Source organism: Panicum virgatum, chromosome 8N (genome assembly GCF_016808335.1).
Source record: "Panicum virgatum strain AP13 chromosome 8N, P.virgatum_v5, whole genome shotgun sequence".
Lineage (NCBI taxonomy): Eukaryota > Viridiplantae > Streptophyta > Magnoliopsida > Poales > Poaceae > Panicum > Panicum virgatum.
The window spans coordinates 42,476,371-42,539,901 of NC_053152.1; the positions used below are offsets into that span (position 1 = coordinate 42,476,371).

The following is a 63,531-nucleotide window of genomic DNA, read 5'->3' on the forward strand; positions in this document are numbered from 1 at the left end:
TTGTTAGGATTCATCTTTAATCCATGTCTTCTGGTACATTCCAAAGCTTTATGTAGGTCGGCTAAATGATCTTGATACCCTTTGGACTTTACCACAACATCATCAATATAAATTTCAACAATCTAGCCGATGATTTCGTGGAAGATATAATTCATGGCTCTTTGGTATATTGCTCCAGCGTTCTTCAAATCAAAAGTCATGACAATCCATTCAAACAAACCAACATGTCCTGGACATCTGAATACAGTTTTATGAATATCTTCCTTAGCCATGAATATCTGATTGTATCCAGCATTCCCATCCATGAAGCTGATCACCTTATGCCCTGCAGCAGCATCCACCAACATATCGGCAACTGGCATTGGATAACCATACATCGTCGTAGCTTTCTTGAGATATCTGAAGTCAATGCATACACGTAGCTTCCCATTCTTCTTATACACAGGAACCACATTGGATATCCATTCAGCATATCTACATTGCCTGATAAACTTTGCTTCTATCAATTTTGTGATCTCGGCCTTTATATCTGGTAAAATCTTAGGATTGCACCGTCTTGACCCTTGCTGATGTGGCCGATATCCAAGCTTGATAGGCAAACAGTGTTCAACAATAGACCGATCCAAACCTGTCATTTCATAATACTCCCAAACAAAACAATCTTTGTATTCTTTTAACAGCTTTACCAACTCTTGTTTATACTCAGGATCTAACTTAGCACTAATAAACGTCGGCCTTGGCCTATCTCCATCTCCAATGTCTACTTCCTCCAATGCATCGGCCGACGTGAACCCATGCCCCAACTTCCCTTCATCTTCTAGGAACTCTTCCATTAGAAATAGTTGGGAGAACCGACTGCTTGGATCGGTAGAAGCATGGAGGTTACATTAACAAATGTGGCCGATGATTCTGATTGCTGTCCTCCATCGGCCTTTGGCTTGACACGCCAAACTTCAGATCTGACTCCCCTCCTAGGAGCCTCTCTTCTTTCCCCTTCTTCCTGGGCCTCTGTCTGACGCAGTCTCTGAACCCGTCTCTTCTGTGACCTGGTCAATCCTCCTGGACACCATCGAGGCCGATCAATGTTTTCATGAATAGGCACTCTTTTTGGATCTCTGCGGTGTGGGTACTCATCAGGAATATGAGCAGCAACAGCTTGTTCAACTCGCTCATCGGCAGAAATCCTTCCTCCTGCAGGATCACGCAGCATGGTCCTGCCCCCAGTCGATCATGCACTGAAACCCTGCCCTCCAGCCGATCATGTACAGAGATGCGTATATCATTGCTCCTCTCTCTAATGATCGGCCCTCGAGGCCTCTGGTGGAAACGTGGCTTCTTGAATGACCAATCTTCACGATAGAAGCCATTGCACTCTGGACAATCATCTACTGTCGGCAGAGTCAACCCTTCTTCCCAACAGTACACAAAGAAAGGACACTTCCAATGTCCCTCACGTCGTCTGGTAGATTCTTCCTGGTACTGTCTTCTCTCTTGATCACGCTGGAATTTGTTCAACAGCATTTGAGACGTGACCTTCTTCTTAGGCACCAACGATTCTTCTTTATGTTGCGGCCCTTTGCCTTTAGCATCATTGGCCATAATCTGTGCTTTGGGATCAACAGCACCAGACTCCTTGGCCGATTGTGATGTGAGCATCTTGGTTTGTAAAGCATTACCCTTCTTTCCAACATCTACCATGTTTGCTGGAAACAGATGTTCATCAATCTTCATCGGCTTTTTGGGTGTCTCAAACTTGAGCCTGCCCTGCTCTATAGCCGATTGTACCTGCTGACGGAATACCATGCACTCATTAGTATCATGAGATGTCGTATTGTGCCACTTGCAGTACTTGATATTTTTCAATTCCTGATCTGTCGGGATCTTATGATATGGCTTCAACTTAATTTGTCCCTCTGATAGTAACAGGTCGAAGATTTTGTCAGCTTTGGTAATATCGAACCCATACTTCTCGAGTTCTTTGTTACCAAAAGGACATGAGATTGGTTTCTTACTGTTCTGAACCCATTCAGCCGATCCCACCATCTGATCATCATCTGAATCAGAAGAATCTGAGCAGTCAACAAAGTTAACCTTTTTTTTGGAAGTTGCTCCTCTTCTGTTCATATGGTCTTGCCTACCCTGTCATCCAGTTAGCCATCTGACTGATGTTGTAGAACTCCTGAGAAGCATACTTCTCCTTAATGTGTGGCAGGAGTCCTTGGAAAGCAACCTCTGCTAGCTGTTGATCAGATAGAACCAGACTAAAGCACCGGTTCTTAACATCTCTGAACCTCTAGATGAAGGTAGCGACCGATTCATCATTTCTTTGCCGCCGGTTAGTCAAATCGATCAACTTTATCTCCTCTACACCAGAGTAGAAGAACTGGTGGAACTGTTTCTCTAGATCGGCCCAGTATATGATGGAATTGGCTGGCAATGTAGTGAACCATGTGAAGGCCGATCCAGACAAGGACATGGAAAACAAACACACTTTTAATGTGTCGTGTTGAGCTGCTTCTCCACACTGCACAATGAATCTGTTGATATGTTCCATAGTAGAGACCTCCCCCTGTCCAGAAAACTTGGTGAAATCTGGAAGCTTGTACTTGTGGGGCAATGACAGTTGATCATAAGCAGCTGGATATGGAGTTTTGAACATCAGATTTTGCTGCTTCGGCTTCAAGCCAAACTGATCTCTCATCACCTCAGAAATCTTAGATGTCCAGTAGACCAGTTGGCCACCAGCTGATGCTGCTTGTGGTGCTGGTGGAATCAACGGCAAGGTTGCCGATGCAGGCTGGACGTTTGACGAGGTCATCGGCTGAACAGCCGATGCAGCTCGTGTAGCTTGTTGAGGAGGTTGATTAGATGGTGATTGGTACAGCACCATCTCATTGCTTGGACTGCTCTGTGTTGCCCCTTGACCAGACTGACAGTGTGCAAAGCTAGGTACATTAGGCACATCCACATGGCGCAACATACCAGTCGCAAGATCTTGGAAAACCCATGTGACTCCGTTGGCATGTGGAAGTCTGTTTGCCAGAACTTCTGTTGGAGACTTGGGTTGCAACATCATCGCCACATACTGTTGTTGAGGTGTCGGCCATGGGGCCGACACATGGCTTGGACTTGTTGGCGAAGGCACTGATGCAGGTGTAACCGCTGGTTGTGACGCTGGTGCGGTGTCTTGAGGCTGAATCGGCTGTGGAGTCGACGCATTTTCTTGCTGGTTCATCGGCTGAGAAGCCGATGTACTTGGCTGCTTTGATGGAGATGGAATCATGAATTCCGGAGGCATACCAAGTCCGGTAGTTGGATTCCAACCAGCTGGGTATCCTGACATGAAATTTCCCTGTGCATACGTAGCCATCGGTGTAGAATTGGTGTACACTAGAGGAATCTGAGTTATTGCTATAGTGCCAATCGGCTGTACATCTAAGACTTTCCCTTCTGCCTGAGCTTGGGGGTCAATCTGTGGTGTTCCAGTAGCCGATCCAATAGGAGAGAAGACCATCTGACTACCTTGATAATAAGCTGGTCCCATAAAGCCAGGTGTCCCTCTATCTTATAGCGTCTTGAGCACAGCATTGTGGACGTGGTTGGCCATGATTGGAGCATGATTCGCGAAAGCATGTCTAATCGCCTGATTCATCTGATGAATCATCATGTCCTCCTTTTGTGACTCTTCATGTGATACAAAAGTGGGAAAATTGAATTTCTTGATTACCTCTCCACTTTTGTTGATGCTGAAGGATAAAAGGCACCGTTGCTCAAAAGCATCTGTCAGTGCTTTATGTTCTGCCTTGTGTTCTTCCTTCAACTTCTCTTTATCGATCGGGATCTGATTATTTCCAGATACCTCTGCCTTCTCTGACATCTTGATGTTCCGAGTCCCACTGGGCGTGCCAAAAGATGTATTGATGCAAAATCAACACACTGGAATCTGAGGGCACCGTTCGCCAAGCCTCAGAATGTGGACCAAGCGTGCCAGTCAATTTGACCTGTAAATTGACAAAGAAATAATAAACCGTCAAATTCAAGAGTGTATCGGCTGGATTTCCGAATCACTCTTACGCGGGGTATTGGCAAGGCTCTGCCGATACAGAAGGCGACAAAAGATCGTGTAAGATGAGCGTATGATAAAAGCGATCTACTACGGATCGGCAATGAGCTGCCGATGCCGATGAGCAACCAGACGGCTAGATCTAAAAGCTGACATGTGCCAGGTAACAATGTACAAACAGACAAATGTATGGATCTGGACAAAGATAAGCTTATGATTCAATCTAATCGGCTTTACAAGGTTTAACGTGATAAACAAGGAGTTTACAGCTAATTAAACAGATCACTAAGCCGGGTAGTTTGTGAATTAATCTAAACGAGAAAACAGCGATGCGCCCAAAGAGCAAAGTTTAGATAAATCCGATAAATTTTGAATAGATCTGAACGAAGCGACAGCGATGCACCCGGAAGCTAAAACTCAAATTTACTCGGTAAACGAAATCTTACCAGCAAACCAAGTCGCTCGAATGTGAGACGTCCTTGATCAGCTTGAAAGAACTTGCAGAAAGAAAAAAGGTGGCGAAGCCGCCGACGAGAAAGTAAATTGCAAGTAGTAAAGTTTTGTTTGTTGGATGTGTATCAATATGTTACAATGGCGGGGGGTTCATATTTATACCCCACGCTAACACAATTCTGGCCGATCACGGCAAAACATGATCTATTCTAGAGAATAAAAACTACTTCTAAAAATAAAATAATTCTTGCCAAACCGAAGCCAAAATATCTGGTCAACTTCTTCTTCTTCGGTCAGCAAGATTTTTGACCGTGGCACACGATCGCCCCTCCAAATCTACCGATCGTACGGTGCAGAATCATTTCTCCTTTGCAACACTCTTCTTTGACACGTGCCAAAATTTGGTGTCAATAGGTACGAAGCCAGCGAACGCCAAGGACCATATCATAGCAATCTAGCGGGATGCTGTAGCAGTCGATGGTGAAGTGCTCGTCGATGGTCCAGATGTCGACGTTGCGAGCCAGGCCGGCGCATGGAACCCGGTCTCCATTGGCCACAATCAGGTTCATGCCTGCACTGTCTCCAAAACGGAGGCCAGCCTGGGTGGCCGCTACGGAGCTAATGAAATTGTGTGTCGAGCCAGAGTCCAGGAGCGCAATGAGCACGTAGTTGCCCACTGAGACGTGCACGCGCATCTTGTCTGCAGTGCGGATCCTGGCGATTCCGTGTAGCGAGATCAGGGGCTCATCCGGCGCGGGTTGGCTATCGGCCTATGGTGGCAAGTCGTCATCGTCGAAGTCTGAGACTTCTAGGTAGAAGAGGCGCTGGCACTTGTGACCACGCATGTACTGCTCATCGCAGTTATAGCACAGGCCCTGGCGCCGGCGTTCCGCCATCTCTGTCGGCGTGAGTCGACGGAACGGGCGGGGTGGAGGCGCCGGCAAGGCCGCCTGCGCCATGGCGGGCGCGGGGAGAGCAGCCTAGGAAGCGGCCGGAGTCTGTTGCTGATGACGGCCCAGAATGCGCTGGGGTCGAGCCGCCGAGGCAATGGCCGTGGCCGCGGCCTGCCGCTCAAAGGCGCGCGCAAGGCACATGGCGTGTTGAAGATCTTGTGGCATCTGCATCTCGACATTGACCCTGATGTGGTCTGGGAGGCCCCCCGAGAAGAGCTGCACTTGCTGTTCCTGGGTGAGGAACCCGGCGTGAGCCAGGCGCTGCTGGAATGCGTCGATGAAGCTATCAACGGTGCTTGGGAACAGAAGCCGCGCCAGATCTGAGAGGTGGTTCGTGCCAAGGGCCGCCCCAAAGTGTTGCTGGCAGAGAGCGCGAAAGGTCAGCAATGGAATGTTGTGGACACCGCCAGTGTTGCGTTCGAGCATGTCATACCACTGCTGGGCGGCATCTGTCAGGTGGAACGAGGCGAGCCAGACCATGGTGTTCTCACGGGTGTGCTGCCCGTGAAAAAACTGCCCGCATTTGTTCAGCCATCCAAGGGGATCGGTCTTGCCATCGAATGTCGGGAACGTGAGCTTGTGGAAGCGAGGAACTTCCAATTCATCGGTGGCGTCCAGGGCGTCGAACGGTAGCGTTGAGTGGGGAAGCGAGGGCGATAGCCCATTCAGGTTGGGAATTGGCGATGGCGAGTGGGGAAAGTTGATCTGGTGGATGGGTAGTGGATGAGTTGAGGCGGAGGTGTGCACGATGGTAGACGCCCTGGAGGACAGCGGTGGCGGCGGCGCTCCGTAGCCGGGCATCCCGAAGGGCATGGACGGCGGTGCGAACGAGGAGCCCGTCGCGGAGGGGGAGTTGCGGCCCTCCATACTCGACAGACGAGTAGCGAAGGATCCCATATGTCGCTGGAGTCCGTAGATGGCCGACGTCAAGGTGTCGAGGGAGCTCGCATCGACGGTTGTGGTTGGAGGCGTGGTGGTGGTGGTGGTGGTAATGGAGGTGGACGGCGCGGCGGTCGTGGTGGGAGCGGCGGAAGCACCAGGAATTAGGTCTGACATTCCTGATACCTGAGTGTTGTGGGCGCTACGCAGGAAGTATGAGTGGCTGGTGGGAGGACGTGGCGTGGGCTCTCGCTAGGAACGATTTCTCGACGCCGGCCGGCAGCGAGGTGTTTGGGCGTAGGGCGCCAGGGAGCGAGGGAGATAACTCAATCTCTGGCTGACCTTCTCATTACTTGCAAGATGGTTCTTATACAAAATATCCTAACAAACTCTTAAGCCTAACAAACCAAGACTCTTCCTAGAATCTAGGAACCGAAAACAAAGAATCTAGGAACCGAAAACAAACGCAGGATGGTGCGCACCCAGACTTCAGCCACGAGCGCTGCGCCTCCTTCTCTGGTAGACCTGACCGACCATAACATAGCCCCCCTCCAAATATCTAAATAGCTCAGGTGCCAAACATGAGTGCTATTTCTAGGCTATTTGCAAATAGCCTATTCAAAAAAACTATCCACCTAAAAAATACTATTTGGGGCTATTTCGGGTGGGTCTCACTGTTTTTTTTTTCTTTTTCTCTGTTGAAAAAATAACAGTCAAATAATTGGAAAAATACTTTATGAGCCAAATAGCCTTTGGATCCAAACATCTCAAGTGTTATTCATTGAAGGGTTATTTTCTTGAGCTAAACTTTAGCCCTCAAAATAACTCTTGATTATTTCTCCAAACAGAATCTTGCTGTTACCAGCTTTAATTCAAGTTCAAGCTGGTACGTAACGGATCTGCCGTAATCTATACTATAAAAAACCTAAACAATTGAAATACTTTTTACCAAGCAAAGCATATCCACCCACCTCACAAACCACCAGTTTTAGGTCCACATATAAGCATAAAGTGATTGACAAAAGGCCTGCGAAAATCACACTCCCACCAGTTCAATTGGGAAGGCGCGCTAATTTTTTTCACACCACGCCAGACTCTACCCCCTCATTCGTACCCGCCATAGGATTGGTTGGTTTCAATTCTTGCCATAACTAGGCCTACCGTCCAATACGCCTCGTCCTCCCTCTACGTCGCCGCTGAACCCGCGCCTTTCATCCCTTTGCGCTGCGGATCGGCCAGCCTTTCTATTGATTATATGCTTATAAATGGAAAGTTAATATCAAATCTGAAAGAAACGAGCCTAATTTGTCTCCATATATGCTATGAGATCACCTGCGTCAGTATTTCGTGGTCAAGTGCGATTCAATTTCCACAATTCCTCTCCCTGCTCTGGACGACGGGAGCAACAGGGCGGCGGTTGGGGCGTGGGTGCGCGGCGGTCCGGGCGTGGCGTGCGGGAGCTGCGGTGGCCGGCATGGAGGATCCGCAGCTGCCGGCGCTGTGGAGCCGGTGCAGGGCAGCGGCGCCCACCGCGAAGGAGCAGACACGGGCAGCGGCGACGTTCGGCGCGGGGAGCAGGACATGCGGGTGCAGCGGGCGCTCGTCCCCGTCTTCCCCCAACCCCAAGTCGGCGAAGAGGACCCACGAAGCTGATGCGCAGGATGAGGAAGACTCGGAGCTGTACAAGCAGCTCCGCCTGGAGGCCTTCAACCAAAGCTGTCGTCTCGATTTTCATCCCTTTGCGCTGCTCTGGCACGCGGAATGTATGCTCCTCTGGCATCTTTTTAATTCCATTCTGCGTCTCGATTTTTGCGAGCTCTTATGGGTACGGTACGGTTTCTCATCCTGGAATTGCTTTGTTTGGGTCATTGTCCATTGCCACTGGCAGGTCCTCATGGCACTACTACAGAAATGCTAATTTATCCTAGTTAGGAAATTCTTGTTGTCTCGATTTCCCAACCTAGAACGCCAGTCCGGGACAAAAGCAAGGTCTGGCAACCAGGACAAAAGGTGCTGCCAGCGCCACGTGGCTGGCGCACCCTCTTGTCCCGGTTGGTACACTAACCGGGACAAAAGGACCCTTTTTTCCTGTTTTTTTTCTCAATTCTTTTTCTATTTCAATTATACTTTTGCATTTCAATTAAACTTATGTATTGAAATTCAGTGTGTATGATCTTCGCTAATATATATGAAAATGTCTAGGACCAATATTATATAAATATATATATACACACACACATATTATTGGAGTCCTTATATATATAATACATACATACTCATAAATAGAAATTTAATACATACACACATATATATTTACATAGGTATATTTGTTCTTAATTACATATATACGCGTATATTATTATATTTGCTGCGATTGTCAATATTAGATAGTCCATCATAGTAAAATTCATCTTTTGGATCGAGGACTTGCTCAACAATAAATCCGGACAATTGTTCTTGAATCGCCATAATCTTTTCCTCCAGTATGAGTTTATCGCGCATCTCCTCGACCTATGGAAAAAGGAGATAATTAATTTCGACTAATTAAAATACGAGTTCAAATATTAACAAGTTTTTTACTTACTTCCTCCTCCCAATCTGTCCAGGCCCTTGGAGGACCTACCAGACCATGGATGTTCTAGCATACTATGCGCATAAATTAGTTCTTTGTTTCTGTCTCATACACTTTAAGAGAGAAGAAATTATCAGGTATTTACATGAATATATAATAAAACTAATGAATCATGCAACGAATTATCCAAGTGCGTACCGCAAAATCTGTCTTGATCTTCAATTCCTTATCAAATTTGCCTGAATGATTTTTAGCGAATTGTTTCCAAATCCTGTGCATGATTAGAACAATTATAGTCAAGTAACAAAGTGATTCAAATTATCGGTCATCGACGGAGTAGTGGTAGAATTACTTTTTCATCATGTTAAGAAGATTTTCGTATTGTTCTGGATTTCTCCTCAATGAGTCCATAACCACGAGTAGGCTCTTCTCGGGAATTATGACAATTAGGACCCAGTGTTCACTGCAAGATTATACGGAGGCAATTCTTGGTAGTTAAGGTTCAACAATTCGATTACAGAATAGAAAGAGTTAGACAGAAGGAATCACTCACGTAAAGTTGTAAGGAAACAATATCATTTGCTTGTTGTGATGAACGCTTATGTACTTGAACAAGTTTTGGAATAGCTCATCGGAAGTGTCGCGTAGAATCCTCCAATTACAAGTAATTGGGTCGATGAAGCCGAGGTGAGAGTATCCCTTTCTCCTGCAAGTTTATATCTCCATTCTACATGATACCGAATAAATCAAGGGATCAGTATATTGAGATCATGCAAAACAATACGTAAGGAGAGTAAAATACTTACAGAACCCACAAGCCGACCATAGAGATGTCGAGGTCCTCCTGATGGAATAGTTGGTAAATTTCTTCCTAGTTTATCCATATAATGGCCTCCCCCCGTAAGAAATCGTCATCTTTAATCTTTGCGCCCTGCATGAAGATGCAATCGGCCATCGCACGCATGTAGTGCTGGTGCAACTTATACATTTGCATTGGAAGCACGAACACTACTTCGGGGGGTACAAGAGATTTGCCCAGCTCATACGTCTATTTGACGACCACATCGGCCTTTAGAATATCTTCTCTCCCTGCAATCTGAGCCACCGTCAGGTTTGATTCTTTCAAAAATGTAACAAAGTCTTGTTGTTGCGTCGTCTGTCCCACTACGAGAGGCTCTATTGATTGTTTCTTTTGGGCTCCGATTTGTGAAACGTCGGACAACGACAACTTTGATTGTCTCTATTTTTTCTCAGTAGTTTTGATAATTGTGCATTCGTAGTCTGAAGGGGGATCTCTCGGAATGAATTTTCTCTTATTTGCTTCGCACATTCCCTTAAAAAATTTCAAATCTATCGGATTTATCACTTTCTCGGGATCCGGCTTCGGCTTCGGCTTGAAGTGCTCTTTTACTCTTTCTTGAGTTATCCGATCACATTCTTCAAGGCTCATGTCCCAGGGTTTAATAGGAGTATCCTTGGTTTTCTTCTCCTTTTCCTTCTTCTTTGGAGGCTCCTTAGCCTGTGCAGCTACCTTCTTTGCCGCCGGCTGTTTCTGCTTCTTTGCCGGCGACGGAGGGGGTGACCATGGAGGCGACGGTGACGCTTGAGTGTTCATCGGCGCATGAGATGATGGTGATGTAGAATGTGCCGGTGAACCTTGCCGAGACAGTGCTGCCCATGGGGAGTTTTGCGGAGATGCCGGCCTTGGAGAGGCATGCTGAGATGCCGGTCTTGGTGTTTGATCATCCGACTTTAGGACAATGTAGCGCTTATCCCATAGGATGTAGCCATGAATGGCTTCTGCTAGTGTCCTCTCCCCATCGCCTCCAGAAATATCAAGCTCGAGCGTCTCCCAACCCTGGCACACCTGCTCCACGCCAACTCTTGTGTATCCTGGTGGAATTTGCTGCCCGTGGTACACATCGCCTGGTTGGATTGGCATGACGGTACCGTACGCAACAGTGAACATTAAGTTCTTAATGGTAGTCTGCAGGTCACAAGGTGTCCGCTGGGTGATCTCATCCACTGGAAATCGCTGCGGGGCCGTCGTTTCAATTGCGGCCTGGATCCCCGTTGGCTCGATGACGGCGACGTCTGGGGAAGCGCAGCTGCTTTTCTGCTGAGACAGATGATCGGCTGCGACATTATGCTCTGGAGGCACCGTTTGCGCTTGCTGTTGCTGGCTCATTGCTATGGCCACTTGGCGTTGAACCTCTTCCTCCAGTCTTTGATCGTGTGACATGAGCCGTTCTTCTAGCCTTCGCAAGTGCCCCCGCTCATCATTCTTTCTTCTTTGCCGGCTTCTATATGATTCAATGTAATCCCTGAACCCATACTTCCATGGAACCACGCCTTTGCCTCTTGTGCGGCCCGGATGCTCTGGATTCCCAAGGGCATAAGTCAGCTCGTCCCTCTCTCTATCCGGCTAGAATGTTCCCTCGGCCGCTGCTTGTATGGCCTCCTGTAGTCTCTGGGCTGCTCGCTAGATGTTTGGCCCATAGATGTAGTCACCAGTCAATGGGTCCAAGCTTCCCCCGTGACCATAAAACCAGGTCCTTGACCTTTCAAGCCAGTTCATGGTCGCAGGTTGGATGCCTCTGTCAAGCAGATCCTGCTCCATCTTCTCCCATTTGGGTATTGTAAGCTTGTAGCCTCATTGGCCTAGAGTGTGATGGTACACTTTCTTCGAGGCGTTGTCTTTGGCCTTCTGCACCTTCTGAAGCCCAAGATCTGAAGACTTGTATTCCACAAATGCATCCCAGTGACCCCTGAGCTTTTCGAGCTCGTCGGTAAATACGGGTGTCGTCCCGGTCTTGATATATTTCTTCGTCAAAATTTTCTTGAATGATTGCAGCTGTTCGGCCATCTTACTCAGGGTCCAGCGCTTGAATATCTCTTCGGATTCAGTTGGAACCGTGAAGTTTTTCTTAAGCTCCCGCCAGCACCATTCTTTTTCTCTTTCGGGTACCGCATCCCGTTCCTCGCTTGGATTGGAAGCTTTCCAGAGCCTGAAGCTGATCGGGATGTGGTCCCTAACAATACATCCGGATTGTCTTATGAATTTTTTGGCAGCAGCTTCTGGAGCGATCGGTTCGCCATCTGGACCAACTTCCGTTATAATGAACCGCCCTTCCAGTTTTTTTGTTGGGCCTCGCTTCATCTTTTTCTGCTGCGACGATGATCCAGACGGCTATAAAAAAACATTCATAGTATTCATATAGATTCAGATGAAAATATGATTGTCACTACAAATAAGTATAGTTGTGATATGTACATTAGCACTTTGTTCAGCAGTAGCGTCATCCTGAATAGATGGTGGCTCAATTCCATCACCGGACATATTCAAATATATATCGGTATTGCTGCCATCGTCAGCTTGTTCAGGGACATCACCTTGACCTTCGCCAATCATATTCAACACGAACTGTTCGTCTTCCGCGTCTGTGTGTCGCAGGTCCATCGTAACTAAAATATGAATACAAATAAAACCCTTAAAAAAATTCTCTAAATAATCCACATATTTAGATCGGTAACGATTCGGTCGGTATCGGTAACGATCGGAAACTATCGAAAATGATTCGGTCGGTATCGGTAACGATCGGAAACTATCGGAAACGATTCAGTCGGGATCGGTAATGATCGGAAACTATCAGAAACGATTGTGTGTTAGCGCGAGTTTGCGAGCTCGAGAAGTAATATAAATGACATAATTAAATAATAAATACATGATAAATTAAAGGCTTCGAATGATATAATTAAATAATAAATACATGATAAATTAAAGGCTTCGAATGACATAATTAAATAATAAATACATGATAAATTAAAGTCTTTGAATGACATAATTAAATAATGAATATATGATAATTAAAGTCTTTGAATGACATAATTAAATAATAAATACATCATAAAAGAAATTCTCTCTAATTCTCTATTTCCTTCTCTATTTCTCTACAAATTCTCTCTAATTCTCACTATATCTCTATAAATAAAGAAAACACTATATCCATAATTGCATTCTAATAATGTCTCTATAAACCAATTCTACTTAATATATAATAAATAAAACACTATATCCATAATATAATTCTAAAAATATCTATATGCATAATTGAATTCTAGTTAATATAAAATAGAATTACATAAACATAAAATTTGAAAAGAAAAAAGAAAATGCTGGCGGCCACACTCACACAATGCGGGGAAACCTAGGGCGGCGGCCCTGGACGACGAGGCATGGAGCTGGCGGCGCGGTGGCGCGCAGCGGAGAGAGTGGCGGCGCGGCGGCATGCAGTGGAAGCCGCCGGGGGTGGCGAAGACGAGGGCGCGCGCGAAGTGGAGGCCGGGGCGGCGAAGACGAGGTGGAACGGGGCTGGGGACGGCGGCGCACCGGTGAGCGGCCTGGTGGGGTCGTCGTCCAAGGCGGCCGGGGCGTGGAGGCGGCGGAGCTCGGGCGGCGCCCGGGGACGGCGGCGGAGCAGGAGGCGCGATGGGAGACGATGGTGGCGTGGCACAGATCAGGAATGCCCAAGTGTTGGAGCAAGGCGGAAGTTAAGGGACATATATAGGGGGCCCCCCTTTTGTCCCGAGTGAAGCCACGACCCGGGACAAAAGGCCCTTTTGTCCCGAGTTGTGGCTTCAGCCGGGACAAAAGGGGGGGCCTTTTGTCCCGGGTGAATCCACCACCCGGGACAAAAGGGTCTTTTGTCCCTGGTCGTGGCTCCACCCGGGACAAAATGTGTTTTTGGGCGGGCCGGGAAAATTCCCAGCCCGCGGCCGACCTTTAGTCCCGGGTGGATCTACCACACGGGACATCCCGCGCCCGTTTTCCCTCATTCCCGCCAAATCTTATGTTTGTTTTTGTTTCTTTTTTACTTCTCTTTTAAAATAGCCTTTCATTTGTTAATTCAGTTAATAAAATTATGATTCCAAAAATTATGGAACAAAATTTCTTATCTCTATATAAACTTGATACACGCAACAAAAATAATTAATTTTCATTCAAGTGATTGGGTCAACGAAATATCTAACTTTTTTGAAATTATATTTGTTATTTTGACCATGCAAAAATATATTAGGTGAACAAATTTTTTCAAACTGTTGCTTTTCGACAGAAAGTGGATTCTATCACGATATTAACGTTTAAAAAGTGAATTTTACATAAAATTAATCAATTTCATGATATTAATGAGTAGTGTGTGAGTTTGAGAGATAGTGTGTGTGTTAGTGAGATTGTGTGTGTTAGTGAGAGAGTACAGTGTGTTAATGTGAATGTAATTTCATGAAATAAATAAAATTAGTTGAGTAATCCATTATTGAATGAAAATTATAATTGAGTCTGGTAATTAAGTGAAAAATATAAAAAATGATATATATATAACACATAAAGTATAATTGTACAGTACATATATAATAAAAGTATTCGAATTGCGATTACGTTTTTATACAATAATATAAAATGATTCAAGTACATGAAGGATTAGCGGTAACAGACTTTCTCTTCACAAATGTCCCTTGATTATGATCACGGCGCAAGTATGGAGCATCATCATTGCTAGCAGGATGCATGGATCAGCATTTACTTCGAAAGGTGAAATGACAACAAAATTATTATATTCTTCTGACAATTCTGTCTTGTCCTCCACTCCAACGATGTTTTTCTTTCCTGATAGAACTATGTGTCAATTAGGCTCATCCTTTTGCTGGTTTATCCCCTTCTTTGACTTGCTGGACATGTCCTTAATGTAGAAAACCTGAGCGACATCCTGGGCTAGGACAAATGGCTTGTCTCTATATCCAAGATTGTTGAGATCAACTATTATCATCCCATACTCATCTTTTGTTACCCCTCCTCCAGATAGCTTAACCCATTGGCAATGAAACAGAGGCTCCTTGAAATTGGGACCGTAATCCAGCTCACATATATCTTCAATGTAGCCGTAATATGTGTCATTTTTTCCATTATTGTCCGTGGCATCCATACAAACACCGATGTTTTGGTTGGTACTCTTTTTATCTTGGGCTATCGTATAAAATGTGTTTTCATTTATCTCGTACCCTTAGTATGTTAAGATATTCCAAGATGGTCCCCTAGCCAATAAGAACAGTTGTTCACTTATATCCATGTTATGCATTAGATGATTCCGCAACCAGCTGCAGAAAGTGTTCATGTGCTCATGTGTAATCCATGCCTCAGACTTTTCCGGGAAATTGGAGAGCAGAATTTTCTTGTGTTCCTCGATATATGGGCCAACCAAGGATGATTGTTGAAGAACCGTATAATGTGCTTTCTTGAATGAGAAATCATCTGTGCAGACATAAGATTTCTTTCCTAATGTACCCTTTCCAGTTAGTCTCCCCTCATATTGCGATTCAGGGACTCCAATCGGTTTAAGGTCATCAATAAAGTCAACACAAAAGTCAATGACCTCCTCAGTTCCGTAGGCACTAGCGATGCTTCCTTCTGGACGAGCTCGATTACGAACACATTTCTTGAGTACCCCCATGAACCTTTCGAATGGGAACATGTTGTGTAGAAATATTGGTCCGAGGATATCAATCTCTTTCACAAGGTGCACTAGAAGATGTGTCATGATGTTGAAGAAATATGGTGGAAATATCAGCTCAAAGCCAACAAGACATTGCACCACATCATTTTGCAGCTTTATCAAATTCTCCGGGTCAATTATCTTCTGAGAAACTGTGTTAAGGAAGGCACATAGCTTCACGATGGTTAACCGGATGTTATCAGGCAGAATCCCCCGCAGCACAACCGGAAGAATTTCGGTCATAAGCACATGGCAGTTTTGGGACTTGAGATTTGTAAATTTCTTCTCTGCCAAATTTAAGATTTCTTTTATATTGGATGAGTATCCAGATGGAACCTTTATACTGCTCAAGCAGTCAAACATGGTTTCTTTCTCTTCCTTCCTAAGAGTATAGCTGGCAGGACTTAGGTATTGTCGTCCATTATCTCGCTATTGTGGATGTAAGGCATCTCATTCTTCCATACGTTGCAATTCTTGACGTGCTTCTAATGTATCTTTTGTCTTTCCATACACTCCCAAGAATGCTATCAGGTTGACGCAAAAATTCTTTGTGAGGTGCATTGTGGCAGTCCCGCCTAAATTAATCCGGTTTAAGTGCGCTAACCATCATCAAAACGACAATCAGGGTTAACACACACTTAAAATGGAGTAATCCGGCAGTGCTGTCGGGTAAAATCCCGATTAAACCACTTAAACAGGATCAACAAAGCAGTCCAGAGAATGCAACATTCCACAAATTTTACAGTACAGAGTATGAAATTGAATTATTATTACAAACCAAGTTTGAATTCATAAAAAGACAATAGAGTTCAAGTGCAGCAGAAAAATACACGATAGTCTAGCGACGATAGAAGACGTTGTAGCCCTTTATCTAGACATGCATGGCCTTTGGCTTGAGGAGTTCGTTTGCCGAAAAGCAGTAAAGAGTAGATCCTTAATTTCATATTTTAGCTTTCAGGTTCTAGTTCAATTAACCGTTCTAGGTGAGCATCTATCCAATAGCATACATGGTGGAAACAATTATCTTTCATCATCCAACCAACCATATTCATCATCATCATCTTTCACTTCTTACTCTATGTGGCAAAAGGGTTAAGCAGTCCCAAACCGTGAGAAGCGGACGATTCAAATCGAATTTGTTAACCTGGCCAGGTAGACCTAACACACACGTATGGGAACCACGTCACCCACACGACTTTTCCCCTTTCTTTCCGGGTTGTGGATCAGGGTCACCGTCCTCGACTATAGAGTACGACGACTCTGCACCCACATGTGCGCGCATGAGAAACGACGTTCAAAGAAGGTGAGGGAGAAGTCCACTCGCCGGGCCAATCAGGTACTTAAGCTTACTGATTACCATATTTCTCGGCATGTGGTTAGTACGTTCAAACGCTTAACCACCACTACCACACACTGCGGCCTTAACATCTTTTACTAAACAGACGGGGTATCACAAGTACCACAACCCCGCCCGTGAGCCTTATAGTTGCAGTATGTAGTAAACATTCAACTCCTATAATTCTCGCGAGTGACAGAAAATCACTCGACTTCTACCGAACCATTAGCATAGCCAACTAGCGACCTACACATACTAGTGTTCAAACATCGGTACCTAGGATTATGCAACTAAGGTTCCAGTGAACTCCTGTAAACTTAAATGCACAAATAGATAGGAACAATAATAAGTTGCATAGATTTAAAATAGTAGGACATGCTCCGGGGCTTGCCTTCCTGGGCGCAACTGGATCTGGGCTCTTCCGAAATCGGGTTCGGATCTTGCGCAGCTTCAGTTAGATTAACTTGAGCTTCACGCTGCTCACTCTCGGACTCGGGCACCAGCTCGTATGTTCCGTCAGCGAGAGTAGTAGTATCTATATGAGATGCAATGCACATGGGTAAGTCGTTGTGATGGTAAGAATTTATGAATTATTTCACAATAAAGGTGTAATGCAAACAAAACCCGAAGTTAAAGAGTGAAACACTTTCATTCATATTTTACTGGGCAATCATTTATAGAGTAGTAACTCAACATATCTAACTACACAAGACATCATGATCAACAGCACAAGAAAGCTATACTAACTTCCTAAACAAATGGGATTAGTTTCATATAGCAATTAAATCATGGTTAGTTAATAAATCAGTAACTCAGCACACATACTGTAGTAAATTCAACAAAAATTACATCAAACAGAAGGTAAACAGAACTAGCTATCCTGCAAAATTCATCCTAAATCTTGTAGCCAATTATCCAGAACAATTCATGTAATCAGACAACTCGTAGAAAAAGATTGAATTATACAGGTTAGACCAGAGTATAAAACAATCTCAAACTTTAACAGTAGGTCTAAAAAGGGACTAAGTAGCTACTGTGAATTTTTCAGGATTTATTATGCAAAGAATTAAATAAGAGAAAATAAACAAAACATACAGCAGCTTAACAAGATTAATTTTTAGATCCTTCTCTATTCATGAACTGGGGCTCAAACTCCATGGACAAGCTAAACTATGCAAAAAGAACACTCAGAAATATTTTCATGATTTATTATCAACAAAAACTATTTATCATAATTAAAGTCTACTAAACAAGAATTAAAATAAAGAAATAGCTACACAAATCTATAATTAATGAAATTTGGACAGTAGTGTTCATCCAGTATTGTAAGTACACAGAAAAAGTTTCATATATATATATCTAAGTCAGAACATCCAGAAATAAAAAGCAAAATATTTTACTAGACCTAGCCAATACTAGGGTTTAATCTAGTTATAGAGGTCAACTGGTGCTCAAATTTTTACACAACACTAAGCATGGCATGGATTAGCTATCAGCCAAAAATCACACACAGATGCTAAGTAGAACTCCTAGAATAATTATAGTCTATGAAATGTAATATTTTTCCTAGATTAAAATGCAGACAGAAAATAAATATGCACATGTAAAGAAAGTTGTAGATCTTGTTGCAAGGAATTCAGATCAACTGAGTTTGCATTTTTTTGATTTTTCTACGAATTTATATTGATTTTGCAAGTTTGCTGGTTTGGAAAAGAAAAAGGAAAAAGGATTTCTATTAGCGCAAAGACCCCTGGAAGAAGTTTTCTTCTCGCGGAGAGGCCCCTGGCCGGCGTCAGAACAGGGGAGGCGGCGGGCGGCCAGATTCCGGCGCCTATGGTCGACGGCGGCGAGGGCTAGGGGGTGGAGGAGCTAGAGGGGCTCGAGATCGACCTCGGGGTGGCTTCGGCGCGGCTCGGGGTGGCCTAAGGCGGCGGTACCGCGTGCTCCGGCGGCCGGCGGCGGCGGTACGCGGCGGGGGCGGCGCTCCGGTGATCGTGGGTGGCCGGCGTCGGGTCGAGGAGCTTCCTAGGCTCGACGGGGAGCTTGGGGGTGGGTCGGTTCGGGCCGAGAGAGGGCGGAGCAGGGGGCTCCACGGAAGCAGGGGCGGCGGCGGCTCGCCGGTGAGGCAGGGAGGGGATGGCCGGGCTCGGGAGCGTCTCTGGGGCGAGAGGGTTCCGTTCCCGGGGTCAATCGGAGCCGGGAGAGGGCGGAGGAGGGGGCTCCGCGGTGAGCAGACCACGGCGACGGTAATGGCGGCGGCGGACGGCTCTGGACGCCGCGGAGAGCTCGGCTCGGCGCGTGGAGCAGGGAGGGGAGTAGAGGGGGAGGTAGAGAGCTCGCTTGGGAAGCAAAAGGAAGGGAGAAGAGAGGGCAGAGGGTGACGCACGGTCGGCCGATTCGGCACAGCTTCGTCGTGGCGGCTCGGCGTCGAACCTCGGCGTGCGCGCAAATGGATGGCGACGCGTGGCGATGTCGAGAAGCTTCAGGGAGGCACCAGGGGCGCGGAGAGGGCTGGGGCGCGGCGTGTGGCCAGCGGCCTCGACGTCCAGCGGCGAACGGCGATGAACGGCGTGAGCAGAGAAGGGAGAACGAGTGAGGGTAATTTAGTAAATAAAACAAAGTTTAAAACTCCAGTTTGAAAACTCAAATTTTCTCCTTCTACATGGCCTCAAATGAAAAACCTTTGAATACCAAATTTGCTTAAAATTTTGAGATCTACAACTTTCGTTTTAGGCAAAAATTCATTTGAAGCTTCGTTTGAAAAATAAAATTTGAAACTTGAGTACATTTGAAAATTAACTTTTTCTTCCATTTTTGTGTAGCAACTCAAAAATCTTTGAACACGAAAGTTGTTCGTCCTTCGAAAACCTATGACTTTGGTTTTGGTAAAAAGTTCGTTTGAGCAATGTTTTAGAAATTATTTTTCTTAGAATATTTGTTTAAAATTTGAAAAGAATATAGTTTAAACCTTTAAAAACCTTGATTCAAAGGACTCATCATTTCATGTGAAAAAATTTCATTTAATGCTGCATGATTTGATGTTAATAACCCTGGATTAGCTAATTAAACACCTGGGGTGTTACATGCATCACATCAATTGCATGACGAACATCTAAGACTTCCCAATATGGTAGCTCCCAAAATATAGATTTCATCTTCCACATGGGCGCCATTCCGTTTTCGTTCGGAACAGGTTGGCTACCAGATCCCTTTCAAAAAATAACTTCTAGATCTTTTACCATGTTGAAGACGTCTTTACCACTACGGTGCATCGGTTTTGTTCGGTGGTCCGCTTGGCCTTGGAAATGCTTGCCCTTCTTTCGTACCGCATGCCTGATGTGAAGAAACCGACGATGACCCATGTACATAACCTTCTTACAGTGAATCAATCATATATTTTCGGTATCATCTAAACAGTGTGTGCATGCTTTGTATCCCTTGTTCGAATGTCCTGACAAGTTACTAAGAGCAGGCCAGTCATTGATCTTTACGAACAGCAATGCTCATAGGTTGAAGTTTACCTGTTTATATTCATCCCACATCCGTACACCTTCATCGCCCCAGAGCAGTAAGAGTTCTTCGACCAATGGTCTTAGGTACACATCAGTGTCATTTCTGGGCTATTTTGGACCCGGGATAAGCACTGGCATCATGATGAATTTTTGTTTCATGCAGAGCCATGGTGGAAAATTGTACATACAAAGAGTCACAGTCCAAGTGCTATGGCCACTGCTCATCTCACCAAAAGGATTCATGCCATCCATACTCAAACCGAACATTATGTTTCTCACATTCAAATCAAATTCCGGGTATGTTCTATCTATTTTTCTCCACTGCGACCCATCAGCAGGGTGTCTCAACATCGAGTCTTTCTTGCGTTCCTCTTTGTGCCATCGCATCAACTTAGCATTATCTTTATTTCTCAACAGACGCTTCAACGTGGTATTATAGGCGAATACCACATGACCTTCGCAGGAACTCTCTTCCGGGGAGTCTCCCCCTCGACATCTCCAGGATCATCTTTTCTAATCTTGTAACGCAATGCACTGCATACGGGACATGCATCCAAATTCTCGTACTCGCCTCGGTAGAGGATGCAGTCGTTGGGGCATGCATGTATCTTTTGCACTTCCAATCCTAAAGGGAAAACAAGTTGTTTGGCTTCATACGTTGTGGTAGGCAATTCGTTATCCTTAGGAAGCATTTTTTAACAAGTTTGAGTAATTCACAAAATCCCTTGTCGGATACACCATTTGTGGCCTTCCATTGCAGCAACTCCAAGGTGGTGCCAAGTTTCTTCAATCCATTTTGACAATCTGGGTACAACAACTTACGGTGGTCCTCTAACAACTTCTGGAACTTCAACCTCTCTGTTTCACTCTCAAAGTCTGCCTGCACATTGTGCAATGCCTGCCCCAGATCGTCGCTGGGATCATTTTCTGCTACATCTACTTCAGGCTCTTCCATGAGAATAAAGTCATCGAATGCACCGATTCCAGCATTCCCGGGAAAGTGATCGTCAAAATCTTCTTCTTCATTGTCTTCCATGGTAACCCCCCCTGTTCTCCGTGCTTCGTCCAACAAACATACTTCTTTATGAAACCATTTGCGAGAATGTGGCTGTGTAGGATTCTTGAAGATGAGTAATCCTTGTTATTGCTGCAATGAACACACGGGCAGCACATAAAACCATTCTGCTTGTTTGCCTCAGCCACAGACAAAAAATAATGCAGGCCATCAATGAATTCTTTCGAACGTCGGTCAGCATTGTACATCCATTGCCAGTCCATCTGCATTTTAAATAAATTGATTTGAATTCTTTACACGTATCGAATAAATAAAATATATCAAATCTAAATTAAACTAAATGTAACATAACATGAATAATTAAAAGATCTGCAATATCCATCATACATCTTGATTAATTAAAAAGAGTACTTAATCCATTACAGAACTTAACAAAGGAGTATTATACATGAAACTTACAAATTCGGACAACAACACATAGGTTTTCAACCGTCCTTGCGTTGGAACGCAGAATGCTCTAACGGATTTCTTGCTGGCGCAGAAGAAGATGGCGGAGCTGAAACCTCCGAGTTTGGTGGTGATGAACCATAATGCCGCAATAAATCCTCAAGATCAAACGGAGGTTCCTCGCCCTTGCCATGCATTCTCTATATTATTTTTCCAAATAACAGAGCGCTGCCCTATGAAAAGCACTAGGTTTTTTGGACCGACGACCTACTCGAGTTGTGCTTTTCGGGGGGACACGGTGCGGTACAAGGATGTCACCAATCGGCCAGTCGCAGCACCAACATTTACGATTAATAGGCACAACACTTGGCACAAGCACCGTGCTCGTTGATATGCTCTCAGTACAACAACGGCCATGCTGACTGCGTCAAATGCTGTCTTCTTATCAATCGGAAGTGCTGGTGATGCGACCAACCGATTCGCGACGTCCTTATAGCGCATCGTGTATTGCCGAAAGGTAGTGCCATCACCGTTGGATGGAGATTAACGACGTATACTTGTTTCGAAATAAAGATTTTTTTAGCTTTTAGATGGTTTCAATGTGAGCCTGAATAAATACATCACTAGAGTGTCAAAATAATCCATTCATAATACAAAAAATTCTAATATACTCATTTCATTAATTCATTCTTGAATACAAAAATCAACTATCCACAATATGGTCATATATACAAGTACATCACATGAAGTGTCTAAACTCATTCTAAAAATTTCTACTATCCACATACTCATCTAAATCTAAAAGAAAATCACACTTACATATGCTATCTAAATGTCCAAAAAATGAGCTAGCTACATATTTTCTCTATTTCTAAAGCATGAAATGAGCTATACAAGCCAAGGAAGAAGAGAAAAACAAGCCTCAAACCTTAAGCGCCGATGGATGGACAGGGAATCAAAGATCTTCACAAATGTGGTGAAGAAATGAGCAAGAACTCCTCTCTCCCGAGCCAAAAACAGCAAGAACAAGTGAGCTGAATGGCTCGGGCGGGGGGAGAGGGAAGGGGATAAGGGGGCCAAGGAGTTTTGTTCCGGTTTGAGACACCAACCGGGACAAAAGGGTGGGCATTTTATCCCCGTTGGTGGCTCCAACCGGGACAAAAGGCCAGCCTTTTGTCCCGGTTGGAGGCACCAACCGGGATAAAAGACCATCCAAAAGGCCCATGTCCCCCCTCTGGCCCGGCTAGCCGTTCGACCCGAGACAAAAACAACCTATTGTCCCGTACCCAAAGGCTGTCGGGACAAATGGCCTGAAACAAAGACATATTCTGTAGTAGTGGGGGCATCAACCTCAAGCTGTTCGACCAGGTGCTGCAGTGGCGCAGCGATCCGCGCCGTTGCAAAACCTTGCCATGATGAAGTCCGGCAGCTGTACCCTCTCCTAACCGATTTGATCTGCAGAAGGATCCCGACTGCATTTGTTCTCACCAGTGAGTGCTCCCCCACTTCACCACTAGGTATGGATAATTTAAATTTTAGTAATGTGCAAAAGTGATATTTAAAGTAGGGAAATAGAAAAATTGTTATAGTTGTATTCACACATTATTTTGGTATAGAAGCAAAAAAGAGGAAGTATTGAAATTGAGCTACTTTGCTCGGCTAATGTAAACATGCTAATTGTTATTAGCTGAATGCTTGAAACATGGTCTTTTATTTTTGAAGCAATAGGTTTAGATTTGCATATGTGATATTCGTTTACCAATGATAAGGTCATGTTTTCTGTGCCATCGATGGTTTAAAAAATATACTTTCATTCAGATATGAAATGCTTTCTGAATCAGATCCAAACTTTGAGTTATCAAATCAAGCATAAAAATGATGATCGGTCATGGAACAACGTTCCTCTGCTACATCACTTAAATATTTGTTGATTGATTTGTGCTCTAATTTGGTTTGTCGTATATGGACATAACACACAAGCTTATTGAAGATGCATAACAGTTCCGTTTTGAAAATTTCTTATTTTCTGAGTTTTTTTAACACGTACGGGCACGTACGTGGGCCTCTGCTAGTTCCTGTAAAAAAAATCGCTAGAAACAAATGGTGGGAACTTCCATTTCGTTTGTGGACCCGGCTCCACTCTGCACTGGCCGCAGTGCAGCAAGTCCGGCGCTACAGTCCCGTGCAGCGATGAATCACCGGCCGGAAGTTTTTTTGATACTGTAGCAGACGGCTTGGAGCGGTAGCTGTTTTGGATTAGGCAGCAGGCGCGACGTCGCTGGCTGGTGGCGCGAGGGGATCCTCGCCGCCGGCCGGCGCGATCCGCACGCGCGCGCGTGCGTGGTCGTCGTCAACGGCTGCCGGGCCGCTGGGGCACGGGGGGCAAGGGCAACCGCCCAACCGACGCGCACTGGCTTGGCTGCCTGGGTGGCTTGTCCAGGGCCGGTGGCCAGCTGCGCCTGAGCAAATGGAGGACAAACCCGCCGGGCGGTGGCGGCGGCGGCATCGGCCGGCACGCCAGCTTTGGCTGCCGCCGGCCGGTCCGGATGCAGCTAGCTAGCTAGCCAGACCGGCCGGCCAGTCGTTCACTTGGATAGGTAGCTGCGAACCATCATGTCGTCGGACACTGCGACTGCGACACAGCTACCACGTATTTTCTAGGAAACAGCATGACAACATGAGATCGTCCCGATCATACCGATCCGCTACCTTCCGTTGCCGTCAACGCATCCTAACCTCCCGATCCCGATGCAAGTAAAGAGAAAGCGTGCATGTCAACCGTTTGAAGGTGAGATTTATGTATATATCTCCTAATTGTGCAATCCAAAAAAAAAATCTTCTTTCCTCCTAATGAAAAACGTGTCTGGTCGCGAAAAAATTTGTGCAATCCAAAAAAATTGCCACAAACAGAGGGTGACTGCCTGACTGGAGTTTCAGAGAATTTAATTTCTAACTGAAAAGCCTGGACGATCGACAATATATATGGCGTTGTGGAGATGTTAATTAGCGAATGGAGATTAACTAATAATCAGGTCAAGGAATGGTAGTTTGTTGGGGTTAACAGGAACGAATTAGGAGAAGTTTGAGGATATGTATGATCGAGTCCATGTATGCAATGATTCCTTCTGGCATTCATCGTCCAAGCTTCAATTCGTGCGCCGTAGGATGGTGACAGCTCCTTCGATCCTAAATTATTAGTCGTTTTGGTTTTACTAGGAAAGTTAAATTAAAACGGCTAATAATTTGGGACAAAGAGAGTACCTACTACATGCCCGTCACAGTTCTAAAGTTTATAAGGCAAAAATTGAAGGCATGCCTTGCCACATGTGCGAGAGCACTTCACACTTCACACGATTGGCACCAATGAGCCTGCACCGGCACACGAAGACGGTTGCTTGCGTTGCGTGCGCCGATTATTATGTATTATTATGAGAAAAAGCCGGTATCTTATTCCTTTTGACACCCCCCAAACTCATGTTTTCCGGGATCGAGCTCTAATTCTATATACCCAATTGCATCACTTTCGAACTTCGTTTTCATCATCATCAGCAGAACTTCTCAAGGAAAAGAAAAGGGTACCGTGTCTACTTATGCAGTTGACTGTTCACTCATGAGAGGGAGGTATAGGGAGAGAGGGAGATTGAGAGAGATGCATCCCAAGGCATCTTTCAGAGACACCGACTGGACTGTTGATCCGATCGGCTGAAACAAAAAAGACTGGGATTTTCAGTGTACCCAAAAAAGTATTAGCTCATGAACTAGGTCATCAGTTGTGCGAATTATGATTGTTGTAGGTGATGCGTGTATATACAGGGTTGGTAGCAAGTCATGGTGTGCAGTGGTTCGGACCTTGCACAATCATATACATCCACTGTGCGCAGGGAGACATGATTTTTTTTGTTCATTAATTCATCAGTGGGTGATGATTGACCGTGATGAAGATGAGATCGACAGGACGCACAGATAGTTTTTGCGCTGAATCAGTTGATTTGTGACGCAATGTTGTTCCTTCTCCAGTCTTTTCCTTTTTCTCCCCTGGATTCCATCCTTCTGATTTTTGTTTGGAGGGTAAAAGGCTTTGTTTAAACAGACGAGCATGGCGATAGCAATCACACGTGTGCAGTTGGATAACGTTTAACTTGTGTCTGCCTAGGAAGGATTAGTCTGATCAATTTGTATGATTGAGATCTTATGATTCTCTGTCGGTTTGTACTAATGGACTACTCATGCACTCTAGCTAAGTACACCTTAAATTGTTGTTATTAGGAGTTAGGACGCATGCGTTTGCATTGGCACTACTCTTAATCTTTTTTACATCACCACTCTTTTTCTCTCTTAATACAAAGATACACAGCTCTCCTGCGTGTTCGAGAAAAAAAATTTCAGTATCATTTTTTTCAAGTACCTGATGCATGCATCTCTGAGGGGATAGATATCACAAGCTGGCTTGGTGTCGTTTGGATCAAAAGTTAAATAACTTCTCACAAATTACTCTTCCTCTTGGCAAAATGGATAGTAAATTTGCTCAATACTGATGGAATGTGGCAAAGTTTACTATCTAATAAGTACCTAAGATCCAAATCCCTCTCTCAAGTCAAGGCCAAACCAACTGACTCTCATTTCTAGAGAGGTCTTATGAAAATCAAAGATGAGGTTTTGACTTATGGTTCTTTCCATGTCAAAGATGGAATCAAAACACGTTTCTGGGAAGATACCTGGGCAGGTATTACGCCATTCACGTTTTGCTAGCCATCTATTTATAATATTGCACGTAACCCACACGCATCAGTTGCGGATGTGATGTCTACACAAAACCGCTGAATATCTCTTTCAGACGGGCTTTGGTGGATAATAAACTCAGTGAATGGCTTACTCTAGTAGCACAGATTTCACATTTTAATCTGGTGGCAGGATCAGATACTTTTAATTGGAACCTAACCAAATCTGGTTGTTCACAGTCCGTTCCATGTATTTGCATCTCATAAATAATCAGCCACCTATCCGAAATAAGTTAATCTGGAAAATTAAGATTCCTCTAAAAATTAAAATTTTCCTTTGGCTTTTACAAAGGAGAATTGTGTTAACCAAAGACAATCTTGCTAGGAAAAACTGGAAAGGTAGCCAAAAATGTTGTGGCTGTAACAACAATGAGATTGTTAGACACCTTTTCCTGGATTGCCATTATGCGAGAATGGTTTGGAGGATTGTGTGTCTAGCTACTGGTTTAACTCAACCTACTTCAATAAACCATATGTTCGGTTCATGGCTTTCTAATCAAAATAAAAAGATTAGATCTTTGATTTGGGTTGGTGTTGCTGCTTTTTGCTGGGCCATTTGGCGTTGTCGAAATGATATTGTTTTTAACAAAATCAGAATTATTTAGATTATGCAGGTGATCTTCAGAGGAACGTACTGGATGTGTTTCTGGGCGCAGCTGCAGCGTGATGAGCAAGCCAAGAACATACTTTCCTCGCTGAGCAAACTTCTTGAAGTGGTGGCTTTGGAACAAGCGAAAGGAGGGTGGAAGCATCCTTATCGTCTGCTTTAGTTCGTTTTGTCATTTGGACATGCTGTGCTCTTTCTGTTTTCTATAGAACTTTGTAATAATTGGCTGTGTACGTCTCGTGACGTAGAGGCCGGATGTTTATCCTTTATCTAAAAAACTAACATCCAATTTATTGTATTGTTCTTTTTTTAAAAAAATCACATTACACAACGTGTACATATTTGTTTAGCAAATCGCCTATCCTATAAACATTTCGTTTGTAAGAAGTGATAACTCATCGTTGACATAAGAGTTCAGGTGCCAAAATGCGATAACATAAATAGCTAGGAGTTAGGCCATCAGTACATTTCATCTAAATAATTTCTATAAATATATACAAAAAAATTGTGAGGTCCCCCCCAAGCTCTAGAATTCTAAGCCCCCGAAGTTGCACCGTGGCTGCTTGAACAACTATTTGGTTTGAGACCACTTATGATAACTTAGGATGGAAGAGAAGTAGACAAATCCACTCCCACCTAAACTATAGCATATAAATAAAGTTCAAAGAAACTCTTGTACTAGATAGCTTCAAAAACCAAAGAGGACCACTACCTTCCGCAATGACCCAATGGTTTTGATTGCATCATGATAGAATATGTGAGAACTTCACTACCCCACGCCAATTTAATTTTAGGTGTAGTCAAGGCTTCACTAGAGTCATCAATCAAACTAACCTATAGGCTTGTACCTTCAACCAACTAATCAACTTCCAACAATATTTTTGAGGAGAATAGGCCAACTAATTAGTAGGTTCCCTATTACCATGGACATATATATAGGCGCTCAAATCCTACCATCATGTGCCTTTGCAACGATGTTAAACTGTTTAACAAAGTTAGTGGAATTTTTTTTTGGATATGAAAAAGTTTACATTAGTGTAAAACTATTTAACAAAGTTACTGGGAATCTTGAAACACCTCCATGACATACTTCTGCTGCTAAGTAAGGCTAAACCTGCTCCTTGACATCATGACATACTTAAGAATGAGCAGCCTTACTTACATTAGTGTAAAACTAAGATATACTTCTGATGCTAAGATATATATCCATTAGCTGAACTAATCAAACTATGCCTTATACAAGCATTATTCTCTTTTTTTCTTTTTTTTTCTTTTTTTTTTTGGAGGAGGGGAACTACATGGTAGCAGCAAGGATCCCCATTTTTTTTCCGGGACATAATCATAAAGTTAGAGTAAACAAGAGCTCTTCGCTTTGTCCCACTACAAGAAATTTCATTATTAAGCAAACTTTCCTTGTTTGAAAAGAATAACAGCTAGAATAATATCTATCATTGAGTAAACAAGGAGATGGATATCGAAATGAACCGGTCTGAGATCTCAAACCCAGGTAGGCAATAAGGCTGAGACACCTCCATGACATCAGTACCATCGGCCTGTGCTCATGCTTAAGTAAGGCTCAACCTGTTCCAAAAGGAGAACTTCAGAATTAACTCTCAACAACACCACACAACTAACACAACTAATAATCTACAGTCAACAAACAACTACAAATGCCAATTTCTCTTTATCCCATTACGGCATTACCATACGTACCATTGTTCAATCCCACCACAACATACACACTATACTCGCCCTTCAAGAAAAAAAACATACACACTATTCACAGCTAAGAAAAATTCTACCAACTATATATATCAACTTTGTTCTTAGCCGTACACTCCAACACATTATTGCTATAGCCAACTTTGTGCGCTCCCAAGAAACCGAGCGCCTTACAGCCTTACCAAGATCAACAATCTCATGTCCATTTCAAAGATAAGATACTTTTTTCCACACCAAAAATCTCATGTCCATTTCAAACGTTAAATATTTTTTCCAAACTTTTTTTCGAAAAAAAAAACTGCCATGGAGGAACGGAGGATGGAGCAACCAACCACCTGCAGGAAGGGAGGAGGAAGACGATCGATCGAGAGAGGTGCTGTGAGCTGCTGGCGACGACGAGGTGGCGCCCGAAACGTTCGAACCAACCGCGGCCCGTACGGCGCACCGCCACGAAAGGCAGGCGGGGGGAGCGGGGCCCACCCGGAAAGGAAAGCGAGCCGGCGGCGGGCCCCACGGCGGAGGAGGAAGGAAAGCTACCGGCGAGCGAACCCCGTTCAAATCAACGAACCCACCTCCGCCACCACCGCCACCTTCTCCTCCTCCTCCTCCTCTGCTCCTACTACAAATACCACCACCGTGACGCCGCCGCCCTGTGCAGTGCGCCCGGGTCGTTGGAGCCAGCAGCGAGGTTGCGCTGCGTAGCAGCTAGCAAGCAGAGAGGTGGGGGACGACGCCTGGCGCCCCGGCCGGAGACGCAAGGTAGTCGATCGATGTGCTCGCTTTGCCACCCGTTTCCTGCTCTGAATTCCGATGACACGTGGTCTGCTTGCGCCTCTGCTTTGTGAATCCTGAGCCCTGAACTGAAGGGGGGTTTCATTTTCGGTAGCTTGGGATGTGGGATAGTGTTAGATCATTGGGGGTTCTTGGGATGAGCAGCTCTGGGTCTTCAGCTGCGAATCTGTGTCTGCATTCGGGCAGGTGTTAGATCGTCACAATTCAGAAGGAAAACATTTTTTTTTTGCCCCTACGCTCGTGTGGCGAACTGGAGGATTTGGTGTCGGTGTCAGGCTTTTGCCCCTGCATGTCACATGAAAGAGAGTATAATAAAGAAACACTTCATTAGATTAAGTTCACCCTGCCATCTTTTTAGTGTCCTGTTTGGGAATCAACAAAGAGGAACAGCACTTGACACCTTCCATTAAAAAAGTACTAGTGCATTCATGAAAGATGCCGTCTCACGGGGTTTTAGCCTGTCCTGGTGTCCATGTCACAAAGGATCTGCAGCTTGCACTAGTTTGGAGAGTTGTCAGGAGATACAAGGGGATTTGGCTTTTTTTTAGAATGGTTGCAGTGCTCTGATTAGTCATTGACTCGCTGTTGTTAATTCAGTAAATTATTGTCGACAAGTCTGCATTAGTTTATTGTTGCGAATATGTGTTCAGTTCAGGTATGGCTATCAGCAGGATGGCCCTGCGCTAGATGTGATAATGTTTAATATTAGGGAAGCCAAGTTCATTTGAGGAAGTGTTTATTAAAGCAAAAGCTTTTAAGGAAGTTGTTATCATGCCGCCTTTACAACCTTCGGATCTGATCAGATGCTAACAAATTCTGCAGTATTTTATAAATTGTAACTACAACTGGGTCATATCAAAATCCTAAAATAATGGAAGCAGTGCCACTTAGAAATGAGAACCCTCCACTTTTAGAATTCCAAAGGATAATAGCCAATTAAGAAATTTGGCATACCGAATAATCCTTTTGTCATGCTCAGCATATAGTACTGTCAAACCTTCATATGTTTAATACTCAGATTCCTTCAATTATTCAGTTTGTAGTATCCACTGTCAAACCTTCTGTCGCCTTTATTCCCTTGTCTTCTGTTCTGCCAATACTTTTATCCTCTTATGGAAATATGATGCAGCCAGTTCTATAATACATCAAATAAGTCCATAACAGATAACGCCATACTGACATACAGGATCTCAAGTAAAATAACTAATCGCTTGATCATTGTCAGTTCTCGTGGCAGATAGGTTGTCAAAGTACATGAGTCATCCTATCCACCACTGCGATGTCATTTTATTGGTTGGTAGTGAGGAAATCATTGTCCACATGATGGATATATAAGGTTTTCATACAGTTGGCCTGTCCATGTCGACGCTTCGGAAGATTGGAACATCCTGTTTCCTCTGTGGTCACACTGCTGCCTGTTTGCATGTCCTTGTTGTTTGAAAAAAAGGTTTCAGTTTGTTGTAACATTTAAGATTGTTCCTTACATGGTTATCGACAAGTGTTTATTTCAGTAGTACTTTTCTTTTGGAATCAGTACGATTGTATGAACTATGGATGTTGAAGTTGTGCTTCAATCTTCTTTACAGGACGTGCCTGGATTCTGCTGTTAGCCCTCTGGCCAGTGATATCATCACAATGGATGTGTCTGATGAGAAGTGTGCTCATCCGTCAGACCTGCCTAGTGCAGTTGATGTCGGGCAATCTGACAATGGCAGCTCTGAACATTTGGGGTCTGTTGCAGTCAATGGAGCTATTGTAAATGAAGGTCATTCCAGCATGGATTGTTCTGAGCAGACTGATGATGGTAAGTTTATTGTGGTTGACGATTGTATCAGTTATAGTGAAGACAGCTGTTGATTTTTTTTCGCGACCGACAGCTGTTGATTTTGATGGTTCTTCAGTATCAAGTTAGATGTGCGGTGTACTGACAAAGATTCCATAAATTCAGAGCATGGTGGAGATGAAGACTCTCTTGTTGATGTTGAAAGCAATGCTCATAAACAAGAGAATCAGGAAAAGATTCCAATGGAAGAAACAGCGATGAGCGATGGCACCTCGATCACATCGATGGAAGATGCTCTGGAACCAAACAATGATCTCCCTTCAGAGGCTGAAGATATGAGCAACAACCACACTCCTGATCTGTCAAACGGCAAGACTTCCAATGGAAACAGTAACGTATTCCAGAGTGCAAAGAGTGTGTTGACTTCAACCAAGAAGGCGAAGGTAATTCTGTCCCTTTAACCTGTCTTCTCATGCATGATTCCTTTACCATCTAGCAGAATTTCATTTATACACCCTTTTGTTGCATTTCTTTATTTTGCAAACTTTAGCTTCGATGAATAACCTGGTTCTAGCATATTTGCATGCATAGGTCTTGAATAAGTTCTGAATTTGTCTATTTTTTTTCTTACAGAAAACTTCATCTGCAAATACACGGAAGCCGCTGCAATCTACTAATAGAGGTAATCAGGATGATGGGAAATCATCAACTGGAAAGCCCACAGTTCCATCAGGCCCAGTCTTCCGTTGCACTAAACGCGCCGAGAAGCGCAGAGAAGTATGTGTCATATAATCCTTTTTGAAGGGTTATGTGTCATATAATTATTCATTGTTTATAAGGAAACGTGAAGCTTCCTTAGGAGTTAGGAGATAAGATAATGTGCTCACAATTATTGTTGTCATGTTTCTGTTGCAGTTCTACATGAAGCTGGAGGAGAAGCACCAAGCTATGGAGGAAGAGAAGATTCAGTTGGAAGCCAGGCTGAAGGTAACCTGTCCTGATGCTATTTCAGAGATGCAATTGAATCCGCCAGCGATAAACAATGGAGAACGCATTGATAGATGCTGAGCAATTTTCAGAGCCACGTCTTGCTTGACTCCATACGTTTTTGCGTGCATCTCTGAATCTGCAGAAAGAACAAGAAGAGGCTCTGAAGCAGCTGAGGAAGAGCCTGACCTTCAAGGCCAATCCGATGCCGAGCTTCTACCACGAGGCGGCGCCGTCCCCGAGGGCCGAGTTCAAGAAGCTGCCGACGACCCGCCCCAAGTCCCCGAAGCTCGGCAGGAGGAAGCAGACGGCCCCCATGGAGACGTCCAACTCCTCGTCGGAGAGCGAGGGCGCGAGGCCCTGCTGCCGCGCCAGCCGCGACGGCCTCGACAGCAGTTGCAAGTGCAGCGGCGGCAAGGCGCGGGCCACGAACGCCATGCCGGCGGCCAAGAAGCAGCCGCCGCCGCCGAAGCACCGCGCCCACAAGATCGCCGGCGAGAGCGCCATCAACATCGCCGTGCACTAGCTGCTGCTCCTGCTGCTTCTGCAAGATGACAATGGCGTTTCTTCTGAAACTACTTCTTGCTCGTTTCTTCTGGCGGCATGCAGGACGACGACAATGGCGTGGGAACTTTTTTTTCTCTCTCTAAGTTATGGGAGTGTTTGACGGCTTGTGGATTTGGTGTAGATAATAAGTTATGGTGATGACGAAGACGAGCATGGGTGAGTCATGCTAATCTTATTTAATCTGCTGTGCTGAGGGTGTGAGGGATGGCCTGTACTTTGCCAATGTACAGGGTTATTTGTTTGCTTTTCTTCTTCAGTGAACATAGAGAGTGAACATAAAGGATGCTTGTTCCCCTATTTCGGACCATTTTACATCAGTAGAAGTGAGAAGGAGGCCTTTCCTAAAATATCTTGCTTTCCTAAAATATTTTGCACCATCTAATGGTTTTTTTTTTTGAAAAACCCATCGAGAATGAAAAGTATGACAGCCAAAAGCCGGTCGAGATGTTGGAGCCCTGTCGTGCCAAGTGGCTACACTACCCCACTTGCCCTGCCTCACGATTCGCGCGCGCCACCACCGGCCCCACATCGTCAACGGCGTTGACCGCGCCACGTCATCACCCGCCCCCTCCTCCTCCTCCCCCGCCTATCCACTCGGCCGTTGGCGCTCACCCACCGAACCACCCAGAAAGCCTCGCTCCGCTCGCTCGCCGCCCGCCGCGCCATGAGCGCCGCCGCGTGCCTCCTCGCCGCCGCCTCCTGCATCCCCCACCCCTCTACCCCCTCCACCTCCGGCCCCGCCTGCCCAGGCGCAGGCGCGTCGGGCACGCGCTGCCGGCGGAGGCCCGCCCCCCTCCTCCGCTGCTCCCCAGCTCGCCGCCGTGGGCCGGCCCGGGCACTCGACGAGCGGCTGCTCGAGGCCGCGGCTGCGGAGGAGAGCCATGGGGAGGAGGCAGGTGTTGATGTAGGAGGTGGGTTCTTGGACGCAGAGGGCGATGAAGTGGGAGAGCAGGCGGTGGTGGTGGAGGAGCAGCGGCCGCCGGCGAAGGCGTTCGTGAAGAGCAGGCGGCAGCGGCAGGAGGAGGAGGAGGAGGCCGCCACGGGGCAAGACCGGTTCAAGCTCATCAACGGCAAAGAGGTAGCGGCCTGTAGCATCAACTGCTTTGGCTTGTGGTTTGGAGTTTGGACTGCCTCATTGAGCTGTTTTTCTCCTACTAACTCTGCCGCGTGTGCAAAATCTGATAATCTGATGACATCAATTATTGTTCCCATTATTCCTTGACGCCGCGAAGTACATATTTTTGGGCAGTGCTCAGAACATTGGAGCTGTGAATTTGTGTTCGCTGGCAATTTCAGTGTGTTCGATTTCTGAAACTTTGTGCCTGTTTTCCTGCAGATATTTCAAGAGAAGGCTTATCTGGTTGGTGTCGAGTTCAAACGGACAGGAGGGAACCTCTTCGGAATAGAGGAGTCTCTTAAGGAGCTGGAGCAACTAGCTGATACTGCCGGGCTCGTGGTTGTCGGCTCGACCTATCAGAAGTAAGCCTCCCTCTGTCAAGATCATCTACTGAGCCTGCCTTTGGGAGAACTAATATGCCTGCTCATGATAGATAAAGATGGCTAGCTTTGGGAAAACAAATATGCCTGCTCAATTTGATGTTGCAAATGAAATGCCATACAAACCACAAGCCTTGCTTTTTTTTTATTCTAAACTCAGTGCAAACTTCCGATACCAGTTTATTCCAATCTTTCTCATGCTTTCTATTTTCCATTAGGCTTTCTACCCCAAACCCAAGGACTTACATTGGTTCAGGCAAGGTTTCTGAAATCAGGAGTGCCATTCATGCCCTTGACGTTGAGACTGTAATTTTCGATGATGAGTTATCCCCTGGGTAAGACTCTCACTCGTTACTCTGCTATGAGGTTCAATCAGTTTACCTTGTTTCTCATGTCTCAGGCCCAGAAAAATAACCCAGTTATTTTCCAGCATAAAAACAGAAGTATGATCTTTACTTGGGTTGCTGATTATTATTATGATCAAGATAGAAAATCAGGTGGGGAGTCTTTCCCCCCCGTTGACACTCAAAAAAAAAATTATGATCAAGATATTGGTTATCCAAAGTACTTGTTTATCATGCTATGATTTTATCAACTCGATGTAAGGATCTTGAAATTAATAAAACTTCCTTTATCGAAAAACTGTGTTATTTTTCGAACTCGTGGACCACGTACCCATATAGGTCATCTTTATGGTCCTATAAATACTACCCTGGAAGTTACTACAATCAATAATCCATGTTTTGCTCTATACTTAACCAGGAGATATTGAAGAAGTTATCATATGATTTTGAAACCATGTGCTTGTGCTGATCATATTTTGTCTTCAACTGCTCCCTAATCATATTTTATGAAACTATTAACACCTTAGCTTGGCCAAGTAGTTTCACCCCTGCTCTTATATCTCATATTCCCAATACTGATTTCAGACAACTGCGTAACTTGGAGAAATCATTTGGTGGGAGCGTCCGTGTCTGTGACCGAACTGCTCTTATTCTGGATATTTTTAATCAAAGGGCAGCAACACATGAAGCTGCTTTACAGGTAAAAATCACATACATGCTAGCTTTACTAACAGTAGTAGCTTGCAGACATGAAGCTTGCAGTTTTATGTAGAATGAACATAATTGTTGTCTGCATGAGTTACTTTATGTCATATCTCTCCTTTTTTAGGTCACCTTGGCACAGATGGAATATCAACTTCCTAGGCTGACGAAGATGTGGAGTCACCTTGAACGGCAGGCTGGAGGTCAAGTTAAGGGTATGGGAGAGAAGCAAATTGAAGTGGACAAGCGCATTTTGAGAACTCAAGTAATATTCTGTTCTGGAAGTAATACATTATTTGTGCTCAAATAAATTGATACAGGACTGTCATTTGCTGCCTATGTATTGATCATTGACAGGACACTCTAATCCTATGTGTGGAACAAAAAGTAGACGGCTTGTAGACATTTTCCTAATTATATCATAAACTCCGTCCAATAATGCATTTATAGGACTTTTATATTTTTGTTGCCATATTGTGCATTGCTGAACTTGTACTGATTATCTTTTAATGAACCTAAATGTCATTGACAGATAGGTGCATTGAGGAAAGAACTGGAATCTGTTCGAAAACACCGAAAGCTGTATCGCAACCGTCGCCAATCAGTTCCTATTCCTGTTGTTTCTCTGGTATAACCATGCAAAATTCATTAAAGTAATCAAATTTTTCCTATTCTCTCGAAGCTATGTATTCAGGCCCAACATTTTCAGGTAGGGTATACAAATGCTGGAAAAAGTACACTCCTGAACCGCTTAACTGGAGCTGATGTACTTGCAGAGGACAAGTTATTTGCCACGTTAGACCCAACAACAAGGAGGGTTTTGGTATGTTACAAGAAAACACTCTTGTCCCATCAAAAATGAAAAATGAGAGAAAACTATTCCACCTGAGTTATGTAAGCTGGACTGGATTACCTCTACCATCATGATTGTTATTTATATGCCTTTGAGAAGGATAAATTTGGTTAGAATGATTCATTATTATCTGTACATATAACCACGACTGGAAGTAATTTTGCATTACTATGCAGATGAAGAATGGGACTGAGTTCCTTCTAACTGATACGGTCGGATTCATTCAGAAGTTACCCACTATGTTGGTATATATCCACTAAGCATATACCTCTTGTTTGGATGTTATACTCCTGTAGATTGAAACTGCTACATACAATGAATTAGCCCTACCTTTATGATGTCAACTTTTAATATATCAATTATCGGTACTTGTCCAGGTAGCAGCATTTAGGGCAACATTGGAGGAGATATCAGAATCGTCAGTTATAGTTCATCTTGTTGACATCAGGTATATATGTAACTTACACTAGGGAATGTCTGTTTGTTGTGAATTCGATTCAATGCATCTATGTGCACTGTCTCATAGTGTACTGTGTGTTCCAGCCATCCATTAGCCCAACAGCAGATAGATGCTGTTGACAGAGTATTGAAGGAGTTGGATGTAGAGTCAATCCGCAAATTGGTCGTGTGGAACAAGGTTTGTCTGTTCAAATATTCAACATTGTTATAATAATCTATTCCATATTTCTAGTTATTGTAGAGAGTATAGACGAGCTCCTGATGATAAGACTCTTTGTGCGCCTGATTTGGCTTTAGTGCTATACAGCTATTCTTACGGTGAAATTAAACATGGAAGCTCCTTGAACAAAAGTTGCTGCTGAATTTGAATTGGTTTTCATTTCTGTTCTATCTACCATTCACTATAAATATGTTCTATTTTTTCCTTGAATCTACTGGAGTAGTAAATCTCTAATAATGATATAAATGGTGTTCTTGCCTGTGGAGCTTTTGATTGGCATTGCCTCATTTTTCTCTGTCCGATTTCCGCATTCAATAACAATCATAGTTAGGAATAGCTGAAGCAATCGATTTCATGAATACAATAATTTCTTCAAGTGCTTCCTTGATTACAATAATAGTTTCGTTGGACCTGAGTACAAGTTGTATGTCATGCAGATTGACAATACCGATGAACCATTCAGAGTAAAAGAGGAAGCAGAGAAACAAGGGATAATCTGCATATCAGCAATGAATGGTGATGGTCTGGAAGAATTCTGCAACGCCATCCAAGCCAAGCTGAAAGTATGTCCTTTGCCCCTTTTTTAGGAAAATTTGTTGTTTCTCAAACATGTCTCTTTTGTTATCTGGCGCTCTTACTTATATGGAACAAATCATGTGTATTTGTCTTCTATAGGACTCAATGGTGCCAATAGAAGCATTTGTCCCATATGACAAAGGAGATCTACTTAATGACATACATAGGGTTGGAATGGTTGAGAAAATGGTGAGTGTTCTGTTTAATAAAAGATGCAATTTCTTTTGTATTGATACTTTGAGAACAGTATTTTTCTTGTGGCAAAATTTTATACCTCTATAATTTCATTTGTTCTAAGCTAAATATATCTTAAGTTAATTCTGTCATTTGTTACAAAAGAGATAATTCAGCATCTCTTGCGAAAGCAGAGCATTAGTTATTACTGGCTATAAATATCTTCTAGCATAATCACAAAACTTACTGCATGCCTGCCAATAAAGATAATTTTATCTGGACATATACTTATTCTATAGTAATTTCTTGAGATGCTTTCATTTCTGTTAAACAAATTCTTGTGTTTTGTGTTCTTATTAGGAGCTAATGATGACTTTGCTCGCAATATTTACTGCAGGAATACAAGGAAAATGGGACATTTGTAAAAGCTCATGTGCCTCTACCTCTCGCAAGGCTTCTCACACCTCTACGGCAGCAGGTGGTGGCTGCCGTATGATGTGCATGTCATTAAGCAGTTCTTGATGCCAATGGCACTCACATAATTAGCTCATCTTGTAGATTCGCAAAAAGAATGCCCTTGTTGTAGAAAATTTAGTCATAGATTATCTTTACTGTTTCTTTTTATCTTCGTAGGGCATCAAACATCAACACATGTAATTAGAGAGCTGTATATATCCATGACAGAATTGTAAATATTGTCAGCTGAATTTTACTCTTTTCCCATTCCGAGAATCATTCAGTCTACGAACCCATGTAACTGTAATATCTGCTATTTGCATCCAACGAAAATAGAACAGAAACTGCTATTTGCAGATATATTCACTGTAGCTTATCATTCTCTCATTTGAAAAACCATTTCAAGCTAAGTGTATAGTACAAGCAAGAACTTTCTCAATATTGTTTGACCTCTACATCACGATACAACCTTCAAAAAAATTGTAATTCACAAGACCAGCTGGCTTTATGCGGGAAATTCTTGACTTCAGCCACTAAAAGCATTGCACCATGCTGCAATATCAAAACTAAACAACCAACAATTTAACTCAAGGCCAAGATGCGTGTACCAAGTTAAACTTCCCTATATCAAAATTAAGTCACTTGAAATATCACTACACATTTAGTCCAGAACTGCTACAAATTTAACCACTACTTATGCAGCAACAGCCTGTACTTCAGCTGCAGCACTTTTGTGGAACATGCTCAAGCTTGTGCGTGCAATTGGCTCCCCAAATAATGTTGCTGTAGACGACCTGAGAATTTTCACCTCAACAAAGTCACCAACCACTGGCTTACGCGCTTCATCACCTTCAAATGTGTGTGGTATAGGGACGCTGGCAAATGATACCTTATGCCCCCTATCAGTCTTCCCTATCAGCTCAGTTTTGGGAGCACGCTTGTTGGGTCCCTCAACAAGAACAAGCTGCACTGTACCAATTTGAGAGTCATAATTCTTCTTTGTGGTCTCACGAAAGGCATTGATCAGTTCCGTGAGTCTCCTCTGCTTGACATCTTCGGGAACATCATCCTCATAATTCCTGTGAGCATGAGTCTTTTCTCTCATGCTATATGCAAACATGTAAGCCATATCATATCCAACAGCCCTTACAAGACTGAGGGTCTCAGAATGGTCATCTTCTGTCTCTCCACAAAAACCTGCAATATATCAGAGGCGTACTTCCACAATTAAAACAGAGTAATCTAATTAAGCGTGTTAAGAAAGAATCTTCAGGTTGGGGCTCAAAGATGGTGAAACCAACAAAATTGCACACCGCCGTGAATCAGGATATTACTGGTGACAAATAACGACAAATGCTAGTGCTACTGATATTACTTATCAACCGAGCAAACTCAACCTCATTTGAACAGCTTTGTAGCATCATGATATAAAGCTGAGAACATCTCAAGTTATTAGCTAAGTAGCTGTAAATTGTTGACGTATTTCCAGCTTATCAATACGCACAACAAAATAAATGTCAAACTAATTTTGTTTTCATATTTCAATAAGGTATTCCCCCCAAACTACAAAGTGAGTAAGTTTTAAGGAAGGGCAAGAGGAATAAAGAGAGGATTTTGGATTCAGTTAAGGCAAACATGGGGCATGGTCTGTATGAGTCAGAGTGTATGGTACTCTAAATTGTAAATAAAGCATAATATATATTCTTATAAACATCTGAAACTTTAATGAATAAAAAATTAGGAAACAATAGGGACTTAACATTCGACCAACACTCAGCCTCAATGCAGCATGCCAATTTTATCTGGTTTGTCTTGCTGGTTATTAGTGACTACAATTGGTTCTAAATTACAATTGGTTCTAACTCCTTACGACATGAGATATTCTATAGTTGATAAAGCCTATTCTCATTCCTTTTGAGTCAGTTGTTCAAAAAGAAAATATCCATGCTGAGAGTAATTTGTTCAGAAGAACATGACTACAGAACATCAGGAAGCACATAATTAATCTGCACAGCCAAGCCAATGCAGATTATGGGATAATAAAAGATAACTTACCAGTTATGAAATCACTGCTTAGCCCAACATCAGGAATGACATTACGAATTTTCTGCACAAGCTCTAAGTATGCTTCTCGAGTATAACCCCTCCGCATTCGTTCCAGCACTTCTGTACTGCCTGATTGCGCTGGCAAGTGAATAAGATTGCATATGTTATACCTATCCCGCATCAAATACAGTAGCTCATCTGGAAAATCCTTTGGGTGTGGTGAGGTAAACCTGAACCGCATCTCAGGGTATTCTACAGATAATCGATCGAGGAGATCAGCGAAACGCGGTCCCATATTTTTCACCTTGCACATGCTAGAAAATCCTTCACTAAGTTGCCAGTTTTTTCCAGGCTCCAACTCTTCTACTTCAGAAGTGTCATTGTAACTGTTTACATTCTGACCAAGAAGCATCACCTCCTTCACACCTGCTTTCCACAGCTCACCAACCTCTCGGACAATAGAGGACACTGGACGAGACCTTTCCCTACCTCTAGTGAACGGAACTATGCAGAATGAGCACATGTTATTGCAACCTCTCATAATCGACACAAATGCTGTAACTGAATTGTCAGAGATCCTTACTGGGGTGATATCAGCATAAGTCTCCTCAAGTGAGAGAAGCGTGTTCATACCCTTATGCCCATAATCGACCTCCTGGAGCAGCCTAGGCAAATCCCTATATGCATCAGGTCCACAAACAACATCAACCATCTTATCAGAGTCAAGTATTTTCTCCTTCAGCCGCTCGGCCATGCACCCAAGGACAGCAACCTTTGGAGGCCGGAGTGATTTTGATCTCCCTTCAGCGACATTAGATTTCCATTCCCTTTTGAGAAACCAAAAGTAGTTGAGCCTCTGCCAGACTTTCTGCTCTGCATTGTCACGGATTGCACATGTGTTGATAAATATTATCTCTGCACTCTCAGGATCCGGGACAATTTCATCATAACCTTCTTTTTTCATGATAGAAAGCACAATCTCCATGTCATTTATATTCATCTGACACCCATATGTCTCGTGGTAGATCCTTCCCTTGCTTGACGTTGTTGGACCAGACACTAAACTAGACAAAGCACAAGAAAAGGCATGTGTTTTTTATGTTAGTACCAATTACTCCAGGCAACCGGAAATCAGAATGAAAAGCACCAATTGAGTATGGTACAGTGGAACAATGAAACAAGTTCTGAAAACAAAACAAAGTTTTCAACGGTTTCAAATTCAGTAGCATAAAAAACAGAACTATCTATGGCTCCAGAAAATGGAATAACTTGGAATTGAAACATAGATACAGCCAACTGCCAAGTACTAATTAGTACCGTTGCAACCTTATTAAGCACCAAAGGAAAAGTCAATAGTCATTGAAGCAACACCAAGCTAAAGAATCATACTATAGCCATTCTTAGGCACCACTAGTGCAAAAATCAACATAAACAACATCGTTCATTTTATGCAAAACAAACCAACGCGGGTTTACAGTTTTACTAGCTTCAGTGCATGGTTTCCCCATTGATAGTACAACCTTTTTCAAAACAGAAGTGCATGGTCCTCACAGTGACATCCTTTACAAACAAAACATATTGGGTGTGATCAGCCTGCTAGCAAGCTTCAAACTCCACAACAGACCTATCGCAAGCTTGGCATCCATAAAGAGTTATAAAGCCAAAAAATACAAATGCCACCTATCAATTGTTCACATACCATAGTAATTCACCCAGTAACTTTCAGTCTTATGCTACCCACTAAAACTCATGTCATAGAGGATCTGCAATGTATGCAATCACATGCAAGCATTAGCTATCCACAGTGCATCATACAGTGATACAATCTCCCTCTCTAGCCTCCAAGAAACAGCCATGCATTTTCTTCTGTATTTACTTTTCCTCCTTCGGCCTAAACCCAACTTGCACAAATTTGAGACACAAAATGGCATCACCGCGGCTCTATTTCCACTAACACACACCAGCACTCGCACGAACACCAAGTAGCATGATTCAGGGTATCGCATTGCAACGCACCACTAGCAAAAGATCAAATTTTTCTTTTGTCAGAATACAATTTCCATGCGACGAGCAGGACAGAAGGCGGGAGGCCGGGGAATGTAACCGCAGCAGAGACTTACTCCGTCTGGGGCTCGGATACGGCCGTGGCCGCGGAGGCGGCGAGCGCGCGGGCGAGACGGCGAGGAGGCGGCGGGGGCGGCGGGAGCCGGCGTGCGGCGGCGGGGACGGCGGAAGGATGAGCTGGGGGAGCGGAAGAGTAGGGACGGAGCGACGCGAGGACTCGGTGGCGGTGGCGCAGGCCGCGGCTGCCCAGGCGGAGCGCGGCGGCCGCGGTGAGGGGGGCGAGCGGCGCCGCCATCGCGTTCGGGTGAGGTGGGGCTGGGGGTGGTGCGGAGAGGCCAGTGGCCAAAGGAGACGGGAGCAGGCGGCGGCGTGGCAGGGGCTCTGTGAGGCCGAGGAGAACCGTCTGGGCGAACGGCGTCCGTCTGATCGGTGATGAGCGGCTACGAGAGTCGCTGTTCAGGACTCCATTCATGAGGAATTGGGGGCACACATTTCATGCATGGCATCTCTCCGGATTTCAAACTACTATGAAATTGTCATCACAGCTATGTACCACTTTATCTTTTGAACCCATCGAGATTAGTCATGTAGTATTTCACAAATTGAAGTTCTTGTAGGTTTTACTTCAAATTTATGCCAATGACACGAGACACGCGTGAGTGGATATGGTTGGATGAAGAACAGGAAATGACTTTCAGTTTCAATGAAGCAGAATCACTACATTTCCTGACAAACAACACAAGCTTCACCAAGAAATTCTAGGAGAAAAATGGGGAGCCTATGTTAAGGCTGACATTATCGAGGCATGGTCACTACAACCCAACAAAAGGGGGAAATTCAACTGCTTTTGCACCTAGAAAATGTACTATTAATCAGATAAAGAATTGAAGTGTCAGTGTCGCTCATTGTCACGTTTGCTAAACAAAATGCACATTCTGAAATTTTCTTTGCCATAAAATGCCATTACAGATCTTGCTCAAGCGCTTGGCTGTATGTTCATGATGGAGGCACGCTCTGGTTTCCTTCATGCCCAGATGGACGCTCCATCTTCAGGAGGTGATGGAGACCAGCGATAACGTGCTGCCGGCTGGTTGGTACCCCAGTCTTCGCTAGAGCTCTGCCGTGCTTGTCCAGGAGCACAAAGCAAGGGACGTATCTGATATCGTAATGCAGAAGCTGCAAATGCACACATACAAATTGCTGTTAGGATATTGAAAATGTTTACAAAGTTATGCGGTGATGGTTCTGCATGTGATACAGAAATGCTAACACGACCTGAAATATGAAGACAAAAAATTAGTCTTTCTCTTGGACATACAAGAGTCAAGTTCAATTGTTGAGTAGCCCAAAAAACGAAGAAAAATTTAAGTGAATTAGAAAGTGACCAAAACAAAGGTGCAAGGTAATAGGACTAACAAAATAAATGTACACATTCAAAAGTAGCAGGGCTTTCAAATGTTATTACTGGTTTATACATTCATCATGTGACAAAATAAATGTACACATCAATGGGCAGCAGGGAAACAAAGACAACAGCTTAAATTGTAATAACAGAGAAGTTTTCAATATTCAATTCATTATCATTCATTCATTCTACAGTACAGTCAATGCTCTTATGGACTTCAGTGAAAAGAACACAACTATTGTCCTAAAAAGATTTTGTATTATTTGTACGGAAAGTCTACAAGTCAGTTCTCAACTCAAATATGACAAAAAACAAGATAATAAATGAAGATATTGAAGAGTCCCTACAAGGCTACAACACATACATGAGAGCCTAAAATGCCGAGCCTCTACTTTACATGGGAAGGGCACTCTCAAGAGCCTTTACATAGAAGTTTGGAGCAGTACTACTATGATCTTTCCGTGCAGACACACACGGAAGAAAAGAATAAGATCATACTCCAGACTTGGTTAGTTGGTTGGTAAATAAGGACATGTATTTTGTGGCAGCACAAGAATAAAGTACAACTCGATGATAAAGAAATTCATTGTTAGTTTCAATCAAGGACTACACAAATACAGAAACTTGTGGATGTTTCAGCATCCTGACATGATAAACATAAAGTCTAGCTGTTTCATTCAAATGGGAAAACTGATAGTTTCTTAGTCGCTAATGTTTTTGAAAGGAACAGATTGCAGTAACCAACTTACATCTACAGCAAACACCCATAGTTGACATTGAGTCCATGTTTCAAATGACAAGCAGTCCCAGCAGAACTATCACACAACTCTACAGTCTACACACACAAAATTCTCAGAGCAAGTTTTCCATCAACGATCAAGTAAACCCATCTTGAGGTGCAGTTGTGCGCAAAATCATCACGCAATCCATCAATTCACACGAATCAATCAGAGCAAGACTAAATCCGACTAAATTGCCATTTCAAGGCTCTCCTCTGTTGAGAAACACACCACCCAATCGACAGCACAAATCTTCAGAACTGGCTGAACAAAGCGACTGGCAGGAAGCGCCTCACCTCGGGCAGCCACCGGTCGTCCTCCGCGTCGGCGAGCACGAACCCGGCCGCCCCGCCGGCCTGCTCCTCCAGCTCCCGCACGAGCCCCTGCAGCGAGGCGCAGAGGCGGCAGCGCGGCGAGTAGAACTCGAGCACCGTGGCGGGCCTCCCGCGGGCCAGCGCGGACCCGGGCCTCCCCCATCCTCTCCTCCTCCTGCCTCCCCCGGCGGCGGGGGCCGGGGGCGGAGGGAGGTCGCCGGCGATGACGAGGCCCTGCGCGAGGGTGCGGATGGATTTGAAAAGCCAGGGGAGCTCGAGGTCGCCGCAGGGGCTCGGGCCGGGGTCCGGCGACGGGCCGGGGTTAGGGCCCCACGGCCACTTGAAGCAGATGAACTGCGGCGGCTTCGCGGCGGCGCCCATCGGCCGCCGGCGAGGCGGAGGGGAATCCGCGTGCGGGTTGAGGGCGAGGCTCTGTACGAGTCACTGGCAGTGGGCCTAGCGAACGCCAACAGCAGCGCACCACCGGCCTGGCCAAAGATAGAGAGAATTATTTCTTGACTAAAAACACGTTGTGGTTAGTTTCTTGGTCTTTTTTTGTCTGAACTTAGCTATTTAGCTCCAAAATGAGTTAGTAATTTATTAATAACAATATTTACTTTTTAGTAGTTTAAATAGTATATTAGTGATTTTTTCTAGGTACAGCATGGTTAATAATTATTCCAATGAATTTTTCACTATTTTACCACGTTTCTGTGAATTTCTGTAATTTAAAAACTAAAATATATTTATAAATATTTAGAAATTACTAGTGAAATTTACCAAAATTCACAAAAAGAATTATTTATATTCTCATTTTTCTGTTATAAAATCTAAACTGATGTGTTTGAATATAATAAGACTGTAGACCTAACTGCAGGTAACGAAAGAGAAAAAAAACTAAACGAAACTCGTTTTTGTAGTCTAAATAGCCAAGTTCAAGAGAAAAAGAGTCAAGAAACTAACCATAACTTTTTTTAGGCTAAGAAAATAATTCTCTCCAAAAGATAGGCGAAGAGTTCAGTTCAGGCTGCTTGCAGAATTAGCGAGATTTGGATGCCAATTCACTTTAAATTAAAGATCGCTGGGCTCAGGAACATCAAAAACTTGTGCATCTTGTGCACCAACCTGCCTATTCTCAGCTTGGCCTTCAGCAAATCACTGTAGGTGATACTGCTTCCAAAAACGAATGCCCGGCCCCTGCTGTCTGAATATCCTCTGAGCCAAGACTGAATATCGACGTGCTGTCTCTTCCCCCATTCCTAAAATCTTTCTTCCTAATCTGTTATGGACGATCTTGAAATGATCTATCCTCGTTCATATGTAAGCAATGCAAATTGTAACTATAAAATTTTCTCGTGGCCGTGAAGAAATATTTAGGCAAGAATAATACGCGCATTTAATGAAGAACTAACAGGCTACCGGTCTGATGGCCCGTGGGGTTTGAACTAATAGAGGAAGAAAATTCTAGTATCACCGCAATAAGGCGCTTGCTGCTGTCCCTTTCTCTATGGTTCTATCACAACCATGTGAAATACTCCATCTTGCAGCGACGCCCACATTCTAATTACGCGCTGAAGCAGGGGAAGCAGCTGCACAGCTTGGATGCAGACGGTGGCGGCGGTGCCACCGCCGCCGGCTGGACCTCCGGGATGTAGGAATCGTCCATGCCGCAATCGTGACACCGCTGGCACTCCTCCCTGAACCTGGCGAACGCACGTTCGCAGTAGTCGGCGGCCTCGGCGACGGTCATCCTGTCGATGAGCTTGTCGGTCTCGTAGGCCTCCGTGGCGTGGTCGCCGTCCAGGGCGGCGCCCAGCTGCACCAGCTCCGCCTGGAACTCCGAGATCCCCCGGTGCTCCTCCGCCGCCGCCGACCGCAGCCGCACCGGCTCCGGCAGCTCTTCTGCAATCCCATTCCCCATCAGTTATCAATCAAACACGGCGACCACTGATCGATCTACAGTCAACTAATGGATCAACGCAAGATTGGTAAAATGTTCATTGCATTGCTTGGCCAATTGATCTTCTTGGCAGCAGTGTTGTCACGTACCTGGGCAGTTGGTTCTTGGCGTGGTGCGTGTGAGCACGGTCTCGAACGTGCCGGCCCAGGCGTCGCGCTTGGTGAGGAACTCCTTGAGGTTGAAGATCTTCTTCACCGTCGCCGGGATGGACGAGTGCTCGTACTGCGACGTCGGCTCCGGCCCCGACGGCCGGTGGATCACTGCAAGTACACGGTGCTTCGCATCACCATCTGTCCATGGGTGGTGGGTGAGGCATCAGCAAACGTCGCATGGGTCGTCGTCTTACCCGTGCCCGGCTCGATCCATGGCGAGACGAGTATGGCCGGGACGCGGACGCCGAGGCGGTCGAAGGCGAAGCTGATGGGCGCGGCGCTGACGATGCCGTCGGGGCTGGGCACGCCGTCGACGGGGGTGGGGACGTGGTCGAAGAACCCGCCGTGCTCGTCGTAGGTGATGACGAGGAGGGTCTCGTTCCACTGGGGGCTCGACCGGAGCGCCTCGTAGACCTCCTTGACGAGGCGCTGGCCATTGGCGACGTCGTGCGAGGGGTGGTCGTCGTTGCCGGGGAGGAGCTTGAGGTTCAGGTAGCGCTGCTCGATGACGACGTAGTTGGGGAGCTTGCCCTCCTCGCAGTGCCGCTTGAAGTCGAGGTCGTAGGGGTGGAACTTGTTGATGTACTTGAGCTGCCGCATGTTCCTGCATGCGAGGATGAATTGTATTGGGATCATGATCATCCAAAGATAAGTGATGAACCACTTTAAAATCCAGAACACACAGTATGTGTGTTAAACAAATTAAGTACTGTAATGCTAGGATTAGAACGTCTGACGTGCAGAAAAAATCTAACGCTCTGACCCATGTTGCAAGAGATAAGTACCGATGTTGCAATTTTGGTTCTTTTATGTTGCTCAGTGGATGTTGCATGAAACATGATATTAGTGTTGCGGTGGGAATTTACCATCCTCGAATTGGATATCAAAATCATTTGTGTGTGTGTATGTTGCAAGCGTTGATTTCTGATATTATAACAGTTATTTATCAATATTGCGATGAACCGTCCAATAAAAGAAATCTAATCAGACGTTCGGGCACTAGCAATGCTAGGACCATCATCTCCTAGTTTTTTGGTTGTCGGTTTTTATTCATTTACTGGCTCATGCAGATCACAAAACGTTAGTAAAATCTGATGTACACATGTGCTAGATATACATGCTTCCGATGATCCGTCAGAAAATTAGACAGAGAACTAAGCAAAAAAATAAAACAAAATTCAGGCTAGCTGCAGGTCTCGGCATCTAGTGTCGATCTTAACAATATGTAATGCAGTAGAATACAAATAACGTGTTTGCACTGGTCATGACCTGGACATTGGTAGGATCGGATCATGATGAGAATATCCACAAAATGTCCTATTTGCATCAGTAGTTCATGGTCAACGCGTATCAGTATGTGAACCAACCACGCATGCAACGTTCTTAGCATCTAACCGACCACCAATAATCAAGATATAAAAACAATGGTAGAGGTATGTACACCCTGTTTATCCGAATCTCACTGATCATGTGCGCTCTAAGCACAACCTGCATTACTGTTTTTTGAGTGGTTATCTTGTGTAGTCTGTAATGCTAGGTCAGATGAACAATTGAACATAATGACTCAGTATCCCTATTATATTTCCTACTGTTTTTTAGTGTATATCTTCTATAGTCTGTAACGCTAAGTCAGAAGAACAATTATTGAACATATCAACTCTTCTTCAGTAGCTATCATGTTCCCCCATTTTGTCAATGGCACGATCATCAATGACAATGACATGCTTAATCCCCCCACCCCATTTTGTTTTAAACAAGATTCAGATCGGTGACAATTCCCATCTGAGTTGTAGAGAGATCTACGAAAAGGTCTCCAAAGTTTTTCATAGAGAACATCTCGCAAAACTAAATCATTACTAACATTGTTAAAAATGCTATCACTGAAATCAGCAACATTGTTAAAGATGTTCTTGCTTCAACTACGCATCATGGACGAGGACGACGAGACGACTGACCTGTACAGGAGGACGGCCGGCGGGAACTGGTAGTAGATGCCGAACGAGTGGCCGGCGTCGTGGAGCGCGTCGAAGATGGTGCGCTGCGGCATCCCGGAGAGGAGCATCTTCCTGTCGTTGCTGACGAGGCCGTGCGAGGTCGCCGAGTGCACGAACATCCGGTTGGGCTGCGTCGACGACGGCACAGGCGCGAACCACCGGTCGCACACGGCGAACTCCCGGACGAGCTCGCGGTAGACGGGCACGGCGTCGGGCCGGAACCCGTTCATGACGGTGGCCGACATGCCGGCCTTCTCCTTCTCCGCCTGCTGCGCGAAGCCGCTCATGGGCGGCACCGCCACGCCGGGCTTGGTCGCCGGCGCCGTGCTGCCCCACGTGTAGGGGTCGCCGTAGACCTGCTCGTAGATGGCCATGAACGAGTGGCCCGGGTCCGGGTCCACGTACTGGGAGGCGTTGCCGAAGTGGACGGCCTGGGAGGTGGCGTCGCCGGCGACCCTGTGGTTGAGCTCGGCGCCGGTGACGCCGTCGATCGCCGGGTTCAGGGACTTCATCCACCCCAGCATGTGGTCGAAGGAGCGGTTCTCCTGGATCAGCACCACCACCGTCTTGATCTTGTCCGCCATGGGCGACGGCCGTTGCTCCTCGATCTCGTGGTGGCCGCCGGCCAGCGAGCTAGCTAGGCTTCTTGCTCGACTTGGTGGTGTGGGAAGGGAAGGAAGGTGCTGCTAATCGGGATGGCTTATTAGCTTAATGCTCAGTTGGTGTGTGTACTTATTCTTGTCTCTGGCCGGCGGTGGACGGCAGAGGCGTGTGGAACATGGTACGAAACAGGTTAGGTGGAGTTCACGGAATTGTTTAGTTTTTTGTTACGGCAAGACACTTTCAAGTTGGTGGCAACGGACTTGGCAGAATCAGGGAGTGGTTTCCGATCCTAGCATTTCTTCAGTTTGTCTCGGTCCTAGAACTTAACTCGTAGTGTCATCTAGGTTCTCAAATTTTCAAAATGCACATTCAACTCTACAAACTTATTAATTGTGTCACGTGAAGTCTAAATTACCATTTTTAAATTATAAACCGGAGTATTTATGCAAATGTGGAGCTTATATGTGGTCCCAAATTTTACTTTTAAATTTGTTCACTCAACTTTTATATTTTCTTTTCAAAACTTTATGTCTGAATGTTTTCTTTATTTTTTTCCTCCTAAATTTATTCTTATTATTTTCTATTTTTTACAAATTTTGTCATATGAGTTTTATGTTTCTACGGATTTTTTATAAGGATTATTTGTATTTGAACATTATTGTATAAGTAAATTTCTTATGATTTTTTTTGTGTCTATTGTTTTTTTGCATAATTTTGTAGTTGAAAAAATTATATAACTTTTAATTTAACTTAAACAACTGTGATTTGAGCCTCACGTGATACGATTAGTAAGTTTAAGGATCTAAGTGTGCATTTTGAAAATTTGCGGACGTGAATGACACTCGAGCCAAGTTTAAGATCCGGCTATTTAATTTACTCTTTTGATAAATAGTGTAGTTCGTCCTGTGTACTGTATCACATGTGGGCGCGCGTTGGCCCCTAGTCGTATAAACCCTCTCTACTCTCTACTGTTCTTATTTCTTTGTTTCTCATAACCGCACCGTGCCACTCCACAGCGCCGGCCTGGTGGCCTCTACCACTGTCCTCGACGACGGGGAATTCCTGAACCTGAAGGAACACACCTGCCTTCCTGATCTCCTTCGGCCACCTACACTCTCTGCAACACGCCTCGGCTATAGAGCAGAGCAGACGTGCAGGTCTTCGCCGGCTGCCGAGTGAGCGAACCCTCTGTTTCTCCTGAGCCAGCGTAGCACCATGGCCGCTGGCAACAGATTCTGGCAAAGGCCGGGCGGAAGAACGTCCTTTCCTCTCTTCCTTGGCACCTGCATCTCCTTGCTATGGACAGGCAACGACCCTAACGCAGCCACGCAGGCAGCTGTCCCTGCTCTGCTTCTCCTGGGACGGCTGCGGTGGTGTAGGGGCGGTTCTTTCCTTCTCCGCTGTGGCACATCGCAGCCTGGTTTTCAGATTGTTTTTATTAAAGGTTCTCCCCTTCTCGTTTTGAAGGTTCATTCTCGACTTCTGCGCCGCAGCAGACAGAATCAGAAGGCTGCAGACTCGACTCATCAGGATTCCAGAATCAGTTAGCCGGACAGAGTTGTAAAGGCAACCTATAGACACAGCTAGCTTGATCTGCACTAAAAATATAAAGGCACACAAATTATAATAAGACATGCGGAAGCTTAAGTAGGGACGAAAGGAAGCAAACTCTTAACGCGAGATTTATCCCATGACTCGATTAAGCACAAAGCCACTCCTACACTACGTTGTTGAAGCACTCAATCAAAAGTATCGCTTCTCGGCCACCATGTCTCTTCTGAGGACATCTTGACATGCCACTAAGGCAACGCCCCCAAGACTTGCGTCAAGTTCCCGGTCACCTTGGTCCCGCTTTCTACTAAGGAGCTTCTCCACGAGGATGGGGGTCTCCACGTCCCCTGCACAAAATTGTCGACGCCGCTCCACACCAAGCCGCAAAGCACCAAGGGCCCGGCACACCGAAATACAAGCTTGAGATGCTCTCAAGCACAACACACATGGTACAGCACCTTGCTCTCACACTCAAATTTGAGCTAGCGTAGCACTCTCACTCACAAAGCTTGTGCTAACCTATGGATTTGATCAATATGCTCTTGGATGGCTTGGAGATGTTTTTCTGGTGTGTATGGGGTTCCTTTAGACTCTAGCAACTCCAAAATGGCCGCGAGAAGGCATATATATAGACCACCAAGTCGAAAGCTGTTTGTAGCCGTTATCGACTTTTCTGCCGACTTTTCTGCGTAGGCAACGATTAAATCGATAGGTAGCATCAGTTAAACCGGTCACTCTGAGCCTCAATAGTAGCCACTGCAGTTCTGACACAGTAGTAGGCTTACGCCAATGCACCGATGCATTGGATCAGGCGGGCATCGGTTAAATCAGTGCTGAAAAGGTTTCTAATTGACAAAAACAAACTCTCTAGATGATACTCCGACGTATACCCAATGTTCTATCTTGGGCATCATCAGTTCAACCGGTGCACAAATTTCAGGTAACATTGACCGATTTAGACTATCAATTGCATCTATCAATCCAAGTCTTGAGGCATAGGTTAAACCGGTGCAGTTAAGATTGCTAACTTTGATTCCTTCAGCACAGTGTAATGCACAGGTGCTTGGTTGTCGGTTAAACCGGTGCAGGGTCATCGGAAGAATCGGTGCTATGATTTTTGTGTTGACCGATTTAGTCTATCAGTTGACCGATATAGTCTGTCAATATTCTGCTTGTTTTGCTTCGTTTCTTCACGTGTCTTTTCGTAATTGACCATTTTAATGGCTTCCATTACATCCTTGGAACCTAACAAGCACCTTCAAAGTATATCATGACAAAATATTAGTCACATGATCATGTTGTTACTCAATTACCAAAATCACAAATAATGGTCTTATTGGGGCCATGTTCCTTACAAGCTCTCCTTTTTTGTTGATTGATGACAACACAATCAAAACAAGCATAAATTTACAAGAATTAACAAATTAAACCACTTACACTTGCTTGGATGCTTACCACCATGCAATGTTGGCTTGGCCTCCCCGTAAATCCATGATTCCCCATTTGCTTCTCCCCATATTTGCTACTTCTCCTTCATATGTTGGCTGATTCACTTGGCATTTCTTCCTCTTTGGAAGATAATTGCTTTGGACCTCATCTCTTCCCCTTTGGAATCAAATCACCTAAAAAGGTCTTGCAAAATATTATAGCTCAAAGAAAAAAGTTAGTAGCCTAGGGAGTTAGTTCCATGACCCATGATCAATTGTATTATATCAATGAAGATACCAATTGAAAATTTACTAGGGTAGATGACCAAATTACAGAACTAGCATGATATGAGCTAAACTTTCCACAAAGTGTGTGTACGAAATGATAATATGAAAATCAAATGCACAACTAGGTATTTGAATCAAGAAAGCTTACATCAAATCATGCACAAAGGTAGCTCTAAAAGATCAAAGAATTGACAAGGATAACAATGAAAAGAGTTAGAACCTTGCGTACCTCCAGGGGTTGTTACCTTGAATGTACCAATTGAAAGTGACTTGAGTAAAGCCATTTGAAAGATCTTGCATGAAGAGCACTTGGTACACCAAGGTGAGCAAATATATGAGCACATAGCCTATGAACTTAGATATGAGCATTTAAGTTCAATAGAGCATGCCTCAATATGCATTAAAACATACTACTTTATCTAATCACTCTTATAGAATTGTTAATTCACATTTAATTCACATTGAGAGTGAACAACATTCTCTTAGAGTGTTAACTCCTTCGAGAGACTATAAAAGATAAACTTGAAAACTTGTTAGTCTCAAAATCATAAACCATAGGATCAACTCCCCCTAAAACCCCCTAAATGCATGCATTTAGTGTTTGAACGAACAAGCAAATATATGCACAATATTTTTGACAACATTGGGATATTCACCCTATAGTTTATGTTTATGGTGCACCAATGAAATACATACATCATGAAGTTCATGGACCATGAAGGGTAACTTGTGTAGCTTTCTGCACACTTATCAAACCATGTAGGATGCTCATGGATCAGAGCAAGACATAAGAAACCCACCATATATATAACACTAGGTGCAATGCATGCAAACTAACTAGCAAAAGCAATGGAGCTACATGATACCTGAATTGAAATCTAGCTACCATTATTTTATGAGGGACTTTGACAATGAATATCCAAGTTGTGAGCTTAGCTTTTTTTTATCTTCAATCTTCTCATCATCTTGTAAGCTAAGCCTCCAAATCCCTCGAAGCTGATCTTGGGCTTCATGTATCCTTTGGAACCCACTGTTGGCGGTCGATATCGATGATTTTCACTGCCAACGCTCTGCCTGATTTCATGAAATATAGGCCATAACCATTATTACTAATAAGTTCCATAAGTTTTGGTGCATATTTGATCTCAGGAACAACATATCCAAAATTGACCCAAAATGGACACTGTTTGGACTGGAAGGCCCGAGTCCGGCCGATCGGCATACTTTCTGTGGAATCTTGGCATGAGATTTTACCAGTATCATACAGAGGGAGCAATCAAGCCATTCCAATGGGTGGTTTCCCAGAATGCACGAGTTGGAATTGGAAGGCTTGAACCCTTAGGCAAAATGGAGGAATTCTGTCCCATGATCAGAGCACAAGATAACTAACCATCCAGGAGTGATCTCCAGCCGTTGAGGAGTGTGTCGGTGCAACGGAGGGCCGAAAGGCTTCTAGAGCCAGGCCGCCCGGCCTAGTTTAGGCCGCTCGGCCCAAGGAATGTCGGTTGGGCAAACCGCCTTTTGCACCGACCTCCAGAGAGCATCTGGAGCGTCCATGAGAAGGCTGTGGCCGAACGGCCGCTTTTTCACCGTTTGGACCAAATCCAATTGGAGGTTGCTTCAACCGACGTTGCAAGAAGGAATCTCGGGGGCATATTCAAATATCGGAGGATCCTAGGCCGGCCGGCCTAGGGGAGGCCGGCCGGCCCACTTTGCAGCCCCTCAAGTCGCCCTTTCGCGTGGAGTTTAAGCCAAGAAAGTGGTTGCGTACCTTTGCAGCTACCTGAAGAATTGACCTCCGCAACACTATAAATGGGACCCCTCACCCCCTCATTCAAGACACGGTGAATTGGAGCAAGTCCAAGGTGAAGCGTAGCGCTCCACATATCTTAGAAAATAGGGAGAGAGGCGAGGTGAGAGTCCGGAGAGGAGCCGGAGTGTCGGCCCCTCTCCAACTTTGTGCCTCCGAGGAATGAAGTTTTGATTCGAGTAATTTCCTCTTCTTTCGTCAGTATTACTTTCTGTCCTTTACTTTATTAGTACTTGAATACTTGATCTCTCTAGTTGCGGGATCCCTTGTCTGCGTAAGTAGCAAGTTCTACTTATTTGGGGTTTCTTCTTGCCTTAACGTGAGGTGGATGTCAGTGACTCGATAGTGTGGGTGTGGTACCTAGACTTGGTTAGTTACCTTGGGTTGTGTTCCACCCCACGGAACCGCAGTGGTAGACGGCAGGTGGTGACAGCCCTGTCCGTCCTTTGTAGTCCACCACGTTCGGGTGTTTTCATAGCAGTAGGATTGCCAAAAGTATGTTGGGCCCCTTCTCACCCCTGTCTGCGCCCTTCGCTTAGGCCGCTGAAGTAACTAGATTACAAGTCAAGTATTCTTGACAGGAGCAGTTAGTAGTACGATATTAGACTACCTCTACCTATCTTATCTGGACCTCTTCACTCCCGTCATACCCCCACGATAAACAAGAATCACTACTCAGTACATTTCTCATTCCTCATGGATTCGATACCTTGGAATACTCCCGAGTGAAAGCTACATCGGTATTCGTACGCTTGCAGATTTATTCTATTAGGCTAAGGATTGCCAACACCCACATCATTTGAGGCCCCCTTCATGTTGGTGATGATTTTCTTGGACACCCAAATGGAGCGGTTCGAACTCCTTTTTCCCAACCTTGTGAGCAGCCACCTTGCAATTGGTTTTCTTCTTGATCACATAGGAGGTGCTATTGCTTTTGTTCCTCTGGCTGGGCTTGGTGTAGATGAGAGAACTCTTGATTGTTAGATTTCTCTTGTTCTTCTCATCCGGAAGCTTCTTTTTTGGTTGAGCGCATTTGTTGGACTTGTGGCCTTCTTGATGGCACTTGAAGCCTATCACGTTGGATGCCTTCTCAAACTTCTTCACCATGTCTTCACGGTTATCTTGAGAAGGTTCAATGCTCTTGGCCTTCACTCTTGCCAAGTCCTTCATAAGCCATTGCACTTCTTACTTGAGCTCATCATTCTCTTTGGCAATGAGATCATCGAGTGATTCTACAAACACATTCTTATAGCATTTCTCATTGCAAGAGTTAGAGCAAGATTCATCAACTAAATCAATGCAAGAAGTTGAAGTATCTACCTTAGAGATTGGAATTGCACAAGGAATAGATTGCTTCATTTCCAAAAAGTCATTAGTATCATTAATGCTCTCAATTCTTAACTTGAGCTCTTCATGCTTCTTGTGAAGCAATTTGAATTTGCATAACAAATCTGTCGGTGTTTAGCCACCAAGCCTACTCAGAGATACTCTTAACAGTAAGATTGTAGGCAAGGGATCGACTAGCTCTGAAACTCGATGGTGCAATGAACACAAGGATTTAGACAGGTTCGGGCCGCGAGGTGCGTAATACCCTACGTCCTATGTGGTTGCTTGTGTTGCCTTAGAGATTGTTGTGGTTGTCTCTCGTTCGGAGGGGGACCCTGCTCGCCCTTATATACTCTGAGGGGACAGAGTTATATGGAAAGTCCTAGCCGAGCACTGTTGGAGTCCAACTACAACCCGGTCGGGTAGTTTCCTTGTACTACAATTAGTTTGACGCCTATTCGGGTAGTTACAACAGAGGTAAGGTACATCCATGCGCTATCATTTTCTCTAGAACATTCTACACCTATGAGGAGTCCCGCTGCCACGAGTTTGACAAAATCATCATAATTTGTAGCAAGAGAAGCATTAAGGTCATTAAGAACATTAAAGTTTGTAATTTGTTTTGATTGCTTTTTAATAACTTTTTGGTGCTCATAAACCAAGTTAAGTTCATCAATTGAAGGAGAATCAGAGTCATCATTACTTACATCGCTTTCTATACCTTTGGCCATAAGACAAGTATTGGATGATGAACACATGTTGGTGTGGGTGGTGAATCTCTTGTTAGACTCATCACTAGAGCTTGCTCTTGAATCTTCACCCCTGCTTATCCATTCCCCAAATATGGCAAAAGATTCATGCTTGGGCTTCTTCTCCTTCTTTATTTGTTTCTTCTTGAACTTGATCCTCTCAACCTTCGTATGTTGATGATGATGCTCATCTTTGAGGAAAACTATGTACCCCATCAAACATTTGTTCATCTTCTTGACTTGCTTGTAAAAGTCGGGGTTCATCGGTTCTTTTTCATCATTTGAGGAGCTTTTGCTTGTATCCTCCTCTTCCTCATCACTTGAGCTTTGTTTGATAGCCATCTTCTTCAACTTCTTGGCTTGCTTGCATGCAAGTGCACTATGTGTTGGTGAAGAAGGTCTCTTGGCTTGATGTCATTGCGAAGTTCATGGGTGATCACCTTATTGAGGACATGATTTGGTGTCAAAGTGGCAAGCTCTTTCTCATAGATGATTATGGTCACCAAATTATAGTCCGGCCTCTGTTGTGAGTGAAGGATCTTGCGAATGAGTTTTATGTCTCCAATTTGCTTCACACCTAAAGAATTGATCTCGTTCACAAGAACATTCAATCGTGAGTACATTGATTTGGTATTTTCATGATCAAATTTCTTGAAGCTATTAAGATTATTAATGAGAGCATGATATCTTTCATTGGCCGCATCCTCCATGCCTCCATGGTTCTCATTGATAATCTTCCATAGTTGTCAGAACCAGGGCAGCGGGACTGCTTATAGGCATAGAATGTTCTAGAGTAAGGAATAGCTTATAGATGTACCTTACCTCTTTTATAACTACCCGAATAGGCGTAGAACTAGCTGCAATACAAAGGAAACTATCCGATTGTGTTGTAGTAGTAGGACTCCAACTGTACTCGGCTAGGACTTTTCATGTAACCCTGTCCCCCCAGATATATAAGGGCAGGCAGGGACCCCCTCCAAACAATGATCAACACCTAAGGCAATACAAACCACCGCACATGACGTAGGGTATTACGCAACTCGGGGCCCGAACCTGTCTAAATCTTTGTGTTCCTTGCACCATCGAGTTCCAGAGCAGTCGATCCCTACCTACAAACCTTACTGCTAAGGGTATCCCTGAGCAGGCTTGGCGATAAACACCGACAGCTGGCGCGCCAGGTAGGGGATTCGGCGAGTTCATCTGCGAATTTGATGGCCGGATCAAGCGACGCCAACAATGTGCCAGAGGGCACAACCTTCGTTTTCGGTTCTTGGGCATGCACGGCTGACGGATCGGGCGGCTTCTCCAGCCACCTTGTCACACCGATCTCGCCTAAACCGAAAACCGTCTCCCAACTCGCCGACATCCGCGAGTCTGCGGATCTCGACGAAAAAAGAGTTCTACCTGAACTCGACTCGGACAACCTAGAAAACGTGTCAACTCTAACTCGAACTCTTGGTTCAGTCGAGTTCGATACAAACTCTGATTCCGAAAAACCCCACTTTTCCGAAACTCTTGGAGAATACTTGACTTGTCTCAAGTCGCTCAAACGTCTAAAGATCAACAACTCAGAACTACTCGATGGAGTGGATAGAGTTTCACAATCGATAAAAGGATGTATTAAACTCGCATAAACTGCTCTCAGCTCATCTACATCACAACAAAACCCTAAAGCATTGAACCCGCCACAGAAAAGGTCGGGTGATATACTCTCAGGGATTGATCGAGTGGATTCCAAGCTCGCCGATTGCATTAAGATAGCTGAAGACACCCTGCAAAACAAGGAGCAGAAAACGGGAGGAGGAATCTGCGGGGGATCTGGTAAGATAAACCCCTGGCTTGTTCGGATGGGACCGTCTATCTCCAGGATACCTCAGAGACCTTCACCGAAACCTGCTCACATTCGGACTCCTAAGCCAGCCGAGTCTTCGTTTGATCAGGACTTTGATCAATTCATGAACGGTCTTGACAACTTCGAACCATTCGATGATCTTGAAGACTGGTCTGACAACGTCAACTTGTTCATGGACGCTATGGCCAATCCACCCGAACACGCTGACGCTCTTTGGGAACTGGCCAAATTTAAAAAGGGAAAAGCCAAAGCTCCAGAACAATCCAGTGAGTCTATGTTCGACAAACCCTGGATCAAGGAGCCTGAAGGGGTGACTCCCACTCAATCATGGCTACACTGGATGAACGAGAACGCCCTCTGTGTAGAGATGGGCATCCCGCTTCTCGCTCACCCAAAGCACACATACGCTAAAATCGGTGGACTAACCGATTCCGAATCCGAGTACTCTTCCAACTCGGAGGCCGAGCTGGATGACCTAATCCAGTACAGCAAGCAAGTCGAGTCCAACTCGACTAAGAACTCCAAGTCCAATCAGGACTCCCTCCCTAACTTGGTCATATATGCAACGCCGCAAGGACGACACAAGATCCCAATACTTCTGGATCACATCCAACAGATCCGCCCTTCCAGCAGAGCACCCCTCTAGACCCGTCCTCAAGCAAACAATACCAAAAGATTCAAGATCTTTGCCATGAAATCCTCATGGTTCGTATCTCCGAAGTTCAGGAACCTGTGGGTGATTCCACGGAGTGTCTCAACCTCGACGACTACAACTCTGATGATTTCGACGAGTATCTTTCCGATAACATGGAAACTACTCCTCCCCCAATCACAGAAGCCCAAGCTACTGTCAAACAAGATCCGCCTGCGCCTCCTCCAGTAGTGACAGTCACTATGCAATTGGAAGAGCAACATCCAGAAGAAGACCTCTACGAGCGTCGCCGCCTGCTTAACCAGAAAAGGGCATTTAGGTGCCAGCGCCTCGCCAACAGCCAGTAGGAACAACAGGGCGACAACTATGACTATACCAACTGCGACCTCCGCAATGTGATCAACCTTGGTCGCGACGCTCGCAACGTCATCATCTCAAGGAAAAAGGAATGCGAGGGGATAGAGGCTTACAACCCTTCTTCCAACTACTGCATCCCACCAAAGGCTTCCGCATCCTTCAAGAAGCACAAGACGGTAACCATCAGTACCCGTCCTCAGGGTAAACCGCGCACCCCGCACCAAGGAGAATCATCTCAGGATAGAAATAGGATCAATAAAGTAGTGCTACGCAAGTGCTTCATCCACCCAAAGAGCTCTCACATGATCTTTCAGTGCGACTCACACCGCAAGGCCCTTGGGGCACCACTCCTGAAGGAGACTCTACCAAAAATCTAGTTGACCCCTGTATCGACTAGTTCTACCATCGAATAGTTTTATTCAGTCATGTAAATCATTGCTCACTTCCAACGGGCAAGGGGTCGGTCTTAAGAGTCAGAGTCTGTCACTTTACTAATATTTTAATTTTGACAAATCTTTTATTGAATTCTTCTATAAATCGACTACTTGGCTTTCGCTCATACGACCAATACTCCACCTCGAAAGTCATGCTCAGCACTAGAGCAGCTATCGAGTAGTTTTTATGGTTTACGCTTGAGTGCTCTTCCGACATCTTTGTCTTGGGCAACCCGACGGGGTTCGTACCTAACAGACTTGTCCGAAGATTTACTCCAGTCCTTGGGTAGGACACCTTACTCGCCTCGCTCGAGTAAGTCTTGGATATCCTTTCGACATTTAGTCTTGGGTAACCCAACGGGGTTCGTACCTAACAGTTTTGTCTTAAGGATTACTCCAGTTCGTGTTTAGGACACCCTACTTGCTGGTTCGAGTAGGTTTTGGATATCTTTTCGACATTTACGTCTTGAGCAACCCGACGGGGTTCGTACCTAACAGTTCTGTCCTAAGGATTACTCCAGTCCTTGGTTAAAGGATACCCTACTCGTTGGCTCGAGTAGGTTATGGATATCCTCTCGACATTTACGTCTTGGGCAACTCGACGGGGTTCATACCTAACAGTTCTGTCTTAAGGATTACTTCAGTCCTTGGTTAAAGGACACCCTACTCGCTGGCTCGAGTAGGTTTTGGATACTTTTTCGGCATTTTTGTCTTGGGCAACTCGACGGGGTTCGTACCTAACAGACTTGCCCTAAGAGTTACTCCAGTCCTCAGGTAGGACACCTTACTCGCCCTGCTCGAGTAAGTTTTTTAATATTTCTAGAATATTTACATCTTGGTTAACTCGATGGAGTTCAATCCTAACAGTCCCATTCTAGAAATCAATCCAGTCCATTTATAGGACATACTACTCGATAAGATCGAGTAGTCCGGGATATTTCCATAACACTTGTATGCTACCGGGGTGACCAAACGAGGTCTATCCTAACTGGTCAACTACGAAATCCCTCAAAGAGTATGAATAAGTCCTTGATACTCTAAAATAGGTTGACAAGAGTCTCCTGTTCACCTATCTATCAAGGAACATCTTTCTCTCGAAATACTCGATAAGAGTTTTTCCCCCGATTGGACAACTAAAGTCCATATGAGCTTCACTCTAACAAAGCATTTCCTTCGGAAAGGAAAATTTGCTCTAGCTATGGCTTTTGAAACATTCTTATAGTACTTTTCCTACTTGATTAATCCTACGAGATTCAATTCTAATTGGTCAGCACTAGAGTTCTGATTTAGAACCATTCAAACTCGATCCTATTTGAGAATACTTTGCCTCCCAAGGCATCTACGGATACAATTCCTCGTATCTACTATCATAACTGAGTAGGCGCGATGCTGCCAACACTCAGGACCTTCGAGTACAACTACTCGACACTTCAAAGGATTTCGCAATCCTACCACAGAATAAGTACTTAAACATCACACAAATATCTAATATTTGTCCAACAGTACTTCCGGCCCACATGCCAGATCAATTACATGCAAAGTTCAAGGAGACTCAGGCTTGCTCAGGTACTCCACAATCTGGTTGGCCACCATGGAAGTTTTTTCCAAATACTGACTGAATTGTTCTTCAGTACAATCAGCTTTGGCGCCCTTCCCAAGTGCATCCAGACGAGTGGTTCGCCAATAAGATTTCACCAACCCGAGTACATGACCCACGTACTGACAGGTGGTTGTGGAAACATACCTTTCAAAGGCCTCAGGTACTTTACGAAGTTTCCCCGCCAGCGAGAGCGGTTCGTCTTCGTTCCCTTCTGGGATATCCATAACCTCGGTTATTTCTTGGGCAACATCCCTAACTTCCCGCAGCACGACAAGCTCTTGTTGCATTGAGTCCCGGGACTCTGACAGCTCTTTCAGCTGCTTCATGACTCCCACCATCTCCTGATCACAATTCTCCTTGATCTTTTTGAGCTTCTCAATCTCATCTGCATTTCGGTACATAAGAATCTTTAGATCTAGTACCAAGCTTTCCTGAATCTTTAAAGATTTTGCACAAGCTGTGTACTCGATTGAAAGAAAATCTTATAAACACCAAGCAGATCAACTAGTCGAATGCATAATACATGCTAAAGACTAACCTTTCTTTGATTGGGAGAGCTTCTTAAGCTTCCCCTAGAGAGCAGTCTTCTCGGACGAGAGCGTCTTCACCCTCTCTTTTAGAGCATTCAGCTCTGTATCGTCCTGGGCTTGGCCACCCTCCCGCCCCAGTGCTTCCTACAAATCAAAAGATCAGTATATTACTTGATCTACACTAAAGTATTCGAAGTATTCGACTACTTACCTCCAGTAGCTTGAAAGCAAGCTCCACCTTCTCTCGCGGCAAGACACTTCCCGATGAGATCTGGGAAGCACTCGCATGCACCTCAGAGATGGCCTTCTCCAGCACATCTTGAACCATCTCCACAGTATTCCCTGGATTTTGGGAATCTGACGGAAAAATACGCTACTTAATTAAGTTAAGAGCAAGGAAAAGTACTTCCTCAGTACAAAGTGATACAAGTTTACCTGCAGGAGCCTCCTCAGACAGTTTCTTGTCGCCTCCCTCAGGAATCTTCTCGCTATCGTCCTCCTCCGGAAGCTTGTGGCTTCCACCATCCTCCGGGAGCTTTTCATCGCTCCTCTCAGTATCTGGCAATGGAGAATCTTGGAGCATGGAATCCACCATGGCTTCAGTCTCATGAGCACTCATCTCAGGAGTACTTGGGGGCTTCTCCAGCGCCGATTTGGGGACTGAGTCATCCTCAATTTCCCCACTCGCCCCCAGGAGCGTATCACTGAAAAAGACGACTTAACTACTCGATATAAAGGCAAATTCTACAATTACAAGTTTGAAATAAACTTACGTAGGAGCTCTTTTCAAATCAAGTGCCTTGACGCCAAATTTGCGGGCATGCTTCACAATTACAGCCTATTTACCCGCATCACCGGCTTTATCTACATTGGAATTACTCGCCGGATGAGTAGTCCCAGTCCCCTTTGACGAGTCCACTGTGGTGGAAGGGACGGTTTGTCCCACCACAACATCATCCCCAGATGCTGAGGTCCGTGGCATCTTAGCCGCCGGACTTAAAAAGAAAAATTCAAATCAAAACTAGCAAATCGAAGACGAAAGTACTCGATTGCAATCAACTAGCCACTTACCTGTCGCTAGCAATTTGGGAGGAGCTACGACGCTTCCTCGCCACCGACCAAGCACCCTTTGAGTGCCCGGTTTGGGTATCTGTACTTGGAGTAGGGCTTAGCTCCCTGTCACTCCTCTCCTTAGCCGCCTCCTCGTCTGCACAACTAAGGATAGACATCAGCACTGTTCATATGCAAATCCATATAACCATACTAGAACTTGGTTGACAGATTGAAAAGCGCATGGAAGGATAAAAGGGCGAACAAATGTCTAGCGGTGAAGGACTACTCTT

General features: G+C 44.7%; 5 protein-coding genes across 7 annotated transcripts; 2 read left to right on the forward strand and 3 right to left on the reverse strand.

Annotated features, from left to right (window-relative positions):
* Positions 1-29,487: 29,487 nt before the first annotated feature.
* On the forward strand, positions 29,488-33,361 carry LOC120685870 (protein WVD2-like 1). 3 transcript variants are annotated; one of them, XM_039967989.1, is made up of 6 exons: positions 29,488-29,644; positions 31,252-31,481; positions 31,626-31,903; positions 32,094-32,142; positions 32,376-32,447; positions 32,593-33,361. In XM_039967989.1, the coding sequence occupies exons 2-6, from the start codon at positions 31,313-31,315 to the stop codon at positions 33,000-33,002; spliced, it is 978 nt and encodes a 325-aa protein (XP_039823923.1). In that variant the 5' UTR covers positions 29,488-29,644; positions 31,252-31,312; the 3' UTR covers positions 33,003-33,361. The 3 variants fall into 3 exon arrangements, with proteins under 3 accessions (XP_039823923.1, XP_039823921.1, XP_039823922.1); XM_039967987.1 differs by having other exon boundaries at positions 29,489-29,644; positions 32,094-32,237; XM_039967988.1 differs by having other exon boundaries at positions 29,489-29,644; positions 31,264-31,481; positions 32,094-32,237; positions 32,593-33,262.
* Positions 33,362-33,623: 262 nt separating this feature from the next.
* Positions 33,624-38,666, forward strand: LOC120685869 (GTPase HflX-like). Its single transcript, XM_039967986.1, has 13 exons — positions 33,624-34,092; positions 34,351-34,493; positions 34,730-34,846; positions 35,441-35,555; positions 35,685-35,822; positions 36,090-36,185; positions 36,267-36,380; positions 36,587-36,655; positions 36,788-36,858; positions 36,954-37,047; positions 37,527-37,652; positions 37,765-37,854; positions 38,237-38,666. The coding sequence occupies exons 1-13, from the start codon at positions 33,679-33,681 to the stop codon at positions 38,333-38,335; spliced, it is 1,686 nt and encodes a 561-aa protein (XP_039823920.1). The 5' UTR covers positions 33,624-33,678; the 3' UTR covers positions 38,336-38,666.
* On the reverse strand, positions 38,644-42,863 carry LOC120685868 (CDK5RAP1-like protein). The gene is made up of 3 exons (XM_039967985.1): positions 42,462-42,863; positions 40,351-41,405; positions 38,644-39,492 (listed from the first exon to the last, which is right to left on the reverse strand). The coding sequence occupies exons 1-3, from the start codon at positions 42,698-42,700 to the stop codon at positions 38,990-38,992; spliced, it is 1,797 nt and encodes a 598-aa protein (XP_039823919.1). The 5' UTR covers positions 42,701-42,863; the 3' UTR covers positions 38,644-38,989.
* Positions 42,864-43,103: 240 nt separating this feature from the next.
* Positions 43,104-45,403, reverse strand: LOC120686296. Its single transcript, XM_039968495.1, has 2 exons — positions 44,886-45,403; positions 43,104-43,581 (listed from the first exon to the last, which is right to left on the reverse strand). The coding sequence occupies exons 1-2, from the start codon at positions 45,282-45,284 to the stop codon at positions 43,402-43,404; spliced, it is 579 nt and encodes a 192-aa protein (XP_039824429.1). The 5' UTR covers positions 45,285-45,403; the 3' UTR covers positions 43,104-43,401.
* An 834-nt stretch (positions 45,404-46,237) lies between these two features.
* LOC120686295 (non-specific phospholipase C4-like) lies at positions 46,238-49,699 on the reverse strand. Its single transcript, XM_039968494.1, has 4 exons — positions 48,971-49,699; positions 47,210-47,619; positions 46,953-47,123; positions 46,238-46,805 (listed from the first exon to the last, which is right to left on the reverse strand). Exons 1-4 carry the CDS (start codon positions 49,591-49,593, stop codon positions 46,468-46,470), a joined length of 1,542 nt encoding a protein of 513 aa, XP_039824428.1. The 5' UTR covers positions 49,594-49,699; the 3' UTR covers positions 46,238-46,467.
* Positions 49,700-63,531: the final 13,832 nt, after the last annotated feature.

Coding starts and splice junctions, on each gene's coding strand:
- LOC120685870 (XM_039967987.1), top strand. CDS start 31,313: ATGGATGTGTCTGATGAGAAGTGTGCTCATCCGTCAGACCTGCCTAGT. Junction 31,904..32,093: donor CTTCAACCAAGAAGGCGAAG/GTAATTCTGTCC, acceptor TTTTTCTTACAG/AAAACTTCATCTGCAAATAC. Junction 32,448..32,592: donor AGTTGGAAGCCAGGCTGAAG/GTAACCTGTCCT, acceptor CTGAATCTGCAG/AAAGAACAAGAAGAGGCTCT.
- LOC120685869 (XM_039967986.1), top strand. CDS start 33,679: ATGAGCGCCGCCGCGTGCCTCCTCGCCGCCGCCTCCTGCATCCCCCAC. Junction 35,556..35,684: donor CACATGAAGCTGCTTTACAG/GTAAAAATCACA, acceptor CTCCTTTTTTAG/GTCACCTTGGCACAGATGGA. Junction 36,859..36,953: donor GTTCATCTTGTTGACATCAG/GTATATATGTAA, acceptor TGTGTGTTCCAG/CCATCCATTAGCCCAACAGC.
- LOC120685868 (XM_039967985.1), bottom strand. CDS start 42,700: ATGGCGGCGCCGCTCGCCCCCCTCACCGCGGCCGCCGCGCTCCGCCTG. Junction 41,406..42,461: donor GTATCCGAGCCCCAGACGGA/GTAAGTCTCTGC, acceptor TGCTTTGTCTAG/TTTAGTGTCTGGTCCAACAA. Junction 39,493..40,350: donor AAGCAGTGATTTCATAACTG/GTAAGTTATCTT, acceptor GATATATTGCAG/GTTTTTGTGGAGAGACAGAA.
- LOC120686296 (XM_039968495.1), bottom strand. CDS start 45,284: ATGGGCGCCGCCGCGAAGCCGCCGCAGTTCATCTGCTTCAAGTGGCCG. Junction 43,582..44,885: donor ACGACCGGTGGCTGCCCGAG/GTGAGGCGCTTC, acceptor GTGCATTTGCAG/CTTCTGCATTACGATATCAG.
- LOC120686295 (XM_039968494.1), bottom strand. CDS start 49,593: ATGGCGGACAAGATCAAGACGGTGGTGGTGCTGATCCAGGAGAACCGC. Junction 47,620..48,970: donor CCGGCCGTCCTCCTGTACAG/GTCAGTCGTCTC, acceptor CCTCGCATGCAG/GAACATGCGGCAGCTCAAGT. Junction 47,124..47,209: donor ATGGATCGAGCCGGGCACGG/GTAAGACGACGA, acceptor GTGTACTTGCAG/TGATCCACCGGCCGTCGGGG.